The following is a 68063-nucleotide window of genomic DNA, read 5'->3' as shown; positions in this document are numbered from 1 at the left end:
TCCAGAAGTTGCACCAAAGCCATGCTCCAGCCCTAAGGACTGGAGCGTGGTTTTGGTGTGGCTTCTGGACTCCTAGGACGCATGCATCATTGAAACACCATACCTCCACTGTGACTCGAAGCAGCTTTATTTTGGCTGTCTATAACAGGCCAATGTTTTTAACTGCTATGTTTTATTATTGTAAGGCACCTAGCTGCTATTTTTAAATAGAGAAAAGGCACCCAAGAAATGAAAAATAAGAGAGATTTCAAAACCTTGCTTGCTGTTGCAGAATTGTAGCTGGTCCCAATGACCTTGCCTTGTTTCAAAGAACTGTGCAAACTTTATTAAGTTCTTAGTTTTTTAAAAATACACGTACAAATTTATCACTCATCTCTAATTTTAGGCCAGTGACATGTAAGTGGGGGGAATTTGCTCCTTTGGGTCCCTCCTCACGCCTAAAATTACTCTGACCTTCTGCAAAATTCAGGGATCTCCCAAACTGGGAGGGTTTTTAATTTTTGTGTCTCAGTGAACCTATTTCAGCTGCTAATCCATTTGGCGCTCAGGGACTGAGCAAAGACATGTGAATATGAGCCTAACATAATAAATAAAACCAATCTCCTAGCCTAGCTATCTAGCTGAAAGTCAAAATTGACAAAACCGTGGGATTAGAAACTCTGAGTTTGGGGGGGAAAATATTTTTTTGACAACAACTCCTAGAATCCCCTGGCTGGTAGGCGTGGGGATTCTTGGAATTGTGATCCCCCAAAAATATTAATTTTCCCATGCTCTGCACATTCGCATTTTCTAAACTACTTAGGAGGATCACGCCGAGAGGTATTCCTTCCACCACTTCCAAGACAGTTTTGCACATTGGATAAAACCATGCCAGAAAGTCTGTATGAGATACTCTTCCTTCTCTACAAACTCTTGTCCACAATGGACACGTTGTGTAACAAGATCCTGGCTGCCTCCCCAGCCCTGACTGGGAGGTCTAATTGCAGGGACTGTCCTTAGCTCTCAGGATGGGTGTGGATACATATAGAGAGAGAGATCCACAATGGAGTGGTGGTTTGAGTGTTGCCCCTCAGGAGAACAGGATCTGAATCCTCACTTAACCATGAAATCTACTGGGTGACACTGGGCAGGTCACACTCTCTCAGCCTCAGAGGAAGGCAACAGAAAACATTCTCTGAAGAACTCTGCCAAGAAAACCCTGTGACCTTAGGGTCAGCATATGTCAGAAACTAACTGAAGGGAAACAAAACACACACATGTTGCTGGTACTACTGAATTAGGTGTGGTACAGAGCGCCAAAAAGAGGTGCTTCCCCGGTGCCTTTCTTTGCTCCACAGGAGTGCTGCAGCAAACAAATTGTGCGGTGCTGCTGGAAGCGGCTCCTTTTCCTGGTGCTGCTTCAATGCAGCAAAGCACCAGAGACGGCGCGGTGATGTTGCAGCTGTGCCGCCCTGTTTGGACATGGAGCAGCTGCAATGTCATCGTTACACGCCCCATCTGGTTGGCGCTGTGCAGCTGTGGCGCACCCATGGTGTGCTAGGGTTGCAGGGCGTGTGCACGCCCCGCCCTTGTGCAACCCTAGCACGTCATGGGTCCGCCGCAACGGGCTCGTCTGTACCGGGCCTTAGATAGATAGATAGGCAGGCAGATAGATTTCAACATCTTTGTATTGATCAAGGAAATGAGGCAAGTCTTCCTGGTACTACTGAACTTAAAGACACACACACACATATGTTTTGTTGCTGTTGCTGTGTGCCTCCAAGTCATTTTTGACTTATAGGGTTATGGTAATCATAGGGTTTCCTTAGCAAGTTGTTTCAGAGGGGGTTTACCACTGCCATCCTCTGAGGCTGAGAGAGTGTGATTTGCCAAAGGTAAAACAGTGGTGGTTATTCGAAATAAAATTATTACATAGTGCAAAGTATACAATTTCATAATGTACTTTTCTCCCCTCTCCCCGTCCCACAGTGGGCTTTTATGCTTGAGAGGGTATTTCGAACTTGGTCTCCAGAGTAGCTCAATGCTGAAACCACTATACCACACAGTATGTGTGTATGTACACACACATATAACACACACACACACACACACATATATATATATATATATATATCATATATGAGTGTATATATGTGTGTATACACACTTTATATATATTATAAGATGTAATTATAGGTATATTATATTAATATATATATGTTTATATATATTCACTAACATGTATATATTACTATATATATGTATATAAAGTGTAGATAGATATACATACACAGAATATATATATATATATTATAATAAGATATAGATATAATATATATTAAAATAGAGTAGGTATTATTAAAATGTATATATTACTGTATGTATTATGTATATAATTATAATTGTATATAATATATATGTCTATATATATATATATATATATTAGTATAGATATATATACACACTGAATATATATATTATAAGATATAATTATAGATATAATATATTAAAAGATTATATATTTATTAAAAGATGTAAGCCGCTTTGACGGCCCTTGTTTCAGAAAAGTGGGGTATAAATAAAATAAAAGTATTATTTATCCTTTATTTATTATATACAATTTATATATTATTGTATATATTATAGACATACAGTAATTATATATATATATAGTGTTTATGTATATACACACACACACACTATGTGTGTGTGTGTGTGTGTGTGTGTGTGTGTGTGTGTTATACATTCATCTAAATGCTACCTGGATGCAATCGTGCCACCAGCCCTGGTCTCCTTTTCCATCCAACCCAGGAAGCCCTTTCCCCAGCTTTCAAATGCGAGATGGTCTCCGACTGTTTGTTTGTTTGTTTGTTTGTTTACAAAGTGGTGCCAAGCAGCTGGAGTCAGTGGGGGCTTGGCTTTTTGGGGAGGGGGTTGTTCCTTTTTGCCAGTTGCCAGGCACTTTTGGCAGGAGGAGGAGGAGGGAGCAGCCCTTCTTACGTAAGGGAAAGCCTTGGCCAAAGGGGCTTTGCATAACAGCCAGAGAGCCCTGCTGCCGGCCTCGTCCTTCTCCCCCTCCGCCGGAAAGACACACAAAAGTGTAGCCAAAGAAGAGCAAGGCAGCAGCGGCCTGAGGGCAGCCTGGCCACTGTATCCAGGGCTGCCTCCCTCTTCCTCTTGGCCCTGGCTGCTGCCACCATGTTGCGCCCGAGGAGTAAGAGTTGCAGCGCTGCACAGAGCAGTCTCTCTCCCCCAGTTTCCCCCTTGACTGACCTGGGCGCCAGGCTCCCTTGGCAGCTTGGAAGGCAGCGGCAGCAGAGGCAGCAGCAGCCATGTTGGAGCCCAGCAAAGGCATTCCCTTACTCTGCAGCAGCAGCAGCAGCAGCAGCAGTGCTTCTCCTCTCGGAGCGAGGCAGCCCTTTCCCAGGCCCACCCCCTTGGCTTGGGGGGGACTAGCCCTCTCCTCCAAAGCAACGACGAGGCAAGAGGGAGGAGGAGGAGAAGGAGGGAAGGAGCGTCACGTGGGAATGCAGTGACACGCGTCTCGGAGGGAAGAGGAGGAGGAGGAGGCTCTCTCTGGCCACTAGACCCTTTGGGGAAGCATGCAAAGCAACGCACACCCCACTAGCCAGGGATGCGGTTCTCACAAAGCAAGGAGAGAGACCACATTTATCATATGATCTTAGGGCTTGTGTTTAGATTTGCACCTTTTAACTTTCAAGATGAGGAAAACGGAGAAGGCAACTGCTAAAGGCTAGATTGAGCTAATGGGAGATTGCATTTATTATATTATACTACAGTATATAATACATATATATATATATATATATATTGTAGTATGTATATACAAAAAATATATGTGTCTGTGTGTGTGTGTGTAATATTGGTGTTACATTTTAAATCCAACTGTTTTAAATTTTATTATAAAGCTTTGAAAAACCTCAACCAACATCTTGTTTGGTGGCCAAGAAAGGGATCACTGGTGGGTTTGGATTTAAAAAGATTTTACAATACAATTTAAGAGTTGAATTTAAAACTGATGTGTATAATTATTATTAGAAATTTATAATAAACACTACACAAAGACACACACACATATATATAATTTATATAATTGAATATATATTAGTTTATAGTATAAGTATTATATTCATATAATTGTAAAACTAATACAATTACGGTCGGCCCTTCTTATACACAGATTTTTTATACACGGATTCAAGCATCCACAGTTTGAAAATGTTCAAAAAAAGTATACATATCAAATATCAAACCTTGATTTTCCATGTTTTTATAAGAGACATTGTTTTTCTATGTCATTATATTCAATGGGACTTGAGCATCCATGGATTTTGTAATCCACGGGGGATCTTGGAACCAAACCGGCGTATAACAAGGGTCCACTGTAATTATTAATTGGTATTTATAAATGTAAAACCATAAAAATGTTAAAAACCTATACATAAACTACCAAACAGCACACTACATATAAAGGCTTAACCCAAGTCACTTTCTAAATGCCTGATGGCATAATGTTTTGATTTACATGTGGAAGGAAAGCAAGAAGAGAGCCATCCTTGCCTCTCTAGGAGGATTCCAAAGTCTATTCATTGGTATTGATACAATATTTATATTATAATTAATATTAGAAATTATACATAATATATTATTATAATATCTGTAGTAAAGTGTTTTATAATATAATAAAATAAAATATATTTATTATTAAGATTATATTACTATTGTTTAATAATAATAATAATAATAATAATAATAATAATTTCTATTGTAGCATTATGGAAACATCATTTTGCAAGTGCCTGTGCCCAGTTTCTGTTATATAAGTACTCCTGGCAAAGTGTGTTGCAAATAAGTGTGTATCATATAAAAGTATGTATTATAAAATATATAATATTATTGTTATTATTCAGAAACATAGTTATGTGTCAGTCTGCCCAGCTGTCCTAACTGCAAAAGAGGACAAGGCACTGCAACATGTAGGACCTTCAAGAAAAATAGAGGATGTTACTAAATAAAAACTAAAAACACCCATATACAGCAGTCCCTCCACATTTACTGGGGTTAGGGGTGAAGGAAAAACTGGATAGTCAACCTTGCTTTCTTGCGGGCTTGAGGTCCGTGGTCTTGAATATTAATAGAAGGGTGACCTCCGTTATTTTTATTTTATTTTTTTTTTAATTATATTCTTTATTAAATTTTTATAAAAACATCAGAACAGAGTAAGCATAATGAAATAAACAATTTTACAATACTTGTTTCTTCCATAGTGTCACTACCAAATGCCTAATACATAAAAGTATATACTCAAACCATTATGCAATGATACACTTGGGAGAAAAACCAGTGAGGAAAAAAGACCAAAAAAAAAAAAATATGTACTCTTCCTGTTCTTTCTCAATAAAAGTTTAACCCAATAACTTCCTTGTCCCGATTCCTACCCTATGCTCGAGGATTATTAAATTATAGTTTGTTTCCTTTTTGCAGACCTAATAGTCAAAAATGTTATTTCTTGTATCGTACATACTTATTATCCATTATAAAGAAAAAAAAGGACAGTACATGATATAACCATTACCTTGCAACTGTTCACCCTAACAATATGTTATTAGAAAAATTTAATTTCAATTATTTCCTCCGTACAATGTATCTAGGTATTTTTTATCAAAGAGAAGACATACTTATATATCATGTCGTCTTGAATCCTTACATCAAAGAAAACATCTTATGGTACTTGTTCCCCGTATCTTTCTTTTGTGTCTTTTTGGAGAAATCATGAAGTATAGGATCGAAATCGCCAGAGTTCCCCCAAAAGGTTTAGTAAACGGCTTTTCATATAGTTATCTTGTATTCAGAATCATCTTGTTATACTTCCTCAGATCTATATTTAAACTGTTAGTTAGAAAAAAGTACATGATATGAGATATGGTGAATTACAGTAGAAAAAAGATAAACTTTGCTTCCAGTCATAGAATTTTGTTACGTTAAGATTTCCCTCTTAAGTATTGATCCTTATCACATTTAAGTCCCATTCCTTATTTATGTGCAATAGAACTCTTTCCCATTGTTCTTTTCTTTTCTTCTTGTCCCTGTTTTGCACTTCACTTGATATCTTATCCAATTCCCATATTTCGAGCACTTTAAGCATCCAGTCCTCCCATGATGGAATCACTTCGGATTTCCATAACTTAGCTATTGTTATTCTGGCTGCAGTGATAAGATTTAATACTAGTCTCCAATGTTTTGTCTCCATTGTCTTTAGTGAGGTGGTTATATTCAATAAATATAATTTGGGATCCATTACAAATTTATATTGTAGAATACTTTGTAGGGATTTGTGTACCACTTCCCAAAATTCTTTAATCATACTGCAACCCCACCACATATGATACAGTGTTCCTTTTTTTCTATTGCATCTCCAACATAGCCCTTCACTGTTTTTAAACATCTTCTTAAGTCTCCATGGGGTGATGTACCATCTGTTGGCTATCTTAAAGTAATTCTCTTTAAGGCTTTGTGCCACTGTAAACCTATCTGTTCTCTCCCATGCTTTTTGCCATTCTTCATATTGTATTATTGTCCCCAGATCTTTTGACCATTTTATCATATAGTCCTTGACCGTAATGTGTTCCTTTACCCTTTTTAAGATTAGATGGTAAAATTTTTTAATTTTATTTTTGTCTGGTTGCCAGAAAATTTTGTCTAGTTCATTGAAATTGGTTTCTATCCCTATTTCTTTAATATCTTTTTTAAGTCTCTGGTTTAACTGAATATAATTAAACCATGTCACTTGGTATCCCTCCTCTTTAAGCTTGTCTAGACCCTTTGGAACGGGAACTCCTTTTGCATCTATTGTCATAAAATGTTTGTATGTTATCCACCTATCTTGTATATGCCATCTTCCAAAAAAAGCCTCCTGTGGGGAGGTCCAAACTGGTAAGTGAAAATAAAACATTTTGTAAATTTTGTTCCACACTCCTAGAAGTGACTTTCTGATAGGATGGTTTAAAAAATCCCTATTTTGCTTCAATTTCCCATAGCATATATACGCGTGCCATCCAAATCTAAGTTGTTCTCTTTCTAATTCCAGTATCTCTTTATTATCTAGTTTAACCCAGTTTTGAATCCATAATAATGAACAAGCCCAATAATAAATTTTCAGATCTGGTACTCCATACCCTCCTCTTGTTTTTGCATCCTTCAGAATCGACCAGTTTACCCTGGGTTTTTGTCCTTTCCATAAAAATCTTTTTAATTCGTTTTCCCATTCCTTAAATGTTTTCTCATTTAATGTGATAGGAAGGTTCTGAAACAGAAACATTATTTTTGGCAAAATAGACATTTTTATAGAGGCCATTCTGCCGAACAAAGACAGATTAAGTTTATTCCATCTACTTAATTTCTCTCTTATTTCTTTCCACATCTTCTGATAATTATTCTCATATAGTTGTAAGTTATCTTTTGCAAGCCATATTCCTAAATATCTAATTTTCTTAGCTTCTTTAAATCCTGATTTTTTGGCAATTATCTCTATATCAGTAGATGATAAATTCTTTGTTAGCATAACTGTTTTTTCTTTGTTGATATTCAGGCCCGAGTGTATTCCAAATGTATTTAATTCTTTACAAATTGTATCAATGCTTAACTGAGGGTCCTCCACTAATAATGCCACATCGTCTGCAAATACCTTCGCTTTTGTTTCCTTCTTGCCTCCTTTGCAACCTTTGATTAAATTGTTTTGATTAATCGCAATGATTAATACTTCTATAGCTAATAAGAAAAGTAGGGGAGAAAGGGGACACCCTTGTCTTACCCCTCTTTCTATCTGGAATTCTGAGGATCTTTCCCCGTTTACCGTTACTTTAGCCGACTGTTTGAAATAAATCTGTTGCACCAGGTTAAGAAAAAGATTTTTTCCAAAATCCATAGCTCTCATTACTTCAAACAAAAAATTCCATCTTAAATGATCGAAAGCCTTTTCCATATCGAGAGCTATAAGAGCAAATTTTTTATTGTTATTTACATGATAGAACTCCAGGCTGTTCAAAATTGGTCTAATATTATCTCGTATCTGCCTTCCTGGCAGGAATCCATTCTGATCTGGGCTTATTATCTGAGATAGAACTTTCTTAAGCCTCGTTGCCAAAATCGAAGTAAAGATCTTATAATCTACATTAAGCAGGCTAATTGGGCGGTAGTTCGCTGTCAGTCTGGGATCCTTCTCTTCTTTAGGAATCAATGTTATAATGGCTTTTTCCCATGAACTAGGAATCTCTTCTTTTTCTATGGAATCAAATAATTTCTCCAGAGGTACTAATAATTCAGTTTGGAATTTTTTATAAAATAAGGGTGTAAAACCGTCTTCCCCTGGTGATTTCCCTTCCTTCAAAGCAGCTATAGCCGCCATAATATCTTGTTTGGTTATCTTTTTATTTAAGATTTCTTTTTGTTCCAAATTCAATTTGTAGTTAATTTTGTCTTTTATGTAGTTTTTTATAAGGTCATTCCCTTCGTGGCTTTGGGTTTTACCTCTAAATAACTTCCTATAATAATTCTTAAATTCTCCAAGAATTTCCTTCTGGGTTGTTAAAGTATTTTTCCCTTTTTTAATTTCTGTAACAGATCTTATCTCTCTCTCTTTTTTTAATTTCTTAGCTAGCCATTTCCCCACCTTATTCCCATTTTCAAAAATATTTTGTTTCGTTCTTTTTAAATCCCTTGCTATTTCTAAATTAGTTCTACTTTGATACTGATTTTGTAATATTTTTAATTCGTTTATTAATTTCTTATTTCCCGGTTGTCCCTGTATTTTCTGTTCCTTTTCTTTAATGGCTGCTAACAACTTATTTTCTCTCTCCACTTTTTCCTTTTTAATTTCAGCTGCTCTTTTTATCAGTATCCCTCTAAATACAGCTTTCCCAGCATCCCAGATCGTTTTCATTTTTATTCCGGGTGAACTATTAATCTGGAAGTAGGATTTGATTTCCTCTCTCATTTTTCCTATAAAAAGTTCATCCTCCAGGATTTCGTTTTGTAATCGCCACGTAAAATCTTTATTTATTTTTTCCTGTAATGTCATGTCTATTAAATTGTGGTCTGAAAAGGTTTTGCAATCTACCTCCATATTTTTAGTTCTTAGAGCCAAATTCCTGGAAATTAAGAATAAGTCTATCCTTGACCAGGATTTATGTGCTCCTGAGTAATATGTATAGCCTGTTTTTTCCCCATTTTTTAGGGGCCATGCATCAATTAGATCATGCTCTTTAATCATTTCCCGACATGTATTTGGTAGGGAACCCTGGTTGGTTTTTATTTTCTTTAACGATTTTCTGTCTTTTTTGGGATTCAATACCCCATTAAAATCCCCCGCCAAAATAAGATTATTGCTATCATAAACCATCAGTTTGTCGTTTAGTTTTTGGAAAAAGTCTTTCTTATTGTCTAGGGGTCCGTAAATATTAACTACTTTCAGTATAGATCGTCCTGTGTTTATTTCCATAATCTGAAATCTCGCTTCCTTATCCGTTTCTATCATCTTTGTTTGAAATCTCTTGTTAACATATGTCACCAATCCCCTCTTTTTTTTGTTAAGTGTCGCAGCAAAACAATTACCCAATCTAGGGTTTCTTAAATATTTTTGCTCCCTTGTTTGGATTTTCGTTTCTTGTAATAAAACTATGTCATATTTCCTCTTTTCCAAAAAATGAAATATTTGTTTCCTCTTTCTCTCCTTGTTTAGACCGCCCACATTCCATGAAGCTATTTTAACCATGTTGTTATTATTCTATTAAATCGATTCTCCTATTACCCCAAAGTTATCCTTAACCCAAACAATATTTGACTAATATTTTACTGGGAATAACTACAAAAGTTGATACATAAATAAGTAAAAATCTGACCACTCACAATATTTTAGTTTTAACCTCTGAGTCCAGGGGACAATTACTTGCCCAGTTCTTTAGCTTTCCCGAAAGCTCCCTCCGGATTTTCTTTTGATGGATCTAAGTTGTCAAATGAGTGCTCCCTTTCGGTGTCACTGTGTAGATCCTTTCCGCTGATCTCTCCTTCTTCGCTTGACACCTCCTGGTCTGTGTCGTATTCTTGCTGCTCTTGCAGTAATAGATTTTTTTGGAATTCTTTTGCTTTTTCCAAGGAGTTTACTCTTATTCTTTTATTGTTAAACCAGCATGTTATTCCCTCTGGGTTCGACCATCTATAATTGATGTTTTTTTTCTGAAGTAAAGCAGTGAGGGGTTTGTATTGTTGCCTCTGTTTGATAGTTTGTAATGAGAGATCTTTAAAAATGCTGATTTGGGAACCTTGTATCACCAGGTTTTCCTTATAGTTCCTTTGAATACATCTCTCTTTTAGTCTCGTGGAGGTGAAACAAAGTACAATGTCTCTGGGAAGCCCTTTTTCCTTAGCTATTTTAGAGCTCACTCTGAAAATTTTATCCGTTTGAGATTCAAGCATTTCAAGTGAGACATCCAAAAATTTTGCCAGCGGGGGTAATAACCGCTCCTCTAAATTCTCATTTTCACTTTCCTCCAAGCCTCTAATCTTAATAGCTTTATCTCTGTGCCTTTTTTCTTGTATTTGTATTAAAGCCTCTTCGTAAGTCTGTTGTTTCTCTAGCTTCATAAATTTCTTTTCTAAATCCACTGTCTTTTTGACTGTAGATTTGACCTCCTTTTTAATCTCTGAAATATCCTTGTTTATCAAATCAATTTTACGAGATAAGGTTTCCGTTTGTGAAATCATATCTTCTCTTATCTCCCCTCGTAAAGCTTTTTGCTCTTCCCTTATTTCCAGCTTAAAGTTTTTTTTAAATTCCCTCAGTTCTTGTAATATGACTGTGGATATGTCCGGTTGTTTCCCCCCCCCATTCCATGGAGTTGCGTCTTGGGTTTGAGTGTCCTCCTCCGCTCATGTTTTCTTTTCTGCTCTTGGTTCCCCTTGTTTCCATTTACAGTATTCCAGTCCTTATAGAGAGTTTATTTTGTACTCATCCAAAAAAATGAAGGAGAGAGGGGAAAGAAAAATATATTTACCAAATTTTAATGAAGAGTCCAATGTTCCGATCCAATATTCTCTAACCTTCTTCTCTAAATATCTTTCGTATGGATTCCAATACCAAAGCAAAACCGATCCAAAAAGAAGAGTTCCTCTCCCCTTTCCCTTGGGTTTGTAATTTCCCCGTCACAGTTAAGTGAAAACTATTTCAGCTGGGTGTTTTCTCAGCTGTTATTCCTCCGCGGGTCACAAAGCAATTAACCGAAGCAAAGGCTGTGGTAAACAAATTAATTTCAAATCAAAGTGGACCACATTTTTCAATTGAGTTTCTCAAAGTCTCTATATCTCATATTCTTGCCTCTTGTTTTCTCCCTTCAACAATTATTTTTGAATCCAAAAGTTTTAATTTCGCCTTATCCTCCAAATACTGAATGAAAGAACGGTTAAAGAAGGTCTTAAACTCCTCTTCGCAGCTTTGGATAGGATCCCGCTAATTGTTTTCCTCCCAAAGGTTGAGGAAAATTGTAAACTTATCCCGTCGGGTTTCCCGGGATATTAATCTCGATTAAAAGGTTGTCCCAAGGCTGTTGTCTGACGACTTACTGAGCCTCAACATCGACGGTCCTGCGGCTTTCGCGGAACCCTCACGCCTGTCCCTTTTGCAGGTTGGTAGGGTTCTCAAGCCCCCGGCAGACCCTCGCCCCGAAACCCCCGCGTTTCGGGTACCCTTTTGGCCCTCCCAGTTGTTGGGGGACCCTTAAACGGGTCACGTTGAGGTAGTAAGGGAGCAGAGCCGAAGCTTCTTGCTTCCACTTGCCTCGGCTTCACCACCGGAAGTGACCTCCGTTATTTTTAATGGGGCGTGCCCCCGCAGTGTGCGCCCTATGCGCGCTCGCAGGCATGCACCCCATTCAAGCCTATGGGGCTTGAATATAAGCGAGTCTCCATTTTCATGGGAGGTCCAGAACGGATCCTCCACGAAAATGGAGGGCCAACTGTACATTTAAAAAGGGCCATTCTTTTTACCTAAGAGAAGACCTCTCTAGGAGTCTCCAGGTCCTCCAGTGCAACTCTATGGTTAACAACTACCAGAAGTTGATCATAGAATCATGTTGGAGGACCTACAAATGCCTAGAGAAGTTTTCTTTAGGAACCTCTATGCTCCCCAGCACAACTCTATGGTCAACCTCCAGCAGAGGTGCATTGGAGGATTTGGGAGATTCTTAGAGAGAACATGTTAATCAAACCCGCAAATAATCCTATCCACAAAAATCAGAGTCGCAAATATGGAGGGCCAACTGTAAATATAAATTCATGCTTCATCACACTCAAAATAGAAGACATTTTGACATTCCTCCTGCACAGAAGGTTGAACTGTAGGACATATGTGGAAAAGAAGGAGATCTGATCACCCTGTTCTGCAAAATTAATATGCAGAGGGATATTGTAGCTCTTTTGAGATTAACTGTGCAAAAGAAGTTGTAGCTTAAGCTTTTGTACACTTGGACTACTGAGAAAGTAGACCAGGAATGCATCTACACTGTAGAAATAATGCAATTTGACACCACTTTAACTGCCATGGCTCCATCCTACAAGGGTGCTTTGACTCTATTCCTGAATGGCAGGGGAATGGACTGGATAGCCCTTGTGGTCTCTTCCAACTCTATGATTCTGTGATCCTGGGATTTGTAGTTTTGTGAGGCACTAGCACTCTTGGGCAGAGACAACGAAAGACCCCTTAAAACTACAAATCCCAGAATCCATAGGATGGAGCTACAGCACTTAAAGTAGTGTCTGCATTAAACTGTATTACTGTATTTCTATAGTGTCGATGCAACCTGGGCTGGACGTGTGTAATGGAACTTGGGATAGGGAAAGAAACAGGAATGTTTTCATGATGGTTGGTATCGTACACGTATTGCCATATAGAGACAGCTGGACATTTTAGGAATGTAAACCTGTTTTCTGTTCAAAGTTGCAGAAGCAGAGTTGTGCACATGATGCCATTGTATTCACAGATGTCTGTAATTATAGACATGCATGTGCATTTAGTTGTGCATTTTACTGGGTGTGCCAGCATTTCCCAACTTTTTACCTTGGATGAATCTTTTAAATAATTTTCAGGTCTCAGGGAATCTCTGTATAGACATTATTACAGCTCCAGCTCCAACAACAGCAACAACAATAACCACCTCTCAATGCAGTCTCTAGCAACCTCTTGCAGAAACCCTGGGGATGCATTTAGTTGTGCAGTTTTGCTGTTCAAGATAAAAACAATCAGCTTGTAACTCTACATGCAGAAGGTTGTGCTGTACAACCCAGATGCAGAAACTGCTAGATTTTATCTGCTGCTAATCCCCCTCAAATTTCCATCCGAGTTTCTTGCAGTCCTGACAATTGTAGTTGTGGGTGGCAGGGTGCAACGTTATTTTCCTAGCAAGGAATCTTGCAGTACCTTTGAGATTGGGAGAAAGAAGTTGGTAGCATAAGCTTTCTTAGACTAACTCTTAATCTGTACTGCAGAATTAATGCAGTTTGACACTACTTTAACTACCATGGCACAAATGCTATGGAATTCTAGGATTTGTAGTTTGGGGGACATGTAACCGTCTCTGTCAGAGAACTCTGGTGCCAGAACAAACTGAAAATCCCAGGATTCCATAGGCTAGAGCAGGGGTAGGCAACCTTTTTGAGCCGGGGGCCGGGTTGCTGTCCCTCAGACAACTGGGGGGCCGAAGCCAAAAAATAAATAATTAAATAATTTTTTTAAAAATTAAATATATAAATAAACCAGGACATGGAAAACACTTTTTTTAAAAAAAAATGGAGGACATGCGAAAAAATTTGCTGATTTTTAAAAAAATGTTAATATAAATGCATGTTTCTGAGGCTTCTATAGACAATTGCCCCCCAAAGGCCCCGGCGGCAATCGGAGGCAGGACCGGGCTGGGGCCGGTCCCAAGGCCTCGCCGGGCCACATCCGGCCCGCGGGCCGCAGGTTGCCTACCCCTGGGCTAGAGCCATAACAGTTAAAGCGGTGACAGACTGCATTATTTCTGCAGTGCAGGTGCATCCTGAGTCTCCTTCATCAGATGTATGGAGTTAAATGTGTAGGAGCAGAGGATTATATGAATGAGCAAGCTGTATGTGTGAATAGCAATAGAAATACAAAACTGGGGATGAGGTGACAACAACTTCTGTTGGGGACAAAGGCAGGGGGAATGATACTGCCTAAAGCCAAAGTGTGTTGATAACCATATGGATGGTGGAGGGAGTTATTGCAATGTAGTGTGATGTTGGCAGGTTACCAGAAAGAAGATGTGATAAACTGGGCAAGAGAGTCCTGATGAATCTGGTGTGTTAACTAGTGTTATACTATGTGTAATGTGTCAGGAAACCATTGTCTTTGTCAAACCCACTTTTGATGGACTGGAGTTTGTGGATATATTCCAGTTCTGCTGTTTTTCTTTCCAATCTTCCTTTGAAGTTTTTGTTGCTGTTAATGAACTGCTGTCTGAGGTCCAAGACTGAATGTCCAGGAAGATTAAGATGTTCTGCAACTGGTTTTTCTGTGTTCCCATTCCTAATGTCTGATGTACGTCCACTTATCCTCAGGCACTAGCTTGGCATGTTTGCCCAGTGCTGAAGGGCATTGATGACATGGCAGCACATTAGAGGATGAGCAAGTGAAAGTACTTCTAATATGTGGGTGATGTGATGAGGTCCTGTGATGACATTTTCTGTAGGCATCTGTGTTTGTAGCAAAGTCTTGTACCTATCTTCCTATCCATGTTGTGTATTCTCCTGTAGGTAAATAGAGTAGTCCCTCCACATTCACTGTGGTTAGACGTGAAGGACCCCATAAATGCAAATTTAAAAAATACTATTCTTTTTACCAAAGAGACCTCCTCTTTAGGAACCACGATGAGCATCTATGAACCTCAACAGACTGGTATCAAAAGCCGGCATCGGGGCGAAGTGGGGACGAGGTGTCCACTCTGCCCCCATACCGACGTGATGCTGTGCACCTCACCAGACAGCAGGCGACGTCATGGCCTCCTCTGGTGCTGTGTCCGGATAATGCAGCACCAAAGGAGTGGTGAAAAGCTGTGGCACCGGCAGTTATGGCGCCCTTTCTGCGGTGCAAAAAGGATACACTTTTTGCGGCTCCTTTCTGTGCCATGGAAAGGCCAGATCGAGGCCATGGTGTGTATAATATAATATAAATATAAAACTTTTATTTATATACTGCTTTTCCTTCAGATCAAAACGGTTCACACACAATAAAACTATATGACCCATGTCATAGTACAATATATCAACAGTTACAATCAAAAAAATTTTAAAACAATATATAAAAACAGTCGGGGACATCAGATAAATAATCTTGATCTATTAGGGACTAGTTTCTCTACAGTGGATTGGGAGGGTATGCTACCTGGAAGAGATAGGTTTTCAATGCCTTCATAAAGTCTTCCAGTGTCGAACTAAGTCGAATCTCTTCCAGGAGTGCATTCCAATGGGTTGGAGCTGCCGCAGAATAAGCTTTTTGATGCGTTGCTGCCAATCTTACCTTTGGGCATTCAAGAACATATTTCCCCGTTATTCTGAGGGTGCGGGGCGGATTATGTAGGGAGAGGCGCTCCCTCAAGTAACTCGGGCCCAAGCCATGTAGGGCTTTTTAGGGAACGACCAACACTTTGTATTGCACCCAGAAGCTAATTGGCAGCCAGTGTAAAGATTTTAATACTGGTGTTATATGGTCGGTTCTTGAAGTTCCCGCAACCAATCTGGCTGCAGCATTTTGGACAAGCTGAAGCTTCTGAACCTGGTACAAAGGTAGCCCCATGTAGAGTGCATTACAGAAATCCAAGCGAGAGGTTACCAGTGCATGTACTATCGTTTCAAGGTCCTGTTGGTCCAGACAGGGACACAGTTGGCGTATCAGCCGAAGCTGGTACCAAGCACTCCTGGCCATCGCATCCACTTGAGATGATCATAGAGTTGGAAGAGACCACAAGGACCATCCAGTATTGAGATGATAACTGTAGAGATGAATCCAGGAGTACTCCTAAGCTGCGAACTTTGTCCTTTAGGGGGAGCGTAACCCCGTCCAGGACTGGATGGCAAATTTCCCTGTCTAGATTTGGGGCACCTATCATGAGTACCTCTGTTTTCTCTGGATTCAGCTTGAGTTTGTTTTCCCTCAGCCAGCCTATTACTGACCCCAGGCAGGCATCCAGAGGTGCCGTCCTTAGTCACTGTATCAGCCGGAGACATGGAGAGATAGATCTGGGTGTCATCAGCGTACTGATAACACTGTGCTCCATGACGCCGGATGATCTGTCCCAGCGGCTTCATGTAAATGTTAAATAGCATGGGGGACAGAATGCTGCCCTGAGGGACACCAGATGACAGCTCTCTTTTACGAGAGCAACTGTCCCCCAGCCTCACCATCTGGAACCTTCCTGAGAGGTAGGATTGGAACCACTGGAGCACAGTGCCCCCGATACCTAATTCCCTCAGGCGTTCCAGAAGGATACCATGTTCGATGGTATTGAAGGCCGCAGAGTTGTCCAAGAGCACCAACAGGGTTACACTTCCCCTGTCGATGCCCAGATGAAGATGATCAACTAAGGCGACCATGGCAGTCTCAACTCCATGTCCCGCTCTGAAGCCAGTTTGAAATGGGTCCAGATAATCGGTTTCATCCAAGACAGATTGGAGCTGAAAGGCGACTGCCCTCTCAATCACCTTGCCCAAGAATGGTAATCAACAGGCAATCAAGAGAGGGTTTCTTCAGTAAGGGTTTTACTATTGCCTGTTTTAAGGCCGATGGAAATATACCCTCCCAAAGAGATGTATTTACTATGAGATGCAATGCAGTTTTTATAGCATCTCCTCCCTGAACGGTCAACCAAGAAGGGCAAGGGTTGAGGGGACATGTCGTCCTTTTCACACGACCAAAGAGCTTGTTCACGTCCTCGGTATTCACAAACTCAAAACGATCCAGAATAATCTTGTTTCCAGAGTCACTGGATGCCTCTGCTATAGGTTCTGTCAGAAGACCAGTGTCAAGATCAGCCCTTATCTGAGAGATTTTATTGGCAAAAAAGTCGTTGAAAGCATCACAACAGGCTGTCGTTGGTTCTAATAAAGGGTTCAGGGTGGCCGGGGGTTGAGTTAATTCCCTAACCATCCTGAACAGCTCTGCTGAATGAGACTCAGCTGATGCAATCCGTGTAGCACAGAACGAGTTCTTTGCTGCATCGATTGCCACTCCGTAGGAACGTAACATGTTCTCATGGAGTGTCTTGTCAGATATGTTCTGATGTTTCCTCCAGTAGCACTCTAGTCGTTGTGCAGCCCGCTTCATCTGGCGAAAACCTTTAGTGTACCAGGGTCTTTTGTTTGGAGCGGGCTGCTAAGGACGCTCAGGAGCGATACTGTTTATTACCCCGGTGAGGTTCGTATTCCAATTATCAACCAGGGTACCGACAGAATCCCCATCGTTCCCAAACATAGCACCCTCTAAGGCTTCTTGGAACCTTTTGGGCTCCATCAGCTTTCGAGTGCAGACCATTATAATAGGTCCTCCACCCCCGAGGGGTTTTTGGATCGTGGCTTTCAGTCCTACCTTGACCAGAGAATGATCCGTCCATGACGGGAAAATATCATTTATTTCCGCCCATGGATTTTCTCAGTCCTTACTGAAGACTACATCGAGTGTATTACCAGCATAGTGTGTTGAACCCGAGACTAATTGGGACAGGCCCATGGCTGTCATGGATTCCATGAACAACCGAGCTGCACCTGTTAGATCTGATGAGCCAGCCTCGAAGGGGAAAAGAAGCCTAGGGGACTCCAACACCAGCTCCGAGACCAGCTGTGTCAGCTCGGCCAGGGAGTCTGTTAGGCTACGGGTTGGACAGTAGACCAACAGAATCCCCAGACTGTCCCTGGCCTTCAGAGTCAGGTAAATACATTCGATGTGTCTCAGTTTAGGAACCGGGTTCCTGGTCAAGGTGATATGGCTTTTATGGACCACGGCCACTCCTCCCCCTCACCCACTTTCCCTGACCTGCTCCTTCAGCGTGTACCCGGCTGGGAGAGCTTTAGTCCAGGTCACACAACTGTCCTCCCCCAGCCAGGTCTCTGTGATACATGCCAGGTTGGCGTCCTGTTCATTTAATAATCGTATATGATGCGCGATTTATTTTTCACCGACCTGGCATTACATAGGAGCAAGGTGAGGGTCTGTGGTATGTATGGGATGATCCTCGGTTCTTTCGGGTTAACAGGGTGACCGGAAGGCGGGATAGATATTAAACAACGTTCTCGTCTTCCTTTCGATGTACTAATCAGCCTGTTAGCACCATATCTCCCCATGCCCTGCACCACTCTTATCAGGATTCCCTGATCGATTTCGGTCTTTATATCGGTATAATTGGCCACCATTCTCTTAACGACATTCTCCTCTACATCATGTTCCAATTGTTGCTGTTGTGACTCTATTGAAATCATCATCATAGAATATCCAAATATAAAACTGGAAAAGAAAAAATCCTGTTATTATAACATCAAATGATGCCATGAATTTAACTTAATTTACACAGCTATAGTTGTATTATTTCTGATATTGGCAATCAGATAAGATGGAATTATCAAACCCCCAATGTCCATGATGAATTTAAGAGGTAGAGGTGTTATTGCTGCTTCCCCCTTGCATCGATTTCCCTACTAATATCCCAAGTGAGTCCATACCAGACTGATTGATTTTCCTGGCTCTCTGTGAGCACAATAATGGGCTTCAGCGCTGGCGTCTTCTCTGGGGGCCGGCGGGCCGGCTTTTGCAGGTCGCCGCTCCCACTGGCTCCTCCCCCCTTCTGAAATGCCGTGCAGGCGTGGCAAAGTCCCAGTCCTCGTGCGCGGGCACCCCTTCTCCTCGGGCAGCGCTGGTGTCTTTTCCGGAGGCCGGCAGCCTGGCTTTTGGAGGTCGCCGCTCCCACCGGCTCCTCCCCCCCTTCAGAAACGCCACGCAGCTGTGGCAAAGTCCCAGTCCTCGCGCACGGGTGTAGTTGGCACGGCCCCAATCCGGCAAAGACAGAGGCGGCTGCAGGCCGCCCCTTAGTGGTGGTCTGTTCAGCCCCTAAGTTTCCAAATTTGCCATTATTTTTAATTGTTGTGACATGGTACCGCTTGTCTATTATGTACCAGATTTTAATACTAGATCTCTAAGACATTTTTAATGGAAAGGCAGGCTACAAATGCATCAGCTATGTAAATCTTGAGTTTGTATGTTTTAAGATGGAATACATGAAGTTCAGTGGGGGTTATTTCCCCTGGCAAAGCAAGCAGGGAGCCCTGTTCTAGTTCAGCATTGTTGTTTTTTCTAATTTTGGGGCCAGTGGGAGCTTTCCCCCTAAGGCTAAAAACAGCATGTGGGGATATGAATGCACACTGACAAGATGTTCCTTTCCTTGCACACTATAGTCTGAAGGGAAATTATTCCCCCACACAGTGTATGCACAACCCTACCTACTATTAAATAAATATCTTTAGTTTTAGCTAGGAGGAGGAGGAGATTATAATGTGAATTATGCAGTAATAATGGCAACAAATAGGTACTCTGTTCCCTGTAACCAGTCTCCAAAAAGAGTATCATTTGCATCCAAAGATGCTTTACTTTCATCCAGAATTTTTTGCAGAAATTACAAAGACATCACTGGTACACTCTCACACAAAAGAAACTAAACCAAGTAGTTTAGCTTCTAGAATTTTTCACTGTTTCAGGAAGATGAGGAACAATACCAGGTTTCTGTGGTAAGCATTTACAGCCATCGTAGTGTAGTGGTTTGAATGTTGGTATATGAGCCTGGAGAACTGGGTTCGCATCCCTGCTCAGCCATGAAACTCATTGGGTGACCCTGGGCAAGGGTCTTCAGCCTCAGAGGATAACAACTGCAAACCCCCTCTGGAGAAACTCGCCAAAGGTTGCCATAAGTTGGGAATGACTTGCAGGCACACAACAACAACACGGTAGGTATTACGTATGTATAGAATCATAGAGACCACAAGAGACCATCCCTTGTCCATGTGCAATGAAGATACTCAGATTCTGTGATATAACACCAGCTATAAAGGCCAGTGCCAAACTGCATGGTTTGCAGTGGCTGGGAATGTACATGCCTTAGGATTTCAGTCGCTCATTTCATATATATTCTGGTTTAACAGCCCAGTGCTATAACTAGTTTTTTGCAGATGCTACAAGAGGATTTGTGGTGTGGACATCAGACCATAGGCTAGGGCACAGGGCATGCATTAATCAATTCTGTCATATCATGCTTTGGGGGGCTATGGCATAAGGGGAATGTGCTTATATTCCAGGGTATTAAGCAAGGGTAAATGCAGTGTTTGTACCAGGTCAGTAAACACATCATCCCCTACGGTTCTTTTGTCCCTACCAACCCAGAAACGCTAACTGCTAATGCATGAGTTGATGTGACTCTGAAGGATAGGCTAGCCTCCATTTCAGGTAAGGTGTTTATTTCGTGAAGTGCGACGAAGGATGGCCTAAGAGTCTTAAAAAAAGAAAGTTTTCAAAGAATGCCCTGGGGGTGTTGTACTGTTTTAAAGTGTATGGCTTTTAGGTGCATTAATCTTTTTTTAATTGTATTCTATTTCTAAACAAATGATCTGTTTTAATATTGCAATAGTTAAATTCTATTTTGTCATTTTTGTACATTTGTAATTGTACTGTGCTTTTAAACAGCATGCTGCTTTGAGTCCCAATTTTGGAGGGAAAGTGGGATATGAATTAATAGAAGAAAAAGAAAAATGATGATGATGATGATGATGATGATGATGATGATGATGATGATGATGATGATGAGGAAATAGTAGTAGTAGTAGTAGTAGTAATAGTAGCAGCCTGACCAGGGTGACCAGAGGTCATAACCACAAAGGAGGAGGAGATGCTGCAAAACGTAGGACACTCTCAAATCAAAGGTAAAAACACTCATATAAAACGCTCACCAGGGGAGCCCTGGTGGCACAGTGGTTAAATGCGGGTACTGCAGCTATTCACAGCCACAAGGTTGTGAGTTTGATCCCAGGGACTCTAAGGTCCACTCAGCCTTGCATCCTTCTGTAGGTCACTAAAATGAATACCCAGCTTGTTGGGGGCAATTACCTTACACATTGTAAACCGCTTAGTGAGTACTTAAGTGCACTTATAAGCGGTGTAGAAATGTATCTGCTATTGCTAATACAAACAGCTTCATTTTTCCCATTTAAATACTGCTTCATACTGAACTAACAGTGTCTAAGCAGTTTACAACTGTAAGCTACTTGCCCCCAACAATCTGGGTACTCATTTTAGTGACCTTGGAAGGATGCAAGTCTGAGTCAAGCTTGAGCCTTTTTGCTGGTATTGAACTCGCAACCTTTATGGTTTTGAGTGAGTGGCTGCAGTACAGGCATTTAACCACAGTGGGCCACTGTGCTGCCATGCACATGCACTCCATTGTTTCCTATGGGGTGTGAGTATAGGCGGATTTCACCTTACACACAAGGGGAGGGTCCACTATATAAGTTCATGCTTCTTAGCTATGCTTAAAATAAAGGACATTTTGGAATTCCTCCTGGACAGAAGGCTGAAATGTAGGACATGTCCTAGAAAAGGAGGGCATCTGGTCAACTTTAGTATGACCCACAAACCCAATGAAGAAGTTTAACTATGCAAGACTCAATAAAATTCAGCAGAAATTCACCATTCATTTCAATCTTCTTTGCACAGAACGTCCAGATGGCTTCTTCCTTCCCTTCATTAGAGAGAGACAGACCGTAAGCATATTGAGAGGGGTGGTTGGATCTGTGCCCCAGGCACCAAAATGTCTCAGTTCAGGACTAGACAGTTGTATATAGACAAAGGGGAAACCAGGGACACATCACACTGTAACATAATTTATAAAAGAAATTAACCAGTCGCATCAGGCTAGATCGGCAGATTGGCTAACCTTTATTTTATTGTCATATAAAAAAGGAGAACAGGTTGGGTAATTGCCCAGTTGGTAAGGACCCAACCCAGCTGTGCTTTTGCATGCGTCAGTTATGCATTGATTTTTTTAAAAAATGCCTGTATAAAACTGCTCCTTCAGTTCACGCCGGACAAGCTATTTTGGAAGACAAGCAAAATTTATTTATATAATTGCGGCAGTGGCATACAGAACTGGCCTGCTCTTGCAGTCACTTCTCTTAAGTGTGTAAACTCAGCTGCTGGTGGCTGACAGGATGACAATTGAAATATTGCTGTGACAAACAAAAGGAAGGATCTTCCTGGAGGGAACCTGAATTTTTTTAGAAGTACCCAAAATCTTTGACAGAAAAATACATAACCTCACATGTCGCATTTGAACGTGTTCTGGACTGAGTCTGCATCTGCACTGCAGAAATTATGCTGTTTTGACACCACTTTAACTGCCATGGCTCAATGCTATGGAATTCTGGGATTTATAGCCTTTTCCGTAAGAGAGCTCCAGTGTCACAGCAAACTACACATCCCAGGATTCCATAGGATAGCACCATGACAGCTCTGCTCACTATGGTGCTCACTCACAGAACCCTAAATCAGTGTAAAATTACATTATTGCTACATTGCAGATATAGCCCAAGTCTTCTCTGTTGCCACATAATTGTGTGTGACTAGGATGCAGAGCTTGGGGAACGTTAATTTTGAACTAAAGATCTCTGAAGCCAGTGGTTGTGCAGGCAGGGGATTCTGGAAGCTGCAGTCAAACTGCTTTTTTCATAAGTGCTATGAAGTGTATATAGGGAGCTGAAAAACGGGGGTTTGTGAAATGAATTGGAGTATCTTGAGAGATGGCAGAGATGGCTGGCGGACTAAACAGGAGTAGGGCTGCCGAGTCAAGAGTGTAGGAAACTCTGAAATTTCACCAACAATACCTGAGACCTAGGAATAACTCCATGTAATGTCACCGAAGTCAGGCCTTGGTGGGTGTTGTTACAAGGGACAGCCCCTGGTGATGTCCTTAAGCATTATACATTATGTAACTTCTCACTTGAGTTACTATGAAAGGGCATTAAAATCAGTGGATGATGGCAATGTAAATCGTCTCTAGAGGTCTCATCATGCTCAAGCAGAAGCAAGAAGGGGAGTCTAGAAACTTGATACATTAAGCATCAAACACAGTTTACAGAATGTGCTTTGTTGTTGTTGGAAGCCAGTGTGGTGTAGTGGTTTCAGTGTTGGACTCTGGAGACCTGGGTTTAATTCTCCGCTTGGCCATGAAACTGACTGGGTGACTTTAGGCAAGTCATATGCTCCCAGCCTCAGGGAGAGCAATGGCAAACCTCCTCTGAACAAAGCTTGCCAAGAAACCCCCATGGTAGGTTCGTTGCATGGTTGCCATAATTTGGAAATGACTTCAAGCACACGGTACCAACAACTATTTACAGAATGTGCTATTAAAACAAAAAACACAAAGCCTAAAAACATACTCACACTCACACTTTTCAAGGCAGCACTCTCACACTGTGGTTTATCTCCTTCACTCTGACTGGAGATTATTATCTAGGATCTGGGAATCATAACTGGAGTAACAAATTACATTGTTATTGTTGTTTTAATTATCTAATTTACTTATTGAGATTCACACCCACCTACCCACTTTCTACCCATCACAGAATGTGTTTTTATTCCATTCCAGCCCCTTGAAAACCTTAGGAGCTGACAGCGTGTGAGTAATCTTGGCGGCTGAATGGAGAACCAGTGTCCCATGGTTGTTCACATGCTCACTGTTGATGTAGAAGGCAGCAGCTTTTAAACCTGCAAGTGTTAAAAAGGTTATTTCCTTTATGCAGTCAGGAGAAGCTGCAGTTAAACTCAATTACTAAAACAGGGTGTCTTTCAAACCCATACTGTGGTCAGTTAACTGCTCTTTAGAGCCATACACGCTTATCTGTGAAACTTGTGAGGGTGCATTTTGGAAATCAATAAGGTTAGGATTCATCGATATTTTTTTCCTCCCTGTTGTCTGCTGCTGACTTTCATATAAGTCAAGTGGTTTTAAAAAACAAGTAGAGTTTACTGCTGTGGTTGACCCACCATTTATCTGAGAGCAGGTTTCATTAGGCCTACCCAATTTCACATTGGCATCAAACTTGTGCAATCCTTTTAGTTCATGTTTAGACCAAGGATAAGAACTGCATTGCTTTCTATATATTGTTGAACTGCAACTCCCAGCAGCTTTAGCTAGCAACGCCAGTAGCGAAGAATGCTGTATGTTTTTCACCAACAGCTGGAAGGCAGTGCAATTCACACCCATCATATGACAGGTGGTATTCTGGTCATCTGGACAATATCACACTACACTTATAGTGCTATTATTCCACAATAACTGCTATGGCTGTCTCCTGTGGAATCCTGGGAGTTGCAGTTTAGGAAGGGGCATTTAAGATTCTCGACCAGAGACTTGTTAGGTCTCAGTAAAATATAAACCTCAGAATTCCACAGGAGGCAGCCAAGGCAATTAAAATGGAATAACAGAGCTGTAACAATATAGTGTGACACCATTGTCAGGAATAAAAACTGTGATTAGTCTCTATGCACCACTGTAATGCTATCCCCACAATTTATACATTTATAATGTTTTATCTGTGAGCCGCCTTGGGTCCCTCTTGGGAGAAAGGCAGCATACAAAATAAATAAATGAATGAATAAACAGTTGCCCCTCTGTATCCACGGATTCTTTATCCACAAATTCAACCATCCACGGCTTGATTTTGCCATTTCATATAAGGGACATCATTTTACTATCCATTGTATTTAATGGGACTTGAGCATCCATGGATTTTGGTATCCACAGGGGGTCCTGGAATTGAACCCCAGCAGATACCAAGGGTCCACTGTATAGTGTATATTATTTATCTTGGGATGTGTTGTGTGCCTTCAAGTCGTTTCCAGCCTATGCCAACACTAAGGCGAACCTACCATGGGTTTTTCTTGGCAATATTTGTTCAGAGGAGATTTGCCCTTGCCTTCTTTTGAAGCTGAGAGCATGTGATTTGCCCAAGGTCAGCCAGTGAATTTCATGGCCAAGCGGCAATCGAATCCTGGTCTCCAGAGTCATTCTCAAGTCACTATGCCACACTGGCTCTTTTAGTCATTTTGCTTAGATTTCCTATCCTTAAAATTGTTACTGGGAGCCTTTAAATAATTTCCATCCAGCTTATGGTAAAGGGGTGTGTCTTGCAAGATTTGCTCAGAGTTGTTTATTTGTTGTTGCCTTTGCCTTCCTCTGAAGCTGAGAGAGTGTGACTTGCCCAAAGTCACCCAGTGAGCTTCCATGTCCAAGTAGGGTTTTATGTCCTGGCCTTCTGGAGTCCTAGGCCCGTTACAGACAAGCTAAAAAGTACGCGCAGAGCGCGTACTAGGGTTAAGACAGGGCGGTGACGACCGCGCTGCCTCCAAACGAGGCGTGCGGTTGACGTATTGGGGTTGCGGCAGGGGGCCTAGGGCGCCCTTTCCGCAACCCCGGAAGGAGCTCCGTTTCAGAGCTCCTTCCTGGTTTGGTCCGCTGGGCGCAGCCTTCAGACGGCTGCGCCCAGCGGACCAAAGGAGAAAGGGGCCAAATGGCCCCTTTCTCCTTCTCCCCACCGCCGTGGGGTGTCCTTGGGGCTTCAAGCCCCAAGGACACCCCTTTCCAGGCTGCGGGGAAGGGGCCTTTTGCCGCTTCCCCGCAGCCTGGAAAGCGGCGGATCGGGGCTTCAGTGGCTGCCGCTCTGGCCGCTGAGGCCCCAATCCAGCGGGGAAAGGTGCGCCTACAGGCCGCCCCAAAGGGGCGGTCTGTGACGTGCCCTAGTCTAGCATTCACTCCACTCCACCAGTTATGAGAGCAAGGATTAATACATTTCAGCCAACGGAGGACTTAGTTGCAAGCAATAAGCGACCTGGCGCCTCCAAATGTTGTGGACTCTTATCAGCCACAGATAGTATGGCAAATGCTCAACGATTATGGGTGTTATAGCATAAAATATCTGGAGGGCAGGGCCACTTACCTCTGCTCTGTGGGGTTTGCCAAGAGCTGCAGAATGCCCAAGGTGCAACAAACAACTATTAAATGCACGCACACACACACTGTAATGCTTTGTTTTCAAGAATCATTGCACCAGAGAAGCTGATTGTTTAACCAATTAGATCACGTCTCTCAAGCTTGTCCAAACTCAAACTCAGCATTGTGTGCTCCAGATGCACTTACAAAATGCCACACAATAAATCAGCAAGGAAAGCAAACAAAAGGCTTAAGTGCTCACGTTATATCTTTGGCCAGTGGCACAGATCTTATAAATAAAATGACTGTACTCTGACTTGGCTGGAGCCCACAAAGAAAACCAGCTCACCCTCACTCTGCTGATCTTCAGAAAGGAGCAGTTTAGAAATAATGCAGCTGCATTTAGTACCAAAACATCCCAAGCTTCATCTATTGCCCAAGGCAGTATTCTGTCAAGGGCCACTGATTTTCTCATGAGGCTCCTATACAGCCTTTGTGTCTCTTTGCAGCTTTGTCCAAGTGAACTGTGCTGCTTTTGTAAAGTAACACCCGAAATCCACAAAACAGCCAACCACAATGTACTAAATATATGATGCATGTTTTTCAGAGCTCCACTGGCTTCTTCATCAGGCAAAAAGTCATGGTACATACTTCTTTCATGGTACAAGTTTGATTTGTCAGATTTATGGGAGAACAAGCCTTATTAGCTGTTATTTGTCATGACAACTGTAGAGAACCTCCAACAGGGAATTGCAACAGGAGTCCTGCTTCTGATGGTCACAACTTCCCTTGCTGGTGGGATGGCATTGGCAACATCCTCCTCCTACACTTCGATCAGTAGCTGAACAGACCTCATATGCTTGCTGTGGCCTGCTTCCAGGGCAGAAAGGGGTGACATATCACTGCCCCTTCCTGCCAATCTGTAGAGCCCCTTAGTATGTTCCACAATGGTGTCATTCTGAGTCGTAGAAGAGATATTGTGCATCCAAGCCTTGCAAGTTTCCCAACTGCCCCCACCACCACCAGTGAAAGATGCAGCTAAGCCTCATGCAGATAGGCAAAGAGCAGGAGACACCACCATACTAAATGATCAGTGAGGCGGAGTTGTGGTTTTAACGATCCCGAAAAGAAATTTTATGCAACCCTTATCCCCACCATGGTCTTAAAGGCTGCTAGTTCCCCTTGTTTTTCTTGTGCACCAGTACTGAATGTATATTACTTGCCAAGGTCACCAGGTGGCTTTCCATGGCCAAGCAGATGATCTCCAGAGTCACAGTCCAACACTCAAACCACTACACAATACTGGGTCTCTATTATTACTAGTAGAACAATTAAGATTAATGCTACTACAGGTTGTCTATCTTATCTGAAATATTGCAAAATCCCAAATTGTCCATATGAGTGGCCAAGATAGTGACATTTTAGCTTTGCGATGGTTCAATGTACACAAATTTTGCACCTAATTATTTAAAATATCATGTATAAAATTACTTGCAGTTTTCTTGGATAAGATGTATAACATAAATTTCATATTTAGACTTGGGTCCCATCTGTAAGATATCTCATTATGTATATGTAAATATTCCAAGATCAGAAAAAACCGAATTCAAGCATTTCAGATAAGGGAGATTCAACCTGTAATACTGAGTGCCTAGCCTAATTAGATCAATTAGAGTAGTTTACTAATGCTTCAGTTTCTGTGGATAAGTGATGATTATTGGAATAATTTATGAATATTTTCTTCATTTAGGCATCAAGAGTCCTCTTCCACAAGGGAACCCTCCCCTGCTCTTATTCCCATTTTAGATACCAACTAAAAAAGACAACACAAAATGGTATCTATGCTGTGATTACTGGTCATGGCAGAGATTTCACAACCCACAATGCCTTGCACCCATCATGGGGCTAGACTGGGAATTAAGGCAAACTGCAAAAGGGTCATGTCACCACCAAGTCTCAAGGGACAGTAGCATTCCCAAGATTTTATCACCACCGGACACTTCAGATATCCTCATGTACATGCAGAAATGTAGAGAAATGATAAAAAGAAAAGACATACAGTATAGATTAAAGAACTAAATTTGTTCCCTTTACTCCAATGCTATGAATTTATTGATTGCTAGATTTGAAACAGGGACATGCAGAGCAGGTACCCCACCACTACTGCCCAGTCGTTTCTAGGCAGAATCCAGACAATCCCAAGTGTCTGTATTTGTACTTCTACATCTTTCCAGTTAACTGTTTTTATGGCTGAAAATTAGGTTTAATGCCTGCTAATACCTGAAGAAATGAAGGAGCAGAGGAGCAAAGGTGAAGCAGAGTCGCCTGCTGGTTTTTTGTTTTGTTTTGAGATAGGAAGTACATGTCTATCAGTTTTGGCTGACCTCTTTCCAAGAAACCTGACACCTGGCTTGACAAGGAACTGAGAGGTGTCAGTTCCTACTTAAAAACTACAATTGCTAAGGTTCTTGGTGGGGAAGCTATGCCAACAAGTTGCGAGTTGTTTTTTAACCATAGCAGACATGTTGAAAAGCATGCTAGCCAAGTATAAAACGTAGAGGCTGCATCTCCCAAGATCATAGTTGCTCAAGACATTCTGAAGCAATGGGGAGCTTTAATAGAAGTCATCCTCATCTGGCAAGCCAAATGATAAATTAACACAAATTTCAACACATACATATAGTCAAAAGAGATTGGCAAGTAGGAATACATTTACCTTCCTACAAGTATTGTTCCTTATAGTTTATATTTCAACATTGTCCCAGCCAAGATCCCCCTTTTATACAAGATGCCTTATCATACTTAAGACAAAGAAGTAAGCTGCAATTAATGACTAGGTTACTACAGTTTGAGAACTGGTATACCTTCATGGCAACATTCTGCATTTTGGTAGATAGTCTCAAGGGAGAGTTAACTGTCCAATGAATTTATTTTCTTCTCTTTCTAAGAACCCAAATGAAAACGTACATTTTGGAAAACGGTAATTATTCCCCCCCCCCCACTTTTTAGTAGTAGTTTAACGTTTTATCAGATGTCAAGCCTAGACCTTTTTGAAAATTATGAAAATACTTTTATGGGATTCTTTTAGGGACCTGTAAAAGCTGCATGTTGCAAAATAGGTGATATCTAAGGGCTAAATCACATGGCAGAAATAATCCAGTTTGAGACCACCATAACTGCTCTGGCTCAATGCTAGGGAATTCTGGGAACTGTAGTTTTGTGAGTCATTTACCTTTCTCTGTCAGAGAGCTCTGGTGCCACAACAAATTACAGTTTCCAGAATTCCCCAACACTGAGCCAGGGCAGTTAAAGCAGTCTCGAACTGGATTATTTCTGCAGTGTATTGTTTTGGCACTAAGTAATGCATACTGCTTATAAAAACAACAACAACAACTAGTAATCAGTACATTCAAATATCCCAACAGAATGAATGAGGTAAGGAAGGGAGGGGAGGAAAGAAGAGTTCCTGAAATCAGTGAATTTCAAGTTAAATTCAACATGATTATATTTTCACTTGAAAAAAAAGAGAATGAAGAATATTTGTTTTTGTAGGATGATGAAACAGGATCTTCAGAGCAAAGAGGAGGGCTCTGGTGAACACTGGCTTGGATTCTGCCCAAGTTGATCTCAGTTAGGGTTTGCAGCGCTGGACAAAGCGTGGGTAGAGACACACATCCCGAATGTGGTGCCTGTTCAGAATCCAGGTTAGGAATCTTTCCAAGCCCAAGCCGTAGCCACCATGTGGGCATGTGCCATATTTACGCTGTGAAGCCAAATAAGAAAGAAACATCATCAGTTCACTGACTTGACAAACAGCAAGATCAGAATGAAGAAGCAAGAACCTATAACCATGTACAACTTCAAATGCCTTGCAGCCAGATCTTCAAGATACAGGACTGTGACTTTTTAATTATTTCCATTCCTATTTTCACCACTGAGGATGGGGTATATTCTTTCTCTCCTTAGAACAGCCTTGCAAGGACAGAAACAGTAACTGCCTCAATCCTCCTGTGGTGTTTGTCTGAGTGGGGATTTGAACTCATGTCTCTGCAGTCTTCTGCCCAGGACTGTATTTACAGTATTCTGTAAACTGCCTTGGGTCTCCATATCAAAAGTCAGTTGAGATATGGATAAATAATTTAAATAAAATAATTGCTACACAAGAGGTCAAGAACATTTAGCTTTCTATATATTTTGGATTATAGTTCAAGCATGGAAATACAGGGTCTGTTGGTGGCAGAGGCAGGCATCACTTCTCTAGCAATTTTGAAGAAATCAAGTGTTTTAAAACCGACCCCAAATCCACTACCATATGCTTCTATGGAGCAGGGAGGCTTGCCTCCTCCAGAGCCAGTGTGGAAGTGCAGGATGCTAGCCTCTATAAGCAGGTGAGGCAAACATATATATGTTGGCATTGTAATATGTGTAAGGCTGTGTTAAAAGGATCTGCTTTGCAGAGCACTGCTTGCAAATATGTGGCCTGTATTAGCAGCTTCCAATTCTCTCTTGAAGGCCTTTAAGCAGTAGAGAGGTCAGCAAGACTGCAAAAGAACCACCACCACCACCACCCTGCCCTAGGACTCTGCTGATAGTGACAGCTACCACCCTAGCACCAAGGCCACATCCAAACAACACCTAGTCTTGCTGCAGATCGAGGATCGAGAGAAACCTCTTTACTTGCCTTCTGTGTTGCTAACTTTAAACAGAGGCTGGCTAGCCCTCTGTCACAGCTGCTTTGATTGTGTGTTCCCACATGGCAGGGGGTTAGATTGGATGGCCCTTGAGGTCTCCTCCAACTCTATGATTCTAACTAGATTACTGCACTACACTCTTACAGTGCTGCTATTCCATTTTAACTGTTCTAGCTGCCTCCTGATGCATTCTGGGATTTGCAGTTTAAAGAGGGGGATTTAGAATTCTCAGCCAGAGAGCTCTTAGGCCTCACTGAACTACAAGCCTCAGAATGCAACAGGAGACAGTCAGAGCAGTTAATGTGGAATAGCAGCACTATAAGAGTGTAGTGCGGTAATGTCAGTCACAAGAGATCAAGATATTATTTACAGCACCACCAGAAGTTATGCAGGTGGTGAGGGAAGGAGGGTGACAGGCACAACTGTGCTTTCCCAGTGTCCATTTGGAGAAGGGTATGTGTGGAATTGCACATGGTAGGTTCCAGCTGCCACTATATATCCTGGGGGACAACTGTTGTGCAAAGAAGTACTCAATGCCTCCTGCACAGGATTGAAATAAGAAGGTATGCCAGTACAGGGTTTGCAATTGTGTGAGGAAGACTTCCTCCCATTTTTCCCAAAGGCCACACTTTCCAAGCACTTCAGGAGTGTTGCAAAACAATTCCTGCTGCTATTTTTGATCACTGGAGCATGGAGCACATCTATCACCACATGCAGACTACGGGTTGCACTGTCTCCATTCCTGTGCAAGGGTAACTTTGGTTACACTAGTGTGTGCTGCCAAGAAGATTCCAGACTTTAAGAAGTATGCTTAAAGAGAGGTAACAAAGGATTTGGTCCTTCCCTTAGCCTTACTAGCATAGCCACAATGCAGTATGTCTCTGTCATATGGAAAGAGAACCACAGCTAAACCAAAAGGAGCTGCTAGACGAATGGTGGTGCATCAAGCAGTGTAGCAGAAATAGATTAAATGTCCCCTTCTAGGCTTTGGTTTGGATCTTTCTGTCAGCTCCTATGAGCCGCTGCCTTGGGGCACCAGCTTGTTAAAGATGAAGCTGATCAGGCCGTGCCCTTTTAGACAGAATACCTTTCAAGAACCACTTTCTGTTCTGTAAATTAATAAAACAAGCAGAGCAGAAAGGAAGGTTGCAGCTCCCCAAGGTTTTAAATGTTGCCACTGAGGCCACACCACAATTTCCATGCAAAGGATGGAAGTGGGAAACTGGATAGATTGGCGCAATCACTCCTTCAGTGAGCAAGAGTGATGGGTCTTCTCCCCTGCCACAGAAACCAGCCAAATGCAACAAACAATGTGTCAAGCATGAGCATTTGGGTCGCCCAAGGGCTGAAGAAGAGACTCTGAGCCAAGAAACAGTTTAAAATTTCTGCTGCCAGATGTGTCCTGAGTGCCAAAATTAAGAGTAACTCAAAACAATATCCAGAGTTGGGGAACACAGTTTATTAAGTGCCAACCCCCTCTCCCCAAAGTGCAAGCTTTTCAGTTCTACAGAACTCTTTTCATCAGGCAAGAAAGTACAAAAACTAGAGGCTAGGGTAACTCTAAAAATTTGGCCATATGAAAGTGCAATATGACAACAATGGGAGGGTCTAAGTTGCCCAACCCTGATTTAAATAGATTACAGTGGTGCCTCGGGTTACGAAATTAATTCGTTCCGCGGCCGCTTTCGTAACCCGAAAAGCCTTCGTAAGCCGAATTGCCATAGGCGCTAATGGGGAAAAGCCGCGTTTCGTGCGAAAAAGCGCCGAAAAGCACCAAAAATTTTCTTCGTAACCCGAAAAAACATTCGTAACCCGGAACAATTATTTCCAATGGGATTTTTTCGTATCCCGAAAATTTCGTAACCTGGGTATTTCGTATCCCGAGGTACCACTGTACATCAATCTGTTCAATGTAGCATCATTCACACAGTTGGCAATGTAAAACAGTGCTTCCCAAGCTAACTGTTGTGAGGGATCAGTGGTTATTTTTCTTCCAATGTGCCAGGGAATGATAACATATTTGTGCCTATGGATTACAACGATTTCTTTACTTTCTGAAAACTCACTAAGGGCCTGCAGTTAATGGCTGAGGGACCAGCACTGCCACCACTCTGAGTAACATTTGTTTTTGTATGGAAAGGCGGGGTATAAATAAAACTAATAATAATAAATAATAATAATTTCAATTTATGATGACTCTTAAGTTGAAAAACTTATCCTAGGGGTTTCTTGGCATGATTTATTTAGTAGTGCAGTTTATCAATGCCTTCCTGTGAGGCTGAGAGAGGGTGGCCCAAGGCCACCAAGGGTTAGTCTATATGCTAGCGTATTGTACAAATTGCTGCCGATTTTTGTACATCTGCGATGGTGCTTGTCTTCACTTTCCTGTGCAAATTCCCATCTATTTACCCTCCCTCTGCTGAAAATATGCAGCCATGCAAAGCAAATCGGTGAACACACATTTGATCATGCACATCTTCATGGATACTCTGGGAAAAACTGCAACTTCTTTTTCTGCAGTTTATGGAATTTTTGCCCCCTGCGAAAAACCTGAAATCATCCGAATTGCATGTGGCCAAATCACATTCTATTCCAATCAAATGAGGAATATTTTAATTGTGTATACAAGCCCTCAATGGAATTTCCATGCCTGAATATGTATTTAAGCCTTGGTCTCTCAGACCATTATGCCATGCCATGCAGTAGCATTGCTGTGAAAAACTTTTGGAAAGCCAAGAGTAGGCACAGCGTGTCAGAATCCAGTAGAATCTGTCATAACTCTGTAAATGTATTTCTATGTTGGCTGTGTAATAGAATGATAACTGAGTGTGAGTTATGTTGAATGTATATACATCAATAAATATTACTGTTTAGTATATATGCATAAATTGTATGTGAAAACCATTTATAGGCAACTCTCAAAAAGAATGTTGATGGCTCTAGCTGGAGAGACTGCCTGGTTTGAATATGCATAAATGTGTGGAGGAGTATTTTTCTAAAGCCAGCCTTGTGGAAAAAGAACAGCAAGGCAAGAACAAAGTTTAAAAGAAGAGTTGGACAAATGGGCCTAAAATTGGTACTAGGTGGGTATGTTATAGAATAAAAACAAATCAAGTGAATGCTTGCGAAACTAGAGGGCAGGGCATGGGTCACAACAGGATGGAGACCGTTGATGAGGGCAGATCTGGTTGCAGTCTCCTTTCAGCAATTGGTAACAGCACAGACTGTGTCTCGTCTAGCTTGGACCCCAGACATAGTGCAGGCCATCACCATGAGGAGCAGGTGCAAAAAGACATCTGATAACCCCCAGGGCAAGGAGGTTAGCAGCCAGACTTGTCCCCATCCTACCTCACTCACTCATGCTCTATTGTCCTTTAGAACAATAGACTCAACCACTTAGCTGTCAAACTGTATCTGGATCTGTTTTGCTTGGACAACTTTAGCAAGATGGAGGGGGAGGGAAATATACTTTAAAAAAACTAGTTTGTCCACTAAAAGATTGTTTTCTTTGGCCTATGTTTGGCCTTGGAACAATTTAGTGTTTACACAGTTGTTCACAGAGAAGGGAAATATAAAACCCAACAAGAGAAACCATACTAAATACTACGCACCTGGTCTGTGTACCAATAATAAGGTGTGGGATCAATGCCTTCTCTCTTGTAGCCTTCCAGCAGCTCCTCACTGTCCCAAATACGCATTGAGCCTCCCACAATCTCTCCAACATTGGGCATCAGTACATCAACCTAAAGAAGGCAAGATATTTTTAAACTAAACAAAAACAATACAGTAAGAGTTCACAGGGGACAAGTGAAAATTAACTTAGTTTAAGTCAGGTCTTTTTTTTAAAAAACTATGAAGAGCATGGTTTGGCTGAAACAGGCTGTGCTTAGGGTCTTAAATGCCAATGCTGATGAAAGCACTACAGGTAGATCATCTATTCTCACCCCAAGTTGTATATACCAGATTGTGACCTCATTTCCCAAGGCTCTTCTTATTTCATAGCTTTTTACACCACTCTCCATCATTTCAGCTTCCAGCTTGTATTGTAGTGAACCCCTGACCTCACCTTTTCTCTAAAGACACTCCCTCACATACAACACACATTGTTTTTTAACCAAGTCACAGCCACTGTCCAAATTACAGAGAAGCAAGTGGTAGAATTCTAGAAAACTGTAGGCGCATCTACACTGACAGGAAAATCCAGCTTCAAATTACCCTGATCTGTAGCAACCATGGGCTTTACACATGAAGGCAAGTTCCAGAGAACTGTCCATATAGTTCTTCCTTTCGAACTCACCTGTCTGATAAATCACAGTATGGACGGCCACATAGCTGTGGCCGTTCTAAGGGCTTTTTTCTGTCCCTTCCCATGTCTATATATGTATGTATTTCTGAACAAAGACAGGAAAAATCTCCACTTTTCCTGCTCTAGATTAAAGCCCTGAAACATTGAGAAAGCCCAGATTTAGCCTCAATTGTCCCATGTCATTTGAACAGCTTGCTGTGAAAACTGTGTAAGACCATGTTGTTTGGCCTGTGTGGAACTCCCTGTACAAACCTGTTCAAATTTTAAGACGTTTTGGGAAGGGGTCTCTCTTGGTCCCACTACCACCACAAGCACAAATGGTGAGGACACAGGAGAGAGCTTTTTCAGTGGCTGTTCCCATGCCATGGAACTCCTTTCCACAAGAAGTCCAATTCTACTCTATTCTCTCTTTCTGCCAGCAGGAAAAGACCATTCTATATAGGCAGGCCTTTGATTTTTAAAACACATGGTAAAAAGGTGTTTTCAGTATGGTGTGCTGAGCTTTTTTTAGTTACATTTTTAAAGTGCTTTAAGTTATTTTAAGTATGTGCTTTTTAAATAAATAGTTTTTTAGAAAAAATCTTTTGTATAATGGAGAGTTGAGTTGAACTCTATATGACATGCCAGAAAAAAAATGGCAAATAAATAAATACTTTCAGAAGTGCCCCACATTAGAGTTGGAGGGCATGTAAGGACATATTCATTTTTGAATGCTTCCCTGCACTAATGCACTCAAACTGTAGAAAATGAGGGTATCAGAAATAAATTTAAGACAGTTCTTTCCCTGATATGCCAGCTTGCACCATGCAGGGAGCATTCAAAACAATAGCACTACATACACTCCAAAGTAACAGTCCAGAGCATCTTCTGCAGATAAATGTGATTCAGACCTCATCAACAAGTGTCAGAAATCAAGTAATTTCCATTCATGTGTGTGATATAACCATTGAAGAAGATCTCACAATCTTTTAAGACTTCCTGATCTATCCACAAAACCATCTTAAACACTCTTAAAGCACAGCTTGCTTTGAGAGAAGTGTTGTGACTTTCTATAAAATCTTACTGGTTAATTGCTTTCAAGACCTCGCTAACCTCCTGACAACTCTCATGTCTGTTCCTCAGTTAACAAATCTGTGGAGTCATTTGAATGTGGGGAGGGAGGGAAGAACCCCATTAAAAAGTCTAACAGCTCCCCTGCCCCATCTTGCATGCAATACGTGCAGGGAACATAAACTGACAGATTCAGTAAGGCGGGAATCCTCAGGGCAGCGCTGCATGTAGAAGGACTTTATCTCAGCAGGAAATCGACACAGCAAGATTGGCTCATTAATGGCATCCGTCATCTGTCTCTCGGGAGCCTCCGGAATATCCTGCGGTTAAGAACAAGACTTATTAGTTCATCCACTCCCACCTCCTTCTGCTTAGAATAGCAGTGCTATATCTTCACTCACTAAGCCCCCTTCCTTCACAAACCTCACCCCTTTAGCAATGGGGCGTGTGTGTTGTCTGTGTCCATTTTAACTAACCTAACTTCGATGTACTCATTATCAGCTGCAGCTTCCAAGTCTCAAGGGAGTGAATCCTCTTTGGCTTTTAGTCCAAAAGGGAGCTTGCCAAAGTACCAAACCCTATCCCCTAGAATAAATCCAGCACTACAGACAACTCACCACTCTATTGTCACAGAATCCACCACCATTTATTGCTGCTTATTTATATAGCCGGGGTGATGCTTAGTGTTCAAATGTCTCATTATTTGATTTACAGTAAAATGTAGTTCAATAACCCATGAAACTATAATTCTCATGTATCCATTGGATCAAGGTATTGTCTGCAAGCTAAGGAGGAATCTCAGTACTATGATACTCACAGCAAACTCATTCTCTTAGTGGGGAATCTTGGGTAGTCAAAACACTATTGCCCATACACAAGAGTAGGGAGTTCCAAAGTTTGGGGGCAGCCACTAAGAAGGCTCTGTCTCCAACTCTTGACATGCTTAATAGATGTTATCAAGGCAGAGAGATAACTCCCTGGAAAATGTCAACATCCAGACAAGTGAATACTGAACCAATCTAGTACCTTGGAAGGGATTACCAGCACTCTGAATCATGCCTGGAAACAGATCTAGCTATTACTTAGGTATCACATCCTCCTTCTGACTCCAGTCAAGACCATTTTGAACCTGCAGATGTTTTCAAACAGGTTTCAAAGGCACTGTTCTTAAAGAATAATAGAATCATAGAGTTGCAAGAGACCGCAAGGGCCATCCAGTCCAACGCCCTGCCATGCAGGAACTCTCAATCAAAGCATCCCAGACAGATGGCCATCCAGCCTCTGCTTAAAGACCTCCAAGGAAGGAGACTCCACTACACTCAGAGGGAGTTTGTTCCACTGTTGAAACAGCCCTTACTGACAGGAAGTTCCTCCTAATGTTGAGGTGGAATCTCTTTTCCTGTAGCTTGCATCTATTGCTCTGGGTCCTTGTCTCTGGTGCAGCTGAAAACAAGTTGGCTCCCTGCTCAGTATGACATCCCTTCAAGTATTTAAACAGGGCTATCATATCACCTCTTAACCTTCTCTTCTCCAGGTTAAGCATCCCCAGCTCCTTAAGTCGTTCCTCATAGAACATGGTTTCCAGACCTTTAACCATTTTAGTCACCCTCCTTTGGACACACTCCAGTTTTTCAACATCTTTTTTAAATTGTGGTGCCCAGAACTGGATGCAATATTCCAGGTGGGGCCTGACCAGAGCAGAATAGAGTGGCACTATTACTTCCCGTGATCTAGATACTATACTTTTACTGATACAGCCTAAAATCGCATTGGCCTTGTTAGCTGCTGCGTCGCACTGTTGATTCATGTTCAACTTGTGGTCTACTTGGACTCCTAGATCCCTTTCACATGTAGTCTCGTTCAGCCAGGTGTCCCTCATCCTATATCTGTGCATTTTATTTTTCCTCCGTAAGTGCAGTACCTTACATTTCTCCCTGTTGATGTTCATTTTGTTAGCTGTGGCCCAACTTTCTAGTTTATTCAGGTCAATGTAATATGGAAATCTGAAACTGCTACATTTCAAAGAACAGGGACAGATTTACAAATAACAATAACAAAGCTTACATCTCCAAATTCATAGTAGTTTCCATCTTCCTTCTTCACATCATGTTCCTTCAGCCACACAATGGCATCTGTGTAGTTCATGCGCCTGAAGGGACGTTTTGGGAGTTCAAAGTTCTGCACAACAGAAGAAAGGCACCCTTGAGTTCCAAAAGCAAACCTTTTGATTTGTTGATTTATCTGAATTTTCTTGTCCCTAATTGTAACAGGCAAAGTTTAGACACATTACTCCCTTGGACTACAGTCCGCAGAATCCTTCACCATCTGTGCTGGCTGGGAGATTCTGAGAGCTGTAGTCCAAAGAAATGACATTTCAAAGTTCTGGCAATATGTTATGACAACATACAAATCAAAGTACACAAAATCTGTTGTTTTTAAAATATTATCATTTCTATTTATGTATACTGTAGTTTCCATTCCTCCTCTCCCTTTATGTTATTATCTAGACCAGTGGTTCTCAAAGGCTGATCCTCCATTTGGTGTGGACTTCAGATCCCAGAAGCCCCAGCCAACTTGGCCAACAGTCAGGAATTATGGAAGCTGAAGTCCAAAACATCTGGAAGACCACTGATCTAGACTGTAAGTCCCCTGGATCAGGGATCTGCCTACAACACATTCACAGAGGTAGTGTAGTAGTAAAAGTACAGTGGTACCTCGGGATACGAATTACCCAGGTTACGAATTTTTCGGGATACGAATAAATCCCATAGGGATTTATTGTTTCGGGTTACGAAGGTTTTTTCGGGTTACGAAAAAACCCTGGCGCTGTTTTAAATGGAGCCGCGGCAGAGCCGCGGCTTTTTTTTCATTAGCGCCTATGGCAATTCGGGTTACGAAGGTTTTTCGGGTTACGAAATTAGCCGCGGAACGAATTAATTTCGTAACCCGAGGTACCACTGTAATAATAGATGGTAGGACAAAACCAAGTATGGCATTTGAAAGCATTTCCCAGAATCCTTTGCAATGGGAGTTATATGGCCAATATAGCAGAACTGCTATGCATAACATGGCCAAAATTCAGAAAGAAAATGGGCTGAAGTCAACAAGCAAAACATCTTTTGTTTGTCATGGCCACTTACTGGATTGAGGGCATACAATAACTCAGATACAGGTGATTTCAAGACTCTGTCCACAACATCGCAAACTAGATCCTCCAAACGGTTCAGCAAGTCTTCAAAGCTCATGAAAGGACATTCGGCTTCAATGTGTGTGTACCTGTATGAGAAAGCGGCAAGCAAAGACATTTTTATTCAGGTGTGTTTTTGGTAAATTACCAAAGAGGGATTTCATGAATGGGTGCTTTATATTTTCAAACTGATGTGCTTTTGTTTTTAATTCAACTGCTTTTCAGTACTGTGGTTTAGTATTATAGATGCTGTATTTCAGAATTCTGAAATCTGAAATGTTCCCAAAAGCAAAACTTTTTTCATGGGCGTCTGCGACAGTGGCACCTTTGCTTTCTAGATGGTTCAATGTACTCAAACTTGGTTCCATGCAGAAAATTGTTAAAAACATTGTATAAAATTACAGTACATTAAGGATATGTGTAGAAGATGTAAATGAAACATAAATGAAATTTGCATTTAAATTTGGGTCTCATCTCCAAGATATCTCATTATTGTGTATATGAAAATATAGGTATTCCAAAATCCCCCCAAAATCTGAAATCCAAAACACTTCGGCTTCCTAGCATTTCGGATAAGGAAGACTCAACTTGTATACCTTTTTTGTTTTCATTTACACATTTAAAAAAACACCTCTCTTGAGTCCCAGATTGAGGAGAAAGGCAGGTTACAAATGAAAGTCAATAAAAGTAGATGTTTTGAGTATAAAATAGGTGGAGAACCTGCCTGAGAACCATCTAACTCTGAGGCAGGTTCTCTACCTAGAGAGAGAACCTTACTTACTAGGTCTCTATTCACCTGTTCTCTCCATCACAGGCTCTAAAGCAGCTGATAACAAATTAAAGCAAAGTACAACTGAAACCTTATTATATAAAAGCTGAAAATACTGCAGTTAAAAGCACAAAGTTAAAACAGTTTAAAAGACAATAAAAAGGACACATTTACAACTCAGAACAGTAAAAGCCTTTCTGCCCCATGAATTGCAAGAACTAAACTAAATACATTTTTTTTGCTTAATTCATTTCTGCAAATGAATATGTTTAAGCTGCTCGTCCACAATATTTTATGTTGAACTGTGTGCCCTACACACTGAAATTAGTCTTTTGTAGCACCGTGATAACTTTGAAAGCAGTGAATGGTGAGACAAGGAGGCTGTGATAGGAAAGAAAGAATAACTATAGAAGCATCCACTCTCAGGAGCATCCTTGTTTGGTCAGAATTTTTTTAGATTGGTTATAATTTCTTCCCCCCATTCGTTATTTTTAAAGCATATGCCGCCTATGATTGGTGGCACTTCTGTGATGGCATGGAATGCCCATGAATATTCAAGAGAGAGAAAGAGAAAATCAATACTTCAAAATAATATCTTTGATTCAATTTTTCTCAGGAAAAGGAACATTGTAAATTTTTCAAGGATAGGTTTAATCTTTACATATGCCTTGAGGACAGGTATAGTGTGGTGGGGCAGCCTGAAGGAAAGGATAAAAAAGATTAAAGGGGCTGAAGGATGATTTGGTGGAGAAAAGGGCTTCAGGAAAGGAGCAGAGAAGAGCTAAAATGAAGCCAAGAAAGGCAAGTAGAAGAATATACTCTTAAAAAAAGAAAAGACAGATGGCCTGTTGCTTTGGAGACAAGTATACTGGGGAAGTTGGCCCAGCAGGCATGTGAACCAGGCACGTCCATGAGGATAAAGACAATCCTTCAAATAACTGTGTCCCAAGCTGTTCAGGGCTTTAAAGGTCACTACCAGAACTTTAAAATGGGCTAGGAGACAGGGGTGTCACTGGGCTTGGCATCACCCAGTGCGGTAACTCATGGTGTCACCCTCCCTTAACCTCCTCTCATATCACACCATATAGAATCCTTGGTAATGCTTTTTGTACTAACGAACTGTAACTCTTGTATATCACTAAATGTATTGGCAATAGGTGTGACATAAACAACTAACAAAATTACCATTATACCTTTTAATTACAGTATCACATGTACAGCCTAAATATATTTACATGTACATAGTTTCATGTGGTTAAAGTGAAAATTAGGTAATGTGATGTTTTTAAAGAAAGTTTTAAAAGGAATTTTTTAAAATTTTAATTTAAAAAACCCTGAGGTCTCTGCTTTCTCCTCCCACTGAGCCTTGCCTCACTCATGCCATCTTTTCCACTGATCTCCAATGTTTTAAAGGGAGGCAGGCAAAAGCCACAGCCCATTTCTGACAAAAGGTAGATGTTTGGAGAACTGTGGTGTTGCCACCTAGAATGTCACCTGGAGCAGCCTGCACCCCCTAGTGATACCCCTGTTTGGAGATGCACAGGACAGGTATCATATGGTACATCAGCAACAAAGAGCTGAACATCAAGTCATTTCTTTTCTTTGTTTTACATTTTTAAATTATATCATCTAAACCATATTCCCATTAAACCATTTATTATTAATTAAACCAATATTTAAAAAAAATATTAACATCTCCATTCTTATTTCTATTCTTTTTCAAACTATACTATTATTATTATTATTATTAACCTTTATTTATAAAGCGCTGTAATTTTACTAGTCATGATTCTACTGAAACTTAACACTATTAATTTGCCACTATTTAACTTATCACTATAACTAAGGGCACCCCATCCCCAGAGCATATTATCCTATTATTCTGCCTTCCAACTGGTAATTCTTCTTCTGGAGGTAAATCACCATCCTCTTTTATTAACACCTTTTCTACAAACATGTTCTATATTGCATCAAAATCATTCCTTTTCATTATTCCTTTTTTTAACTAGATTCCACATCAAGTCATTTGTAAATACCTACAGGCTTTCAGTGCACTTAGTTTGGAACACTGCATTATACATTTTGTCCTGCAAATGCTCTCTTACTCAGCTAAATGCCTGCGCGTCCGAGACTGTTCAGCTCTATATGACTGAGCAATGCAAAAAGTGTCTCCCAATGCTGGGATGCAGGTCTCCAGATACAGCTGGGATGACTGCGTCAAATATGCTTCTTCGCCAAAGTAATCCATTTTGAACAGAGTAGAGCCCCCTTCCACCTGTGTTTGAACCAGTGTTGGTGGAGTGATCTAGAACAAAAAAGACAGACACATTATATGAATATTCTAGGACACAGGAAACTGCCCTGGTCCATCTGGCTCAGTATTATTTACTCTGCATGGCAGCAGCTCTCCAAGGCTTCAGGTAGGATTCTGCCCTACCTGGAGAATGCTAGTATTATCCAGCAAATAATGATCAAGCTTCATCTTGGTTAGCCCCCAAAATCAGACTGAGTACAGCCAGGGTGGGTGGATGGTCCATTATTACATTACATTATATTATATGACACTATACTATATTATATTGTGTTCTTGTTCTTAGAATCATGGGCTGCATCCACAGTGCAGAAATAATCCAGTTTGATACTACTTTAACTCCCATGGCTCAAGGCCATGGAATTCTAGGAATTGTAGTTTGTTGTAGCATCAGACCTCTCTGACAGAAATGGCTAAATATCTCACAATACAAGCTGAACTTGATGTTCAGCTCCCAGAATAACACAGCATTGAGCCATGGCAGTTAAAGCAGCATCAAACTGCATTATTTCTGCAGTGGGGATAAGACCATAGGATCTTAGAGGTAGAAGGGGCCACAAGGGTCATCTATTTCAACCCCTTGTTAAAGGAGGAATATATAACTAAAATCTTGTGTGCCTTCAAATTACATGTGATTTATAGCAATCGTAAGGTGAATTTACGATTTTGGGGGGGGGGGGGTATTCTGAGGCTGAGACAATGTGATTAGCCCAAAGCCATTCAGTAGGTTTCTGTGGCCAAGTGAGAATCTAAACCCGGATCTCTCAAGAGTTCTAGTACAACACTTAAACCACTACACCATATTGACTCTATATTGTATTATATTACTTTAGCACCAGTTTCTGGCTCTTGGGAAATGCTGAACTATTTAAATAAGGATTGTCTTTTGCATTCAGTTTGTAAAACAAACTTCTGGAGTGTGTGTGTGTGGAAGGGATGTTACCAATGTCTTATCTGCTGCATCAAAAAAGTTTCCTTCAGCAAGAATTAAAATTCAGCCTCACTTTCCCCTTCCTGGAAATGGGTTTATAGCCAAGCTACCCACCACCCAGGATCTCATGGCTCCTTTCTCCAGCTCTTGCTCAAGCCTTGGATATACACATCTCCATCTGCCAAGCAATTTGAGATCATTTCCTTCCCGCAAACTGGTTCTGCCGAGTTAAAACAGGTAAAATCTTAGGTAGTACAGGCACACCAGTGAAGGTAAACAGAGCAGCAGAACCACTTACCTCATAGTAGCCTCGGTCAAAGAAGTGATCCCTGAAGCACTGGACGACTGTGGAGCGCACCTTTAAGATCCTGCTCAGGGTCTCCCCACGAATCATCATGTGCCGGTTGTTCAGCTGCACATCAACGTCCGACTCTTCATTGACCAGGTTATCAGCTCCACCTGCCGGAGCCAGCCCAATGAGTTCCCAGTAGTCACAGTTCAGCTCATGGCCTCCTGGAGCCTGTTGGGATTTGAATCATATTTGTGTTTTTAAAAAGAGGATAGCACAAAAGTGGCATCCTTTGAAACACCAACTAAAGCTCACGATTAACAAGGCACATTCTCTCAGGAAAATAGATCAGCTGTCAGGAAAGTTTGAAGAGGGGGAAATGTGGCTAAAGACAACCTCATCTATAAACACTGCAGAGTCTTTTCTGTTGTAGCACCCAGGTTGTGGAACTCCCTTTGGTCTAAAGATTCAGTAAGTCTCCACTCAAGAGATGCAGGAAAGTTGCTAAGATTAGAGAGAGAGAGAGAGAGAGAGAGAGAGAGAGGAGGGGGGGAAGGAAGGAAGGAAGGAAGGAAGGAAGGAAGGAAGGAAGGCACAGAACTTATGTTGTGAGCTAAATGTTTCACTTTGAACAAAATCAGTTCTTTTCATACAGATTTTCTTTTTATCTTACTCTTGCTTTTAATGTAACACACTGTTTTTTTAGTAATCTGTTCTAGGCTGAGTCTCCCTTATCCAAAATGCTTGGAACCATAGGTGTTTTGGATTTTTCTGGCTTCTAGAATACCTGTACAGTGGGCCTTTGGTATCCACTGGTGTTTGGCCCCGAAGCCCCGGTAGATACCAAAATCAATTCATAGATGCTCTAGAACTTGTAAATACAATGGTGTAGCAAAATGGTTTCCCTTCCCTTCTATAAAACAAATATAATTTAAAGGATGGGATATACATATTTTAGTAAATAAATAATGGTGGACTGTAACTGAGTGTTGAAGGAGAAGACAGACTGCTCTTTCTTCCCACAACAAAAAGCAAGAGGTGTACGAGTGAGAAAAAGGAACCTCAACTAATAGTAGGGAATATTTTACTGAAATGTATCTCAGGTATCCAAACATACATTGAGAGGCAGCTATAAAAGCATCTATAGAGATGGTACACTTTGGAGCAAGTGGCATCTTATGTATTTGGCAGAAACTAATCTGATCAGCTTGCCAAGAGCTTAAAGCTACAGAAGACTGTAAAAGAAAAGTTCTGTGAAACTAAAAAGCTAGCACACTGCTTTCAGATTTTACAGGTGACTATCTCTAATTAATCAACATGACATGTGTTTTTATTCAGATAAGCATTAATCCAGAAAACAAAGACTTTAGAATGAACCCCACTAAAAATACTTTTCCTCTCATCTGAACTAACATTAGTTGAGATGGTATTAATCATACTGAAGAGGTGAGAGTTTTTCCCAGGCTGATAACATTCCCTTACTACATATTCCACGATTGCCCTCTAGTGGTTTACATTTTAAAATACAGCAACTTAAAAATCATTACAGGTTGAGTATCCCGTATCCAAAATGCTTGGGACCAGAAGCGTTTGAGATTTTGGAATTTTTTTTTATTTTGGAATATTCACAGATACTTGAGAAGGTATCCTGAAGATGGGATCCAAGTCTAAACACAAATTTTATTTATGTTCCACATATACCTCATACACATAGCCTGATGGTAATTTTATACATAATATTTTTAATGATTTTGTGCATTAAATGAAGTTTGTGTACATTGAACCATCAGAGAGCAAAGGTGTCAGCCACCCATGGAAAAAGTTTTGGATTTTGGAGTGTTGCAGATTTCAGAATTCTGGATAAGGGAGACTCAGTCTGTACTTACACAGAAAGTAATTTAATAGTGAAAGAATAAAGATATCTTCAGAATATTTAAGACTAAAGTTTAAGACTAAAGACTAAAGGGTATTTAAGACTAAAGTATTTAAGACTATGGTAAAACTACAAAGAGAAAATATTACAAAGTCTTAATTCAATGCTCCATTGCTGGGAATACCCTTGGTATTCTTTCTGAAGACATTTTACATAATGTGTGCCTATGGCAAACCTTTGCCATAGAAAAGCTTTTAACTACTGTATTTTTTTCACTGATGTGTTTTACTTTCTTTACACTTTTATTAAAAATTTCAAGACTTTGCAGTATTTTATTTTTATTAGCTTGGAGCCTCACTCACAAGAGAAAAGCAGGTCAGAAATCAGATGAATGATGAATTAATTAGGTGACCAAAATAGCAATTTTCATGCAAAAGAAATATGTGTCACCAAGCTTGAGGGAGCCAAGAAGTTTGCAATAGTACAAATATTATTGATGGAGAAAGGGGGGGGGGAAATAACCCCAAAACAGACAATTGAGGACTTAATATGCTGGTTGGCCATGGGATCCAGATTCCAGTAGGGAAGCAAACAAAAAACACTGCAGTCCAGAAAAGTAACTTTTCCAAGCCCTGGCAGAGTGTCTGCCAGACTGCACTAGATCACACCAGAAAAGAGAAAAATCACTTCTCCCACTTGAAGAAATCCTGTAGGAAAGGATTGGAGAGCGGTGTGCTACCTTTCTCTGCATGTGTTTGTACAAGGGACTCAAAGGACACGAGAGCCAAAGTTGTGGCTTCTTTTGGGAATATAGGCCCGGTACATCCCGCCAATAAGTGGTGTATCAGGGCCGATTCTAGGGTTAGGGACTGCGTGGCAATCGTATGGTCCCTAACCCTTGAATGTAATGTGTACACGGTGCCACAATTGTTACGTAAGCGCCACATGGCATCCGCACATTGCAGCATGGCGCTTATGTAATGGGCATTCCAGTTGCTATGCCGCCCCTGTGGCTTTAAAAGAACCTGTTTTTTGCAGGTTCTTTTTCCGCCAGAGGGAAGCTGCACAGTTTGGCAGCTATGGATTCCCTCTGGAGGAAAAACAGGCGCCAGCAGGCTGCTGTTTTTCAGTGGTCTGTACTGCACCATAATTTCCAAACAAATGAGATTTTAAAAACAGGCAGACTGGAAACATGGTGTGAGCTGTGACTGGCAGGCTATCACTACTTGTAAGCAAGAATAAGCAGACCCGATAATGGAAAAATGCACTCACCTGTTTACCTTCTGGGACCAGGTTGAGCGTTCCATAGACGGCAACAGTGCTTTCCGTTGAGAGGATCACTCCATTGTAACACTGACACTAGGGAGAGAGAGAAAATTCAACTTAGGGGTTTGAGCTTTTATCCCTGATTCAAAAACAAAGGAACATTATTATTTCTATCTAAAGAAATCTAAGGGTTAGTTCCACACCTTTGTCCTATTCTCAGCTTCTGACAAGCTGAGGATGCTGTACAAAAGCCATTCCCAATGTTGGTCTCCTGGGACACTTTCAAAATACAGATTAAGTCTCCCTTATCAGAAATGCTAGGGATCAGAGGTATTTTGGAGTTTTTCACATTTTAGAATATTTGCATATACATAAATGAGATATCTTGGGAGATGAGGCCCAAGTCCAAACATGGAAATTAATTTCTGTTTCATATGTGCCTTATACGTGCAGTCTGAAGGTAATAGCCTGAAAGTAATTCTATAAACAATTTAATAATTTTAGTGCGTGAAACAAAGTTTGTGTACACTGAAATACCAGAAAACAAAGGTGTCACTGTCTCAGCCACCTGTGTGGACGATTTTGGAATACTTCATATTTTGAAAGGGAAATTCAACCTGGATACAGTTACAGCACTCTGACACCACTTTAAGTGCCATACCTCCAACCTATGCAATCCTAGGCTTTTAGTTTTGTGAGGTATTTGTGAGTTGCTTTTGGTCCCACACTGGGAGAAAGGCAGAATACAAACAAACCAACAAATATAAACAAACATGTAGAATTTCTATCCACAAAAGTCTCCATTGGGCCTCTCCCTGTTTACTTTCTACCAGCAATGACCTAACATATGGAAAATGAATAATATTCTCTAAGGGAATAAGGAATAAGGGTCAAGTAATCAAGGTCTGGATTCGCAAGGAGGAAGTGGAAGATGTTCTGAAGAAGCTGGAAGCGTGGGGCACTGTCAGTCTGTCAAGATAAACTTTCATGAGTTGGGGTCCACAGGGCTGATGAGAAGATAAGGAGAGCCCTGCTGGACACTCCAAAGTCCATTAATCTGCTTCACACAGTGGCCACTGGCAGACAGGAGGGCCATGGACAATTTTCCATTGTAGCCCCCCAGTGACTAGTCTTCAGTGACATTCTGCCTGGGAACTAGTGGCAGCTGGTGGCCTCCCTGTCCACAGGGTGATGCATCCATTGCAGGTTTTAGTCTAAAGTGGAGTGACAAAATCATGCCCCAAGAGTTTCATGTGGTCCCCAAAATTTTTGTGACTCCAAAAGACATTCCCCAGGCCTTCAGAACCCCCCTGCCCAAATTCCTCCTAAAAACAGCGAGGTGGGTTTTTTCCTCACCCCACTGGTGAAAATTCATGCAAAATATTCTGCAAATGCAGCATGATTGCTCCTCTGAACTTCTAATCCCTTCCAGAGGGGGTCAAAACTGGCTGAAAATGAATCTGAAAGTGGCATGATGTGATTTCAGTTTTATGTTGGAATGGCCAGTTGGGGTGAGGCCCCATGAAAATGTAGAGGGGATGGCATCCACCCACAGCACATTTCTTTGTTGTGGTTATGTACCCCTGTATCTGCAGGGGTATGTTTCCAGACTTACCATGGATTGCAAAAACTGTGGATAACAGTGAATACAACAGAAGTTAACCAGAGTTATGCTGGAGGACTTCCGATGCATAGACAGACCTTTTTTTCCAGATGCCGGTAAGTGAAACTGTAGTTACCAATCCTGTGGATATGGCGGTTGGACTGTACCTTCAAATATAATGGTTTTTCTGTTCAGATTTACTTAGAGGATGTTCTACATTGTCTTTCTCTGAGGCTGAGAAAGTGTATGACTGGCCCAAGTTCACTAGTGGTTTCCATGGCCAAGCGGGGATTCAAATCCTGCTCTACTGAATTCCTAGTCCAGCACTCAAACTGCTACACCACACTGGCTCTCTCAGTTGCTTACCTCTGCTTTAAAGGTATTATCCAAACAGCTGGACTCCATCTTCCCAAGATGTTCAGCACCTTGAATAGCACCTTTAAAGTTCGGAGCAACCCCAGAGTGGACTTGCTACCAACTGACATGAAAGCTACCAACCAGAACCTTCTGAATTTGAAGATTCCTATAGGCACCATGACTAAATTTGGAGGACTGCTATGTCAGAGTGAATATCGAAGCAATCTCTTCTTTCCTCTTTGTGAGGCCTCTTTTAGAGTAGAAGAGAAGTCAAAGTAAAGAAGGGAGCTCACCAGGAGGAGCAGGGAGAGAGAAATGTAAGTGCAGGAAGAGGCAGGTTTGATAGAGGATGGAATAAGCTGCTTACCAGTTCATCAGACAAGACACACTGCAGATAGCCCGTGCCATCCCGTAACACGATGAACATCAGGTTTTTCCCTTTAAAACAAAAATTAGAAAACAGAAAGTTAACATTTTAAAACATTTAATTGCCTTTCCTTAAAAGGTCTCCTACATCCTGTTCACTCCCATGTCCTCAATCCTCTCCTTACAACCATGGATAAATACTTTCAAGGGAACCAAAGAGATGTCCCACAACAGTTTAAAGGCTCTCCATTTTACAGAAATCAAAATATGAGCATATGCCAATGACATTGTATTAATAATAGAAGAACCTCAAGAAGTGATTCCAAGAATATTACAAACCATAAGTGAATACAGACAAAGTGCAGGCTTAAAAATTAACAAATCTAAATCAGCTCTCCTAACATTCAACATGACCAAAAAAAGAACACGATCAATTACAGGAAATGACAGAAATCCAAGTACAAAAGAAAGTAAGATATTTGAGTATAAATATAACAAAAAGCAATGCTGAACTGTTTAACAATAATTACCCAAAAAAAAAAAAAAAAAAACTTGGCAAGAGATAAAAAGAAATTTAGAAAAATTGACAAAATTACATCTATCTTTAATGGGAAAAATTGCACTTATAAAAATGAGCATACAGTGGTGCCTCGGGTTACGAAATTAATTCGTAACGCGGCCGCTTTCGTAACCCGAAAAGCCTTCGTAAGCCGAATTGCCATAGGTGCTAATGGGGAAAAGCCGCGATTCCGTGCGAAAAAGCCGAAAAAAGCACCAAAAGTTTTTTCGTAACCCGAAAAAACATTCGTAACCCGAAACAATAATTCCCTATGGGATTTTTTCGTATCCCGAAAATTTCATAACCTGGATATTTCGTATCCCGAGGTACCACTGTATTGCCAAAACTGCTATTTGTCTTTCAAAACCTTCCAATTATTTTAAATGACTCGGTATTCAGTAAATGGAAACAAGAATTAACAAAATTTATTTGGGCAGGGAGGAAAGCAAGAATTAAGTGGAATCCGTTAACTGATACCAGGGATAGAGGTGGATTATCGTTGCCAGACCTAAAGATATATTACCATGTGTGCTGTTTAGACTGGTTTAAGGAATGGGTACAGTTGGAAAATGAACAATTACTAAATTTGGAAGGGTTTAATGTTATTTATGGTTGGCACATGTATCTCTGGTAGGAGAAATTAGAACAAAATAAACAATTCAATGACCACATTATAAGAAAGGCACTGTGGAGAGTATGGAAAAAATATAAGGAAAAAATATATTGACACATTCCTGATTGGGCAGTAGAGTTCTTCTACTGTACTCAAAATAAAGTTTGATTTTCAGCATTGCACTTCCATATTTTCTTTATTTTAAAATTTCTTTTTCATATGATTTTTTGATTTTAAAAATATGGAAAAAAGCACTCTTGAAAAAGTAAACATATCTAAGTAACCTGAAGTTTACATTTGCTCCCAAACAGAACTGACTTCTTAACATGGTTCTTACCTTGTCTGCGCAATCTGTGGACCCAGCCAAAAACTTTTATTCTCTCCCCTCTGTGGGCCTCTAGTGCACGGATTTTCACCTATTAGGCAGCAAATGAATACCTTTTATTTGCTTTAATAACATACTGATACATGAATGTTGTTTGCTTGCATAATATCAAATCAAGAATAGCAAAGAAATCTCCTTTGCACATGGACATTTTTCTAGCCATGGTTTGTGTATGGGTTGTGTGCCTTCAAGTAATTTTCAACTAATTTGATTAATTGTTAAATGGCTGCTTCAACAACAACAACAACAACAAATAATCTCTGCCTGCTGGAAAATGGAGAGCAGAGAGAGGACCAGCTAAGCCTTCTGTGGAAGGGAATTTGTTGTTGTGTGCGTTCAAATCTTATCATGGGGTTTTCTTGACAAGATTTGTTCAGACAGGATTTGTCTTTGTTTTCTTCTGAGGCTGAGAGAATGTGACTTGCCCAAGGTCACCCTGTGGATTTCCATGGCTGAGAGGGGGATTCGAGCCCTGGTCTTGAGTCATAATCCAATGCTCAAACCACTACATCACACTTCCTGGGCATATACTCCTAGATTCATGCTTGCAGTCTCTAATACAGACTAAAACCTCACCTTTGCTCATAAATATGTATTGGAAGACTTGTGAGAAATCTTGTAATGCCTGGATTGTTCAGATGTGACTCTGTACATTTTTACTTGGCTGAGTATAGATTTGAACCCTGGTCTCCTAACCCTGGTCTCCTGGAATCCTAGTCCAACACCTAAACCTCAACACCACACTGGCTCTCACAAAAAGAGCTACAGAGTTAAAAGGGACTTGAGCGTCACGTTTCATCATCTACAGTCCTCACTTTGTTTGTGTCTATGCTGGCTAAGGCTGATTGGAGGCTACAGTCCAAAATCATCCGGAAGGGCCCATGGTCCTCATCCCTTTGCTAATATTATGTGCACATGCACACACAAACACACATCCTAGGCTAAAGTTTAGGATGTCTTTTCAAATATTTTACTCACACACTTGGGTTCTGGGAGGCTGGGGTCTTTCTTAATGACAATCTTCTTTGCCTCCTCTAAGTTCTTCTCACGTCGCAAGAGGTCTTCTGCCTGTGGTGGTTGATTGTTTTAAAAGTAGGTTTAAACAGTAGGTTTGTTCAGTGCATATTCTAAATAAAATCAGGTGGAGTGGAACCTTGTATCGTTAAAATCAAGAGCAAAGTCAACATTAATTTTCAGTGGAAAGTGGCCAGCAATGGGGTGAGATTACACCTCAAGCAAGTCTAAATGAGTTTCATGAATAAGACTTCAGAACCAATCTATTCAGAAAATCTTCAGTGGCACTAATGTGGAAGACCTTGATTAGCAGAAATACTCAGATAGTCAAGGTGAAAAGCAGTCCCAATTCAACAGACTAACTGGGGCTTTTTCCTCTTCATATTATAGGTAACATACTATTCCTGTCTGTGCTAGGCAAAAAGAAAAACAATCCAATTATGCCAGTCTCACATAGAGAAGGCTTACTGACACTCATTCACACTATACAATTATAACCCTTCATTCCCTTTTAACTGCCATGGTTGCATCCTATGGAATCTGAGGTTTTACAACTGGATGATGTACGAATGCCCTTTGGCTAAGAACACTGAATAGCACTTCCTAAAAAGCCATCTCAGGATTTGGAAACATGGCAGTTATCATAGTGGAGTCACAGTGCTATAACTGTATAGTCTGAATGTGCCCCTGAGCAAGCTTCCTGTACAAATATATAACACTGGAATTATCTTAAAGGTTATCCAAATTAGTCCTATTGCTGATGTTAAGACTGCTTATGTCCTCTTTCATGAGCACAGATTCTACTTTGTTTTCCCTTGTGGCTCTTCAGATGCTGTTGGAAGGCAACTCCCAACATCCCTCAACAATGGCTAAGTGGCTGGGGCTGATAGCAGTTGTAATCCAATAACATCTGAGTGACTACAGAGTTCACACTTGTATACTATAGTAGAGCAGATCTGTAAAGTGAAAACCTACTTCTGTCTATCACAAACATTATATCCTTCCTCCTAAGCATTCAGGATTCTCTATTTATCTTCATAAGAAGTAAAGTACAGGTTGAGTCTCTCACGTTTCGAATTCCAAAATCCAAAATTGAGTGACTGAGATAGTAACACTTTTGATTTCTGATGGTTCAGTGTACACAACCTCCGTTTCACACACAGCATTTAAAAAATATTTTGTATAATGTATCTTCAGACTATCTGTATGTGAATTTCATGTTTAGACTTTGGTCCCATCTCGATATCTCATTATGTGTATGCAAATAATCCAAAATCTGAAAAAATTCTGAAATCCAAAACACTTTGGGTCCCAAGCATTTCGGATAAAAGAGACTCAACTTGTACATTCCAGCTTTCTTGTACAAGAAGGGAGCAATAATGATTTGATAACTTACCTCTTTCTTTTCTCTGGCTTCACTTTTCTGTTGTTCCTTCTGCCACAATTTTCTAACATTCTTGAACTGTGTTTTGGAAATAGTTTCCCATCTCTAGGCATATTGAAAGAAAACAGGGGATATACATTTGCTTTCTCATAAAACAAATGTTGAAAGTGACAGTGTTTGCATTAAAATTAACTCCAAAATTATCACCATTTTTTTTAAATTTCGTAGTTCTCCATGAAACATTAGCAGCTAAATGTAAAGTCCTCAGAGGAGGTACTAGGGCAGATGTGTTTATCGAGATATGGCAGCCATTCATTGCTTTGGTAATACAGTATAGCTGATATCCCAAGACCACCAGCATAAATACTAGAAAGATTTGTTACAGGATATTTGAAACTTTACAATTTGAAAACTGAAGATTCAGGATTGCTCACTTGCAAGGGAGGAAAGAATACATAGTCACCCCTCCGTTTGCCCAGGGGATCAGTTCTGGACCCCCCTTGAAAATGAAAAATTGGCAATATTTAATCCCCATTGGCTTGAATGGCAGTGTGCGCCTGGGAGTAGTCAGGGGCAGGCATCCTGTGAACAGGCAAGGGACACGAACTTTAAGTCCATGAAAACAGAGGTGTGCAACTGTATTCAGATAGTGTTAGAAAATCTTGCCTATATGGGTGTTTTACCCCAAATCTCACCTGAGCTTGCTATATCCTGTTCACAATGCATGGCCAAAACCTCGAATCCAGTCCGGACTGTTTTCACAATGCCTGCACCCGATTTGGGTCTCCCCCCCCCCAACTCACATTTAAATAACTAAATTTTTGCTGCAGGTTTTTGGCTAACTTTGCAGCAACAGCAGCAAGCTGCCTGGAGCCGCTGTTGTGAGCATGATTTGCTCTGAAGTCAGAATGAGGTGCCCAGTGTCAATACCATTGCTGGGCACCTTGTTCTGACTTCAACAGCAGCAATAAACGGTCCCACAGGGAGGGTAGCTGCCTATCATTCACTGCAAGAGCTGAAAACTCACAGCAAAAGATGAATTATTTAAATGCAGGAAGAGAGCAGGTAAGGGACAAATTGGGGAAGAATTTAGAGCCACAATACTCCACGGGCAGCCTAGAATATTCTGGTAAGCACAGACCTGCCCTCAGAGGCCATTTTTTGAATACAGGTATACAAAGCCAGCGTCTTCCCTGGCTTCACTTTGTTAACAGAAACTTTCGCACCAGAAGCAGAAATAATATGGAAAGACCAGTGATAGGTTCCCATCTTACAAAGAGAAGTTGTTCAACATATGTCAAAAATCTTTTTAACCAAAACTAATGATACTGGCCCAAACAGACAGGCCAAAATAAAGCTGCTTGGGGTCACTTTGGAGGTATGCTGTTTAAATGACACAGGCATCTTAAGAGGCCAGAAGCTGTGCCAAACCTGCACTCCAGTTCTTAGGGCTGGAGCATGGCTTTGGTGTGGCTTCCAGCCTCTTAGGATACATGCATCATTTAAACAGCATACCATGAAAATGACCTGAAGCAGCTTTATTTTGGCCTGTCTGTTCAGGCTCCATGTCTCTCAACATGCCGCATCTAGGTTAGCACCTATATTAATGAGAAATGAAACCACCAGGTCTTGCATAGGTAAACTGAGGAGGAAGAACAAAAAAGACCCAACACTATCCTTATATTGCAAAGAAGACAGAAATATTAATTTTACACAACCTGGTCATCTTTTTGAGAATCCACATAGATTGTAGGAAATGGTTCCTTTCCAACAGACATCAAAGCCTTAAAGGGAAAATGACAGAAGTCAGGTTTTATACTATTACTTCTAAAGGGATAGTACAGGAGATTTTTTTCATATTAAAAAACACAGTTCCTTAAATCATTGATATTGCAGTTTAAATCATCCTGGTCTTGACATGATAAAGAGGCCTGACAGCTCTCAGACATGCACTCATCTAGACAAATGCAATGTGTGAACATTTTATGCAACCATGGACAATGTTTAAACTGCTGTGATCTATCACTGCACCCACAGTTTTCTCACTGTCATAAAAAGCTCTGGAAGCATCCATACTCAGAGGAACGGTCATAAATCTGGGCCATCTATCACCCAGTTTACACATTTATTTTCTCAAGCAAGCACAAGATAGTGCTGCTTGCAAGGACAAAGAACCTCGCAAGTTAAGTTTGGAATGTATTTCGCATTTAGTCACCTAGGACTGTGGACAAGGAGTGAACAGTGGAATCTTCTGCCACTGGATAGAGGAAGAACTGAACCTAGGTAGCAGTATTACCTCCAAGATCAACAGCAAAAACAATCAGCCTGATATCAACTAAAAGGAAATTCCTTTTATTAATCAATCCTTCTTTTTCCAGAGCTTAGAAAAGCTTCATTTCTGGTCTTCAACTCTCAAAATTTGCCACTACCAATGGTGGCTGGGGGTTTTGGAAGCTAGTCCAAATTAGCCCAGCCTAACCTGATCAAACTGATCTGTCTCCTCTGCTTTCCCCCCTCCCCCACCATCTCTTTTTCCTTTTAGGTTTTAATGCTGAAAAATAGGCTGACAGCATATATCCATTCGATTGATGGCACCTACCTATGTTAAATTTATTGACTGATTTAGATTATTTGATTTAGGCATTTTAGAAAACCTTTCTCTGGAAAGTGGAATTAAACAATAATAAGCTAATGAAATGATCAAGTACAGAAATTACTGTATTGCACAATTAGATGCTTATCTTAGCACAAAAATCCTAGAATAACAAAACAAAAAAAGAGGTACCCGCAAAGCAGTTTTGAATGGTTTATCCTGCGTTCCATCTCCTGTAGCATCACTTCCTTCTCGATCAGAAACATAGACTTCTAGAAAAATATACAGTATGTACATAAATATATTGGCCTTTCCTAGCTTTATAATGTTCACATGCAATGCTCACACACAAACACCAGGACCAAAGACTCAATTTAAATCAAAGATGGCTGAACACAGATCAGTATGTACTGGTAGATCTCTGACCATTTTGCAAGAAGACAAGGATGAGTAAGACTGCAAGGGGAAAAATGTCTGTTATGACTGGCCTTACGCTAAGTCTGATTTAAAGAGAAAGAATCTCTGTTTCCCAAAATGGTATCAATAAAGCAGCTACTAACAACTTTATGTTCTACCGAACAAAATGAAAAGCATTGACTTCAGATCATTTAGTGATGTATTTCTCTGTAAAATTAACATAGCATCGGCATTCATAAATTGCATGATGCACACAATGCTGTCTTTATGGAGGACCCACACCCATAAATATGAGGTGAGTGGGTCTTTTATTTAGTCCACATAAAAAGATAGGCCTTCTAACCCTCAAGCAGGAGACAACCCTTACAATAAGGGATGCCTACCACCACTATCAGAGCCAGTGTGGCATTGTGGTCTGAGTAATGGATTACAACTCTGGAGAACAGAATTCCGTTTCTTGCTCAACTATGGAACCAACTGGGTGACCTTGGGCAAGTCACATATTCTCAGCCTCAGGGGAAGGCAATGGCAAAACTCCTCTGAATAAATCTTGCCATGAAAACACAGTAGGGTGGCCATAAGTCAGAAATGACTTGAAGACATACAACACAAACACATACAACAGCAGAAGCTTTCTGAATCTCAAATAAGGGGCATGCCCTATGAGAAGGGATATCTGGCAAACCTTTCCCCACCTCCTGAAAGTTTGATTCAGAGCCTGGATGTCCACCTCCCCCTATTTTGCTTTAGTTGTGTATGGCAAGGGGTTGGACTAGATTGCCTTTGCAGACCCTTCCAGTTTTGTGATATAACCATAAGGCAGGAAATCAGGAACCTTGAATTTCCCATCAACAATGGACTCTATAGGCATGCAAGCTACTGTTTTCCCTACTCAACTGGTAAGTACTGGAAAGCAGTAGTGAAGGGTGAAACTGGCGAAGGATCTGTCAGTGGCACAATAGCTCATGCACAGAGAGAGGCATCTCAAAGCCCCTCTTGAAAGTCTCTTCCCAGGGAAACCCTATGAAGAGACAATAAAAATAAAAGAAAACATTAGGATGCACTCACTGGTAAAGGACAACTATGAATTGTGAGGGGGCCAATGACACAACTGAATTCATGGCGAAAAGATATATAGCTGTTGATATGCTCAGAGGTGAAAAGAACATTTCAAGGGATGTCTCATTGTGCCACAACACTTTTTCTCATCAAGGGGGAAAATATTTTGAATATTCTTTACAAGCCTAATACATGTATACTTGGAAAGTGATCCCACTGATTTTGGAGGCAGTAGTGGACAACTATGAGTAGCACTGTGGCTAATGATACAACTGGATGCAACTAGAAGGATGTTTAGTTGCTGATGTGCTCAAAGGTGAAAGGAAACCCCAGAGTTGCACAACACATATTATAGGAACATGGAATGCGAGAAGCATGATTCAGGGGAAGCTTGACATAGTGAAAAGGAATTGAACATACAAACGTTGCAGTATTTGGAGTGAGCAAGCTAAAGTGGACAGTCAAATAACTATACAGTGTTTTACTCAGGAAATAAAAATCTAAGAAGAAATGGAGTAGCATTAATAGTGAGGAGATGTAACAAAAGTAGTCCAAGGATATACAGGTTCATCTGCCTTATGCTGCTGAAATGCTTGGGGCCAGAAGCGGTTTGGAATAATTGCATATACATATCTATATACCTTGGATATGGGATCCAAGTTTAAGCATGACATCCATTTATGTTTCATATATACATAGCCAGAAGGTATTTTAGTTATTTATTTATGGTATTTATACCATGCCCTTCAGCCCTAAAGGCTATCAGAGTGGCTTACAATTATTATTTTTAATTAATTTTATACACAGTGTTTTTAAAATAATTTTGTGCATGAAACATAGTTTGTAAACACTAAACCACTAAAAAGCAAAGGCATTACTATCTCAGCCACTACGTGGAAAAATTTGGATTTTGGAATCCCAGATAAGGGCAACTCAAATTGCAAGGCAAAGTCAGATTAAATCATGTCAATAGGACTTCAGGGTAAATCCATTAATATCACTCAAGTAACTATGTTTAAATTATCTTTTTAAGCATTTCTAATTTTGCATCTGTACATAGAAATCAACATACACAATTATATGCAAATTAGTGTCATTTTTTAATGATGAGCAAGCCAGCCACTTTATGAAGGTGTATCACACCTTAAAGAGATCCTGCCTTCTTTTTCCCTCTCCATCTGGATAAAGCAGATGACTCCTGCTTCATCTCTTAATTCATTCCTATGTGTTTACGCTATATATTCATAGTGGTTTGATGGCAGTTTAATTGAATAGCTATAAAATCCTTGGAATATAGTTTCATGGTCCAAAACAAATCACAGAAATAATTCAGTCTGAAACCACTTTAACTGCCCTGGCTCAGTGCTAGGGAACCCTGGAAATTGTGGCACCAGAGCTCTCTGACAGAGAAGGCTAAATGTCTCACAAAACTACAGCTCCCAGATTTTTCTAGCACTGAATCAGGGAAATTAAAGCAATCTCAAACTGGATTATTTCTGTAGTATGTTTTGGACCCATGATATACTTAGAAATCTCTGTTGGAGAGTCGGAGTACAGTGACTCTAATGTTTTGGTCTTCAAATTGTTTTGGACTGCCATTCCCAGAAGCCTCTCCTCCTAGAAAAGTCATGGATTCTGGGAGTTGAAGTCCAAAATTAATGGGGCACCAAAGACTGAGAAACACAGTACAGCCTACACTCTCCTGAACTGCAGTACTAGACCTTTTCAAAGGATAAATCTGATGTATTTCACCAAACTGCAAATCCAGGATTCTTTAGGTTTGAGCTATGAAAAATGATGTGGTATGAAGCTGCTGTAACTGTGCAGTCTGGATACACCCAATGCTACCTGTCACTTTGCATATGTTTGAACTACAGCTGCATTTGCACCTGCACTACAGAAATAATGCACTCTGACATTGCTTTAACTGCCATGGATCGATGCTGTCAAATCCTGGATTTGTTGTGGCACCAGGGCTCTCTGACAGAGAAGGCTAAATATCTCCCCAAACTAAAAATCCCAGAATTCCATAGCATTGTGCTATCCTATTAAAGTGCTGTCAAAACAGCATTATTTCTGCAGTGCAATTGCAGCCACAAGTTTCCTCTGCAAAAGGTTGGAATCATGATCCCACCCCCAGCAGCTGCTGTCACTGAAACAGAAGCTAGTCTGCCAGCAAACTCGCTCTAATCACTGCAGTTCCTCTACAGGGAAGGGCACGGAAGTGATAGCGAAGCTTGAACCGGCAGAGAAAATGGAAGCTGGGTAGCAATGCACGCCCCATCCATGGCTTCCCAATGAGCAATACATGCAGCATGCAAATGCCTTCTCAGAAGGAGATTTTTGTAGGGTGGAAAATATATATAAAATAAAATATGAGTGACACACTGTCTCAATGAGAGGCAGATCTTTCCCCATCTTTTGAGGGTAGCAGAAGGAAAGAGAGGTTGGTATCAGATACAGGTGGATCAAGGGCATCAGGCCAGGCTGAAATGTAAGAGGACCCACTGCATGTAAGAATGAATGAATAAATAAATGCAGGCTGTAGAGTGGAGACTCTGGATACATTCATGCATTTACATCCCTCCTACTCCCAATTTGTTGGAGTGTGCCTTCAAAACATTACTGACCCTATCATGACAAAGATGTGTTCAGGGGAGAGGGCCTTTGCCTTTCTCTGAGGCTGAGAGAGTATGACTTGCCCAAGGTCACCCAGTGGGTTTCTGTGGCCAAGTGGGGATTCGAAACCAGATCTCCAGAGCATGGAACCCCAAAATAAGCCCCACATTCTAACATTGAGTTATATTGGCAAGATTTGTTCAGGGAGAAAGGGTCATCTTTGCCTTTTTCTGGGGCTGAGAGAGTGTGACTTGCCCAAGGTCACCCAATGATTTTTGTGGGTTTTTGGGGCTAGAACATGGCCACATAGCCCCCAAAAAAACACAAAAAACTATGGATGCCGGCCATGAAAGCCTTTGACTTTACGTCACCCAATGAGTTTCTGTGGTTGAGCAGGGATTTGAACTCAGGTTTCCAGAGGAAAATAAGCTCTGGTGACAATGCACATGCTCCACAATGGGAAAGAAGGGGCCCCTCAAGTTGCCAAGGGGCTTTCCTGGCAAGAATTGCTCAGTGGTGAGAGGGTTTGCCATTGCCTTCTTTTATAATAATAATAATAATTTCCTGCCTCTCCTCAAGGTAGGACACAACATATTAAAATAAAAAACACAACTAAAAACATACCAAAAAGGTACAATTACACAATGAGGTGAAGATGGAAGCAGCCCCACATGCTGCCATGGGGTTTCCATGACAAGAATTGTTCAGTGGGGAGAGGGTTTGCCATTGCCTTCCTCTGAGGCTGAGAGAGTGTCTCCATGTCCTGGGGTTGGTGGGGGGATTCAAACCCTGGTCTCCAGAACAACTACAATAATAATTCATTAGCAGCATTAACAATAATTACAAATGTAATTCCCACCTCTCCAAAAGATAGGGCACAGCATGTTAAAATGCAACTAACTAAGGCAAAACACAACTATAAAAGAAAATCTGTATTTTATATACACACACACACACACACAATTATCAAGAATGAAGAATATGGTTATTTTGTAAGGTTATAATTATGTCCTAGAGAACGATTAGTATGTATACAATGTTAGTAAATAAATAAATAAACACAGAATTACACAATGGGGTGGGCAAGCCCCACATGCTGCCATGGGGTTTCCCTGGCAAGACCAGTTCAGTGGGGAAGGGTTTTGTATTTTGTATGGGGCTGAGAGAGTGTAACTCACCCATATATATATATATATATATATATATATGGTGGTCCTTTCAGACCATGATGCAGCAGTCACAGTGCCGCCCCTTCCCAAAACACAAAGCCCCCTCCCAGGAAGACACAAGGGCCACCCTCTCTTGCAACGAGGCCTCTGGCAAACTCACCCAGGGCCATCCTGCCCGTCTGCTCCAGGATCACTGCAGACATGCTCGCCTTTGCCTTGCCTTGCCTTTGCTGGGGATTGCATCAGGCGCAGTCTGCTCCTCCCAGGCTCTGGCCACGGAGCTCCCATTCATTGGGCAGCTTCATTCTCAGCCCTTCCTCCAATAGGAGCACTGCTGCAGCCCTCCTGGACTCCATCTCCCAGCATCCTTGACAACTGGGGCTCCTGGGAGCTGGAGTCCAACTAAGGGCTGCTCCTCCTTCCAGATCTCTAGACACGGATTATTCAAGCATCCATGGCTTGAAAGTATTTAAAAAAAATTATGCACACACAGATATATAATTACATATATAATTATAATTATATTAATTATAATAATATTATATAAACGTATATTAATATAATATATTAAATTATATTATATAATTAATATAATATAATTATATTTTAATTATATTAATTATATAATATATTGATTATATTCTGTAATTATGTATTAAATTATATTTAAATTATATTATATAATTATGTAAAATTAATATATTATATTAATTATAATTAATATAATTAATTTATATTTAATTTTATATAATAATACTATATATATATATCTCAGCGGCTTTCGATACCATATACCATGGTATCCTTCTGGGGCGCCTGGCAGAGGTGGGAATCGGGGGCACTGCGCTCTAGTGGTTCCGGTCCTACCTCTCTGGGAGGTCCCAGATGGTGCAGCTGGGAGACGTGTGCTCTGATGAGAGGCCCCTTAAAACCGGGGTCCCTCAAGGAGCCATTCTGTCTCCCATGCTCTTTAACATTTACATGAAACCGCTGGGAGAGATCATCCGGAGACATGGGGCGCGGGGTTATCAGTACGCTGATGACACCCAAATAGTCTTCTCTATGTCTCCGACTGATGCAGTGACTGAGGATGGCGTCTCTCCTCTCATGGCCTGTCTGGAGTCAGTAATGGGCTGGATGAGGGAAAACCGACTCAAGCTGAATCCAGAGAAAACGGAGGTACTTGTGATAGGTTCCCCTGGTCCAGGAATGGCGGTGGTTCCACCTGTCCTGAACGGGATCACGCTTCCTGTGAAGGACTCCGTGAGCAGTCTGGGGGTGCTTCTTGATTCGCCGCTTCACCTTACAGCTCAGGTGAATGCGACGGTCAAGAACGCCTGTTATCAGCTTCGGCTTATTCGCCAGCTGCGCCCATACCTGGCCCAGGGAGACCTTGAAACTGTGGTACATGCTCTGGTAACCTCTCGATTGGACTTCTGCAATGCGCTCTACATGGGGCAACCTTTATACCACACCCAGAAGCTACAGATGGTACAGAATATGGCAGCCAGACTGGTCACTGGTACCTCCAGGGCCAGTCATATTACACCTATACTTAAAGAGCTGCATTGGCTGCCCATCCGCTTCCGGGCACAGTATAAGGTGTTGGTGATAACCTATAAAGCCCTACATGGCTTGGGCCCAGGATACCTGAAGGACCGCCTCTCTCCATACATTCCGCCCCGCACCCTCAGAACTTCTGGGCAGCAACTACTGAGGGTCCCAGGGGCCAGACTAGCCTCCACAACGAGGAGGTCATATTCCATCATCGCCCCGGCCCTCTGGAATACGCTGCCCATAGAGCTCCGCTCGGCCACCTCCCTGGCCTAGTTTAGAAGGGAGTTAAAAACCTTCTTATTTCAATCAGCATTCCCCGAATTAAGTTCCAGCTAGTTTTCCCCCCTTCGACGGCAATAGTAGCTGGCTGACAGGGTTTAAGTTTGGATTTTAATATGGTTGTGTTGTATTTTTATTATGTATTATAATGTATTTGTATTGTTATTATTAACATGTTGTTCACCGCCCTGATCGTTGGAAGGGTGGTATACAAATAAAAATTTTATTTATTTATTTATTTATTATTATATATATGTTGAAGTATATATATATATATATATGAAAAATTATATATATATGTGTGTGTGTGTATATATATATATATATATATGTGTAAGTCCAAGGCTCAAGCCACTCACTCCACCCTGCTGACCCTCTAAAGTACTTTCTGCCATCAAGGGAGGCCTCTCTCCTGGTGGGGTTATAAACATTCCCTCAGAACTAGAGCCAATGTTCTCAGAACAAATCCTAAACAAAACGCCATAAACAATAAACTACAAATCCCAGGATTCCATAGGAACCACGTGATCACCCTGCCCTCATCTTCCATCTTTTCCTGCTTCCATGTTTTTCTTGCATGCCTTCCATTTTGGGCCAGACTCAGAAGCATGGATAGACATTTCTCTGTGTGTTTTTAGCTTTTATTGGGCCACGTCCTCTATTTTTTTTCTTCAGTGTCCTTCCCTTCGCCTGAGGAAAGGGCCTTCTGGCCATCCCTGACCTTATCATCAATCAATCCTCATTAAAGAGACCTGAGGAGGAAGGGAGCTGATGCAGCCCCCAGAGAACTACAACTCCCGGCAGGCTTTGCGGCCGCCTGGCCCCGCCTCCGCGCCCCGCCGCCCATTCTTGCCAAGTGGGTGGCTGTGAGCTGGGCTTCGACCTTGAGGGACTCTCAAGTCTTGCTTCCTTGTGCGCATGCGCAGAGTGCAAAGGGGAAACCTACCTCTTCTACTCTCACAGCCAGGTCCCGTCCAAGAGAACCAGGCGTCATCCTTTTCTAGGACATTTTCCAACATTTCAACCCTCTGTCCAGGAGGATTGCAGAATGTCCTCCATTACATTAACATGAGTGTTTTTAAGCTGTTTGGTCATGCCCTACACTTTTCTTGAATGTCCTCCATTCTGAGCATGGATTTACACTGACATGAGTGTTTTTAAGCCTTTATCTGGTCACATCCTACACTTGAATGTCTTCCATTTTGAGCATCACTCAGAAGCACGCATTTACATTGATATGAAGGGTTTTAAGTTTTTATTTTGTCATGGCCTACGCTTTGCTTGAACACCTGTTTTGAGTATCACCAAGGAGCATGCATTTACCTTGACAATAAAGTGTTTTGAGATTTTATTTGGTAAAATCTGTGTAACTTCTGCCTTTTTCTCAGAAATCCTAAATAAAATACCATAAACGATGGTGAATACTTTTCTGGAATGTCCTCCATTTTAAGCATCACTAAGAAGCAAGAATTTTCATTGAAATGAGGGGTTTTTTTAGCTTTTAATTGGTCACATCCCACATTATTCTTGAACGTCCCCCATTTTGACAGTCGCTAAGAAGCATGAATTTACATTGAAATGAGGGGTTTTTAGCTTTCATTTGGCCATGGCCTACACTTTGCTTGATTGCTCTCCATTTTGAGCATCACTAAGCAGCATGAATTTACATTGACATGGGAGGTTTTTAAGCTTATATTTGGTCATGTCCTACACTTTTCTTGAATGTTTTCCATTTTGAGCATCACTAACAAGCATGAATTTACATTAATATGAGAAGTTTTTAAGCTGTTATTTGGTCACATCCCACACTTTGCTTGACTGTCTTCCATTCTGGGAATGACTAAAAAGCATTAATTTACATTGATCTATGAGGATTTTTTAAAGCTGTTATTTGGTCATGGCCTACACTTTTCTTGAATGTCCTCCATTTTGAACATCACTAAGAAGCATTCACTTGTAGTGATAGGAGTTTGTTCGTTTAGCTTTTATTTTGTCATGGCCTATATTTTCTTCTGGAATGCCCTCCATTTTGTGGTGCCTTGTCCTCCTTTGTGGTGAGGATATCTGGTCACCCTGATCTCTGGAGGATCAGCAAATAGCAGCCTTTGGGCCAGACCAACAAATAAATCTTCCCCACTCAAAAGTATTTATTAGCACCGCTGGCTGGGGAATGATGGCCTTTGCAGTCCCGTATACTTCGGTGTTTGCTCTCTTGGGCCCTGCTGCTTTGCTTCCCCAAAATCGAGGCTTCTGGACCTATGATCAACCTACTAAGTGGTGGTCTCCCATCCAAATACTAAGCAGGGCTGACAGATCCTGCATAACTTTCATGATCCGAATGTTGTTGGACTGCAGTTCCCAACATTCCTGGGCATTGGCTACACCAGTTAGGGGTTGCTGGAATTTGCAGTCCAACAACAGCTGAGGGCCCTACATTACAATGTAGTAGCACAGTGGTATAAAAGTTGTTCTAAATGAGTCCCATCTGACTTAAGAAAAGTGGCATATTCCATGGGACAATAAAGTGCCTCACATTTGTATCTTCCATTGAATTCAGTGCATTATGCACTGAAGGGAAGGGAAAAGAGTGTGTGTGTTTTGGACTACAGCTCCCATAACCCCCCTCACAGCTATAGAAGCTGTAGTACAAATTGAGCTGTTTGTCTTGTTCACTGTATTATCCTCCTCATATACTATACCAAGGTACCTCCCTCTCCTCTCGTGACATTTTCTGTTTTAGGTTTGACAATCCAGTCATTCAGAAAACCACCAAAAACATACAACTTCAACATTTCTTTGGCAAGAAAAGTTTCCTATGTTTCTAGACCTTCCCGAAGTGGAGACACATAGACTTGATTGCACACCAGCTGTTTAACTGCACTGAAGCAGTAAATCAAACAATAACATTTCCAGAATATTGAATTTCATAAGGAATACCCTGCCCCTGATTGGAATGGATGAGTCCTTGCGATGGACAAGACGTTTTAACTTTCTCACACTTTTCATGCAAGGAGAACAGTAAATACGTTTTCCGCATTTCCTCAGGCAGGAGGAATTTTGTGCATTTTAGTTTTTCCCATAAAGGTGCCACTGTTTTGTGGAAAGAAGATGTGAGTTTCAATAGCTCATATTCTATTCTAGTCACAGGGAATTCAGAGGCACACTCTGAATAAGCATGATCCATAGTCCATTTTCCAAGCAGGGCAACTAGTACTACTATGAAATATTCTGCAAGACAATGGAAAAATATATAATTTGTACATCTTGTGTGTGCATGTGCTCAGTTTTGTGTTCCAGAAGCAACTTTGTTCCCATTGCTTAATATAGTCTTCATACAAGTCTATACAAAACAGCCATAATCTAAAAGCTGATTGAAGTGGAACATAAATTGGTTGCATTGAACTGAACCTCCTTCTGTCTGAGGCTTTGCATTATTCATTGCTTACTTTGGTTAAATCAGTGATTCCCAAACTCTGATGCTCCAGATGTTTTGGACTGCAGCCAGCTCTCAGAATTCCTGTTTGTTGGCCAAGCTGGCTGAGACTTCTGGGAATTCAAGTTAAAAGCATCTGGAGAACCAGTTTGGGAACCATGGGTGAGATTATGGTCTATAGCTTTCTTGGCCATGTTTAAACCATCAGAAAGCAAAAGCAGACTTGAACAATTTCTCCTTAACATAAAAAATGGTACCAGCCATTTCAAAGAGACATAACTAGTCAATGAGACCAACCAAAGCTAGTGTGCTTTTTCATATATTTGTGTAGAGAACGCTTTCTTCTTCCAAAGCAGGTATTTCTTCCTTTAGTATACTAGAAGGTCCCCATCCATGACAATTCCCCGTAGCACACTCTGTCAGCATTTAAATCACAATCCTTACTTAATTTGAGAACCCTGTGCGTGTGCCAGTATGGGAAGAGATCTCTTGCTTCATGGACAGGGTATTGCTGTGAACACATTTTCTTCCACCATGTACGTACTGAGATCTTCTTCTCCAAGATTTATCAATAGGGCAGTTCTGAACAGCAATTGGAGTTTGAATGGGTTTTCTAGCTCTTGATAACACTCTTATGAAAAAGACTGAACACATACAAAGCAAGATTAAAGCACCATCAAGACCAATGAAAACACCAATTTCCTCCACATCAATCAAAAACTTTTTTAAAAAGTAAAGTACTGTATATGTCAAATATATACATCATTGTCATTTCACAAAGTATTCACACATTATAGTTTTGGAGTTAAGTATACAAAGCATTCATTTCAATCAGTACATTAAAAATTGCAAATATTGCACCCAAATTAGATGCCTGAAAACATGTGGCCAACCATTTCCTCATCTTTGAAGTAAAGAAATTGATATTTAAACATAATCTGCTATCACTTATTGAAAAGAAAAGCTGTAAACCTTTCCATATTAAATAAAAATGAAAAAATGTACACTTCATGATCCTAACAGAAAATAAATGTATACACCTGATTACGTAGTTTATCTCCCTCGTCTCCACAAAGAATTATGAAAATTTAGAAAGATAAATTAGTGTACGCTGAAAATTTTGAAATGTAAACCATTTGTGTCCCAACATACAGAGAGACAGACAGACAGACAGACATGCATGCACACAAACACACAACCTGTGAAGATGGTAGGGTTTGGAAATGTTATTTGTTTTTAACTACATCTTCAAGAATCCCCTAGTTAGCATGACCAGTGGTCATCCCTTCTGGGAAATGCTGAAACTTGCAGTCCAAATAGTATGCCTTCCAAACTCTCAAAGATGTACACATACAGAGTTTAAAACCCAAAAAATATTTTTACTATTAAAACATAGTGAAATCAATTCATCCCAAATGTGAATTATTCTCTTGCTCCAATTTGTGCCTTGAACCATCACCCAGTGAACAAAGTGTTTTGACCAGTTTGGTCTGCTTCACATATAACTGAACTTCTACATGGATATCACTTATCCATGTAAGAAGTGAGCACATCACCACCTATCAAAAAACCATGCCTAGCTAGTAGTGTCACAGATAGATACTTAAGGTGAACTAAGCAATGTAAGTGCCTTTCAAGCCTGACAGTGTCCACATAGGGCTGCTGCACAAAAACAATTCCCATGTAAATAAAATATTACATAAGAATAACTCCTACAACAAGCCTACCTCAATAAGACTAAGCAAGTATGGTATGATTCTGCACATTCCTTAGAAGGTGTGCCAGAAATAAACCCTTCACTGATTTCATACTGCCTTCCTTTTTCTCAGACATATACAAAGGATATAAAAAATCTGTGGTACAAAATATGAGGTTGAGAAAAGGCCATGATCTACTTAAGTC

General features: G+C 40.9%; 1 protein-coding gene across 3 annotated transcripts; it reads right to left on the bottom strand.

Annotated features, from left to right (window-relative positions):
* Positions 1–28441: 28441 nt before the first annotated feature.
* On the bottom strand, positions 28442–61189 carry NARS1 (asparaginyl-tRNA synthetase 1). Of its 3 annotated transcripts, none has more exons than XM_042453638.1 (15): positions 61053–61189; positions 55821–55900; positions 54754–54819; positions 53048–53140; positions 51616–51705; positions 50590–50668; positions 49082–49152; positions 46761–46847; positions 43625–43846; positions 42190–42389; positions 39269–39404; positions 38193–38306; positions 36317–36448; positions 34384–34515; positions 28442–29844 (listed from the first exon to the last, which is right to left on the bottom strand). In XM_042453638.1, exons 1-15 carry the CDS (start codon positions 61093–61095, stop codon positions 29713–29715), a joined length of 1677 nt encoding a protein of 558 aa, XP_042309572.1. In that variant the 5' UTR covers positions 61096–61189; the 3' UTR covers positions 28442–29712. The 3 variants fall into 3 exon arrangements, with proteins under 3 accessions (XP_042309572.1, XP_042309573.1, XP_042309571.1); XM_042453639.1 differs by having other exon boundaries at positions 55821–55897; positions 61053–61145; XM_042453637.1 differs by lacking the exon at positions 61053–61189 and adding an exon at positions 56943–57027.
* Positions 61190–68063: the final 6874 nt, after the last annotated feature.

The sequence above is a fragment of the Sceloporus undulatus genome, chromosome 2 (genome assembly GCF_019175285.1).
Source record: "Sceloporus undulatus isolate JIND9_A2432 ecotype Alabama chromosome 2, SceUnd_v1.1, whole genome shotgun sequence".
NCBI classification, from domain to species: Eukaryota; Metazoa; Chordata; class Lepidosauria; order Squamata; family Phrynosomatidae; genus Sceloporus; species Sceloporus undulatus.
This window is presented reverse-complemented; position numbering and strand designations above follow the sequence as displayed.

Coding starts and splice junctions, on each gene's coding strand:
- NARS1 (XM_042453637.1), bottom strand. CDS start 57,012: ATGAGCTATTGTGCCACTGACAGATCCTTCGCCAGTTTCACCCTTCAC. Junction 55,901..56,942: donor CTGCTTTCCAGTACTTACCA/GTTGAGTAGGGA, acceptor ATATTTTTCTAG/AAGTCTATGTTTCTGATCGA. Junction 34,516..36,316: donor ATTCCCGCCTTACTGAATCT/GTCAGTTTATGT, acceptor TGCCTTCTTTAG/GTTGATGTACTGATGCCCAA.